We start from the raw sequence: 72,089 nt of genomic DNA, 5'->3' as shown, positions 1-72,089 counted from the left end.
TTACCTTTCATCTGTTGTATGATTAAATCAGAGTCACCTAAAATGGACACTTTTGCAGCTCATAGAGCTTTGAGCAGTTTAAGGCCTAAAAGTAGAGCCTCATACTCTGCCATGTTGTTGGTGCATTTAAAGTTCAGTCTGTAGGCATGGCCTTCTGCATGATTGTTATGTGTATTGTGAATCCATACACCTGCCCCTACTCCTAACTTGTTGACAGAGCCATCAAACTCTAAATACCATGTGATTTCTTGCTTGTGGTTAGTACTAAGAGTTTCAGCCCTTTTAGGATTGGGCAGATTTGCAGTTTCTGTTTGGGGAATTTCTTCTTGTATGCTGGTTGCATTAACTGTTTTGACAATTTCATCAGTATGTGCAACCAATTCTTCATTGATGTGTGCTTGTTGTTCTAGAGCCAAAGGCTCATCATCAGTTGGAGAATTTGTATCATCATTAAACAAAATAAAAGAATCCATATCAGAATGGATTGAGTAAATGGGAAAATTTTCAGGCTTGCTCTCACTACTTACCACATATTTCATAAGTGCTTCTCTGTATAGTCTCTTTGGTTGCCCAAAGACTGAAATAGTGGCATAGGAGAGGTCTAACTGAAGGGATCCTTGGATATTTTCCCCCCATGATCTTGATAGTAGCATACCGTACTTTGGTGGGATGTCAGCCACCACCACATCCATGAGGATGGTCTTGTTAGGATATTGGACTAAGGAGACACACAAGTCTTTGATGAGGCCTAAACACTTGACTTGACTTGAGTCAAAGGAAAATAGATCTTTGTAGGGTCTTGTGATATCAAGGTTCAGCTTTTCCATAACTGCTTTGGGCATAAGATTGTGCGATGCTCCTGAATCAAACATGGCATTGTGCAAGATTTTGTCATGTATATGTAAACTGACATAAAAGGGTAAGACAGATCCATATGTTGATTTTCCATTAACTTCTGGACCAAACAGTAGTTCAGGGGTATCATCCAAAACATTTACATCATCCTTGTTCTCTGGGATTTGAAGTGATCTTTGAATTTGTTGCCTATACACATCATGTTTGGCAAGTTCTGAGAGGGGATGGATATCTTAAGTTTTCCAATCTCTGCTTCTAAGTTAAATGGCTTTTCCAATGGAGTCTTGGTGTTGATAATGGCAGTTTTTTCTTCTTTTTTTGAATTACCAGTGATTTTCTCTTGTTCATCAGTGTTATGGGAATTGATTGCTTGCGGTTTTTCTGTTTTAGGAGAGCTTTCTGGAACACTGGTCGAATTTTGCTTAGAGGGAGAAGGTGGCAGAGGCTGATCATTAGAAGGTTGCATTTCTATTATGTCTTCTACAGTCAGTTGATGCGGGTTTGGGACAGGTATATCAGCTGGTTCTGTTATAACAACCTTGCCTTTAATCTTGTTGGGCTGTTTGCCATCCTTTGGTTTGCTAGGTTCAAAAATATCAATGGTCCTAATTCTCAGCTTATATTGTTTGTGGACCTCATACACAGTAGTATCATAACCTTGTTTAAAATCAAAAGACTCACCAGACTTAGTCTGAAATTGACTATAGTCATGCTCATCTTGGTCTTCTTGGCTCAGAAAATTTTGATGCTCACCCTTTAGATACATCAGATTAATGTGAGTGTCTTCTATGGGTTCACTAGAGGTGGATGCCTCAACATAGTTTTCTTGGAAAGGGGGTCTTATGTCATGGTCTGGGCTTGACCTACCCACATTTGTGTTCTGCGTTTTCCTAGAGTTTGGGTTCCTTATGGCATTGGACTGTTGTCCTTCCCATGATGATTTCCTCTCAACACTTTCTACTCTGTCTCCCAGCCTTTGCATGCCATTGATAATAGCATCAAGATTTTGTTCTAAGGCTGAGGGTTCTTCCTTAAAGGTGGTTCTTCTTTCCATTCTAGCTCTGTTTCTTTTGGCAATTAGGTTGGCCTCTATGCTAACAGCAACATTTTGCATGTCTGCAAGGGTCTGAGGGGCTCTTTCTTTTAACTGGTATGCCATATCCGGGTCGAATCCATCAGGGAATTTATACAAGGCAAGGTCAGGTGGTGGTCTTAAGTTCTGTGGTATTGCATTATAGACATTATTGAACCTTGCACAGTACTCCAAAATAGTCTCTTGAGGACCTCTTTTAATTGTATCATATTCAGCTAGTATGTGCAAGGGGTCTTTCTTTTTCTCCCATCTGTTGGTGAAGGATTGGTAAAGCTCATTCGGAGTGGTTATAGAATATGCAGCAAGTGATCTGAACCAAGTTCTTACATCACCTGCTAGACTTTGAACAAAAAATTTCATTCTCACGCTATCATCATCTATTTCGTAGTTTTCAAAATAGTCCTACATCTTCTTGGTATGCTGAAGTGCAGTGAAAGGACCAGTACAATCAAAATATGTAATTTTGGATTGGTAATCTTGAGGCAAGGCCCCATGATTAGCAGGTAGTTGCAGGGGTGCATATCTATTAGCCATATTCACAGGGATAAATGGTACAGCTGGGATAACAGGAACAACTGGGACAACAGGGATAATAGAAGTAACTGGAACAACAGTAGTGGTAGTTGTAGTATGTGTAGTGAATGGAGGTGTGGATGGAGTGCTTTGAGATGGTGTTGATGATGAACAAGGGGAAGTAGGGGTTGAACGAAATAAAACCTTGACTGTGGTAGGAACACTACTAGTGTGAACTGTTTCAGGACTCAAATCAGCAAAATCTTCTTGTCTTTCTTGCTTCCTAAGGATCTTTGGGATTAAGTTCGGATTTTCAAAAACAACTGGAGGGTTTGGATCTGGGTTTGACCTTGTATGACGTAAGTTCTTTTTGGGAGCCAGCTTCTGAATTTGTTTTAGGTATTTTTCTGGGAATGCCTTTAGAATTAGCAAGGAGCTGATCAAAATTTGGGAACAGCTATCTGCAGCTTAAAAATAGCATGAAGATTGACTGAAGCAGCTTTTATTTACTCCTGAAAATGCAAAGCAAGAACAGTTTCAAAGGCTCCCTGGCTGATATTTAGACTTCATCTGTAGTTTTAAGGAGCAGACAACACTTGAACAGTTGATTTGTCCCCAGTGGATTTTTCCAACCTGTTTTATGAAATTAACTGAGGATGTTCCCCAGCGGAGTCGCCATTATGTTATCACTCAGGTTGTCCTTTTGATCAGCACAAAAGGATACGGCCGAGGTAACCACAGACCAATCTTTGGACTGTAGGTTCTAGCCCACCTGCAATCAGAGAGGGCTCTCTCTTTTCTGATTTAGCTTGTTGGAGATGATTTTAGGCTAGTTATTGAGTTCATGGGGGTTTTGTTTAAGTTTTGGTGGGAAGGATGATACTTTCAGGTAAAGAGGCAGGGATAGCACGAAAGTTTTAGAACCATTGGGCATGGAGTCAAGGAGTAAGACCGCTAGTGCATTTTCTTGGTCACAAGAAAGAATATGGAGCAAGCTAGCTGCATATGAAACAATCATTCAAGGTAAAAAGATGGTTTAAAGGCTAAGGGATGAGAGGCAATTAAGAATCTCTCAGTCAGGTTAGCAGAAAGGAGATAAATGAGTCCTATCTAGGAGCAGTTAAGAATTCCTAGATAACAGTCATTCATATGTGAAATAGATCAAACATGAGCCATAAAGGAATTTATATTTATGCCTAAATCAAGAGGAAAACATTAATAAGCCACAGAAACTGAGCATAGAGTGCGGCTAAGCAAATTCTAAACCAAACCTTTGTTCTGTAACATAAGCATATGTGAAATTAGAATAACAGAGGTAAGAAACACTTATTGATTCATACTGTAGCACAAGAAGTCCACATTCAATTCTTCAGGCCATTAGACACAGAGCAGACAGCCATTCCTCCAAAGTTGTTCAGCAATCTTTGATTAAGTAAAACATCTCAGATATCCAGTGCGCGTCTCTAATGAAGATTATTAACCAACCAACCCCTAAAAACAATACAAAGGGTGGTATATATAGGGAAAAATATCAAAAATTGGCTATTACAGCTTGACCTAAACAGGTCTAAAAGAAAATGATTACTTTAACCTAATCCTATCCAGCAATAAATGCAAGAAAATATCTTTGAGCTGCGCTGAGGGCAGCCATATCAAAACTGAGTTAATGTTTTGTCCTCGGTGGCTTGGTGCAATGTTTCTGCAATAACTGTGCATGGGTCTCTGCTCCATTGCTGTTCGGCAGCCTTAAATGCTTTAACTGTGATTTGAGAGCTTTAATGGGCTTACACCGCTCTATTTGACTTTGTTGGAGGCCATTCAATGTTAACCTGCTTTGGGAACTGCAGATTTTCTTTAAAAGTATTCAACTGATACTCTTTGCCGCTTCTTCGATGTGCTGTGGTACTGAAATTGTCAAATCAATATTTAATGGCCACTGTTCAGCCCTCTGCTTCCTTTAGAACTATTTTTTTCTCCTTTCTGAGTGCCTCGCAAAGAAAAATGGGTCATTCTGCGCCTTTCAGGCTTGTTGGGGGCTGTGCGATGAGGGATTTTCCATTTTGGCCCATTTCTCATAGCCATGCGCGATTAGCGCGTAATCGCGCATGAAAAACTGCCTCAGAATTTGAATCCGGGCTTCCTAAGCACGATTTTCGCCTTCGCGCCTTTTTTGCTGATGACGTCAGCGGGTGGGACCCAGTACGGCGGATTATGTCAGCATGATGATGTCAGCAGGGTGATGTCAACATGTACAGTGGGTGACGTGGCAATGACATGGTGGCAATGACATGGCAGGGTGAGTTGGCAGTACGGTGGCAGGAGGCCGACACAGGCAGATGACGTCAGCGGGTGACGTTGTGCTGACGCAGGAGGGCGGAAGCGGTTTTCGGTTTTGGGCGCACCACCTTTGGGCAGACGGCGGTGTCGGAGGAGGGGCTCTGCCACAGCCGAGAGGGCGACGCGTGGCAGGAGTACGGCGGTAATACCGCCCATCTCCCGGACGCTAACCATCGGCGGATTCAGAGATGGGGAGGCCCGCCCACCGTTGATCTGGGGCGCGGACGATCGGACGATTGGCGGGACGGGTAAGGCGGCGGGGGAATAAGGGATTGGGGCCCGCGGGAATATTCGCATATTAATATTGCGCGGCGGGGTTTACACTTTGGTTTTGTGGGTTTTTGTGTTAGTTTTAAGCGGGGGGGGAAAACTTAATGTTTAATGAAACTTTTAAACATTAATCTTTGGCAAAATGACTGTAGGGGTAGAAATCGTGAGGTTTTTAAGGGCGAAGGGGTGGGTAAAGGTTGTTATTCTGACTAGGTGTCAGAGTAACTCCAAGACACGGATGGGCTAATAGCAGCCCCAGATGAACTGCTACTTCCCAGACTTAGATGAATAGGGCTATAGTGCCAGGGAGGGGGTATTATTATATTTTTGGGATTTTTATACATAGTTTTAGTAGGGGAAGGGGAAAATGATAGGGAGCTAGATAATAGAGTTAGGAGTTAATATGGAGATGACAAGAAAGCGCTAAGGTAAGGGACCTTAGGCTACAGAGGGAAAATAGAACTTGTAGAAAAGATATGAGTGCCTCTAAGTAAAGCAGATCTGTACTTAGGAAAATGTTATGAAACATGATGAGACTAAGAGGCTCAAGCAGATCTTGACCTCTTCAGGGAAATTAGTAAGTGTTTTGCGGATAAGGAAGAGTCGGGAAGTTAGAGATGTCCAGCTTGAGCTCCTGCAAATGAAAACTGCCTCCAACTTGTGATCTTACTTAATATGACATTTGACAACATGAAATGGATCACAAGCCATGATTCTGCAACCACACAGCTACCTACCCAGCCTAGTCACCTAACATTTTTTCTTCTTTTTGGTTTGGGTGCACTTAGACTTGCAGACCCAGCTTTACAATTTTTCTTTTGACTGTCCTCCTATCTAAATCTACACTTATTTCTGCCAAGGGCACAGATTAAGCAGTTGGGCTCCTTTGATTCTCTACCTATCTACAGATCTGCCAAGATTAAGCTGTTTGGACAGATAATGGTTCTCTATATTCTAAAACAGGAAATTGAAACCTAGGGAGGCTAAGATTAAGCTGTTTGGCCATCCCTTAACTGAAAACTCATCAAAATTAGAATACAAAAGTGGCATTGGACTAGCACACTTTCATGGTTTCTTCTTTGACCCTTTTGGAAATATGGAACCTTGCAGCATGAAAGATGACATATTTGGCATGTAAAAATGTCAATCATGAAAGATGAACACTTGCTGCAACAGGAGGTTAACATCAACCTCATTAAAAAATGAAACAAAGGGTATGAGGACAGTTCCTGGTCTTGTGTCAACCTCGTTAAAAAAAGAAACAAGGGTCTCTAAGTAAAGTTCCTTGTCTTGTGTTAAGCTCATTAAAAAATGAAACAAGGTCCCAAGTTCCAAGTCGAGTCTTTGATTAGATCTCGTAAAATCCTAGTCGAGTCTTTCACTTGATCGCGTATATGAACCTTCATTCCATCCACCTGATAGCCACGAGTAGTCTACTTAGGTGAATGTAATGAATCTTGAGGGGCATTCACGTAGTGGTAAAGGTAAGTTTCCCTATAGATTATGTGAAGGGAATCACCGCATTCACCTTTGTCCCTATCTGGATGAAGCCAAAAAGGTGTTGAATAACCATCCCGCTTCACCACATCAACTTCCATCTGGTTACAGGAGACTCTCCCTTTCATCATGCTAGGGGCATGTAAACCAATCTCAAGCATAGTTCTTCGTTTCAAGCTTGTGTAAAAATGAAACTGAATCCAAGCATAGTTTGTCATTTCAAGCTTGTGTAAACATGAAACTAAATCCAAGCATAGTTCCCTATGGTTCGAGCTTGTGTAAAAATGAATCCATTTCCATTTATAACCCTCGTGATTTTCATTCTATGAGCCTCTTTCGTTAGATGAGCCGGAGTTGTTTTCATCCCATTGCCACCATCCCTTTGGCCGATCATACACTTTCACTTGGTTATTTTTACCCTTTTTTGAGGAACAATTGCAATGAGTGGTCTTATTAGCCAGCCACTTCACATAAATCAACATGTTTTGAGAAGTTCCAACATCACTCGTTCCTCAAAGTGGAGTCCTCTTTAAACTCTTTTCAGACTCTCTAAAAATGAAAAGATTGCTGAGCGCTTGTCCTTTCCAGCTCATTAACAGATTGGAAACGATATCACTCTTGTATTATTTTATGCTTTCTCAGAGTTGAGAGATTAATTTACGAAGAATAACTTGTGGAGTTTTCTTTTTGTCCCTTTTCAAACTCTCTAAAGATGAAAAGGACCGAGTTATCTTTGTCGTTAAACTCATTAAAACATCAAATAGCGACAAACTTGTCCATCTAGACAAGACCAAGTTTCACCTTCACTAGACTCGTTAAAACATCAAAGAGCGATGGATTCGCCCGAAGGGTGAAATTATACAACAAGCATATGTTATCCTCCTCAAGCTTGATAAAAATAAAGAGGTACTGGTCAGAAATGACTGGGGAAAATGGGAAAAAGGGGAAAACCACTTTATGGTAGCAGGTCGCTCTTGAAGACGACACTTTCAGTCCATCACCGTGACTATTTGGGTTGGGTTATTAGCTTTATGGTTATCACACCATTGGTCTATCACACCATCCATCACTTTGTTTTAGGTCAATGCTACCAATTCATTTCAGCGCTCATGGAAAATTTTAGGGGCGAATTTTCATCCTTTGGCGAAATTAAGGGGTTTTAAATTTTTAGTGGGCGAATATTTTGTATCATAGTACATTTTTAAAAATCGCCTCAAATTTATTTTATAAAAAAATTAGGTATGGAGGTTTGCCCACCTTATTTTATGGGAGAGGGTAAAAAAGGTAAATTTATCCCTTCAAATTAGGAGTTACAACCTTCCATTCTCCCTAATTTTCAAGAATAGGTTTTATTTAAGTGAATCCCATGGGCCAAATACCATATTTATAAAAGAGGTATGGTAAATTAATAAAAATATAAATAAATGAGAGGTATGGTACATAAATAAAACATTTTTTATATTTACTCCATAATTCACCTTATATATATGCAAGGGTGTAAACAAATAAAAATATAAATAAAGTGGAGGTATGGTAAATAAATAAAACCTCTTTTTATACTTACTCAAAAGGTATGGTAAAGAAATAAAAATATAAATAAACTAGAGGTATGGTAAATAAATAAAACCTCTTTTTATATATAGTCCATAACCCTCTTTCTATTTATGAAGGCTCATAAAAGAGATTTTATTTAAGTGAATCCTATGGGCCAAATACCATATTTGTAAAAGAGGTATGGGAAATTAATAAAAATATAAATAAATGAGAGGTATGATAAATAAATAAAATATTTTTTTATATTTACTCCATAAGTCGCCTTATATTTAAGGACACTCATACCATGGGCCGAATACCATGGGCTAGATTATTATTAATACGATGCAAAAAAAAACATTATTAACCCTAATATTAGTATTAATAAAAATAAAAATGGCACATGGTATTGACCCATGGTATTCACGTGGAATGTAGCCTAGTTAAAGGGGGGAATTAAACTAGCATAGATCCATATTTACTCTGGATCTACTAAGCTGCATGAGGGATCAAATATCGTCATATACAAACTAGCATAGAGTGAAAAAATTGTGGATGAAGAGTAAAAATGGATGTTGTAATTTAATGTATGTTAAACATTTTAACTTGGTTAAAAAAAAAAAAAATCAATTATTAATTTTATTAATTTTTATAAATTACTAATAGTAATTTTTAAGCTCCAGGTTTATGGTAACCCATGGTATTGACCCATGGTAATACCATGGTATTCATGTGAGCATAGACTATTTAAAGGGGAAATTCTATCATCATAGATCCATCTTAATTCTGGGTCTACCAAGTGCTCAGAGGGATAAATAGATTTCATCCCTCTAAGAGTGGTAGATGTGGAGTTAAGATGGATATAGTTTGGTTTTTATGATAATGAAGATATTAAATAGACTTAGGAAATTATATTGTAAAAACATCTTAAGGTGAATGGTTAAAGCTACATTTAGTCACTTCACAAAATTTAGTAAAAAATACCAATATCTCCATTAATATTGGTTTTTTTGATTTAACAAAAAAAATTCAAAACAGTGAAACCTTATCACTCTTTCCACATCACCCTCGCAGAAGATTTCCCACCATTTTTCAAACATTCTCAATATGATATCTTGATGAAAAATTTTAGGTATTGATGTTGGATTAGTTGTTTGAAAAATAAGTTGGTTTGTACAACCTTTCATCCTCTGTGCTATTCTTAGTTTGTCCTAATGATTTGTAGGGGTTGGAGCCACTGCACCATATTTTCCTAAAAGTTGAAGATTGTTCACCAAAGAGGAAATTAATCTACATGTTACAACGCTGTTAAAAAATGGGAGACGTATGAGGGTAGTGAATTACGCTAATAAGCAATTTAGATTGGGAGAGACATAATTAAATTTTATTGTTTAATTGAATATTTCCAATTAAAATAATAATAAATCTACATTTATATATTCATATATTGATTGAAAGGCTTCTCACAATGGTCACTTCTTTCAATTAGATCCCCTTCAAGCCTTTGAGATACCTAATACTTTCTTATATAATATAGTTTGGGCTTGCTACTTGTTGGCGTGTTGGGGTAAACAAACTTGATGTGTTTTTTTTTTATCTCACAGTTGGAGTCTATGGAATAAGAAAGAAATTTGATAACTTGAAAAAAGTGGTAGTTTGACAAAAGTTGTAGAGAAAAGATTAATCTCTCCCACTTTGACAGAACTCGTGGTCAATATCAACACTTACAAGAACTTTGTTGTGGAATATTATCAAAACTAATAGAAGGATATGAAAGAGTGCATTTTAAAAACCTTGACAAAAATAGCCACTGAAACTTGGAACATTGTTTGTAGGAAGAGAAAAGTATGTTTCTTTTTTCCAAACATGTATTTTAGAATATTACAATTTAATGATATGTTTTCTTATTATCATATATGGTTTCATACTTTAAGAAAACATTTGCCAAGACTTCACAATGTTTTATTATTCAGTAAAAGATTTGCCAAGATCTTAAAATATTTCATAATTCAGTGAAAGATTCTCCATCACTGAACAAGATAATATAATCTGGTGAGAGATTCACCGAAAAAATTATATATACATATTATATTATTGATAAAATCGCCTCCCATTTTTCCTATGTATCATGGGGATTAGCCCATTTATTATACATATAAATTTAAGGTGGTTCTTAAAATTTTCCCTGGTGTCACTGACATGTTCAAGAGAAGTCATACAGTCAAAATTCATCCTTTGCAATACCATAAACCTTCATTTTTATGACCGCCATTCCTGAACTTTGTGTCGTTAATCAAATTCCATCTCAAAAATCAGTACTCTCATTTCGTGTCTTTGATGTGGGATACATCAAGGCCCTCCTATGACGAGTCGCTTCTTGTCGACATCAGCTTATTATCCAAGAAGTTGACTTAGAAACACCCTTTCCATACATGGAGGCTTGCATGCATCAATGGCAAGTTTCTTGCTTCCGGCGATAGGCATACATTAATGGCCTTCGACCGAAAGACTTTGTATGGTGTTCGACATCAAATCATCCATTCACACTATGCAGAATGTACTGCAGTACCTTGAGGATCATTATCATTATCAGTGATTTCTCTCGCATCTGTTAACAGCTTACATAATTGGCTGGTAACCAAATGGTGTCTTCACATGTTCGACTTCAGATCACATATTCACATGGTTAGACTCGTACTTGAGCGAACAATTGAATAAGATAGAAGACCCCGAATCTAGTTTCATCCATCTGGGCTACAATTTCAGGAGTACTAAATCATATGTACAATGGCTTTACATTGATGGTCATTCCGATCATGGGTCTATATCTATAGACCACTATTTATGTACATGTAATTAAAGTTTATAATCTAAGCATGGGTATGCCTTCCCTCAAAAATTCATGTAAAATCAAATATCATGATATATGTATTGTAATTGATGCAGGCCACCTTCCACTTTGATACCTCCTCATCACATTGTAAATCATTTCATTCGACATTGGCATTTTTCCGACTTCATGCTTTAGGGGGCAGCTGTTACAGATCCATTTGGGCACATCAATTCCCAACATCCAGATCAATGTTTTAAGTCTCATCAAACCCTAATTTCAGTTGCTACATGCCCTAAACAAGTCACCCCTTTGAATGCTTCCTTCCTAGATAGTTTCATGACTTGAATACATCTAGAAATAGCCTCTAGAGGGACCAGCGCAGGTAAGCCCTTGTAAAGGTGCGTTGCAGAGCAGTTGAGTCCACTACCAGGGTGCTCTACAGAGCACTTAGGCTTCCTTTCACCTGCGTTGGGCAAGAATGAGTGAAATTCACATAGGGTTTGGGGAATATTCTTATCTTTTGGAGTCATCTAGAAGGTTCCCTCACTTATCAACTCATATGAGCTCAAAAATTGATGAGGAATGAGTTAAGGTGAATCCTATCCTCTCATCCCTTCCTCCATGGAACTAATTCTAAGTATGGAAGGCCATTCAATGCCACCATTTATGACAAAACCTCCTTCATCTTCCTATAAATTGACCACTCATCTAAGTGATCAGGGGTTGGATTATGTTGAATTGTAAGGAGATAATGCTACTATGAGATTTGGCTTTGAAGCAAGTATTTTAATGCTACAAGTTTGTCATGCTTTTGATGTGATGTGGATGGGATCCAAGCTGCAGGAATGACTTTGAATCAGACACCAGTGGTTGTAATTCCTTCTTCTATCTAATAAGGTGTTTGAACCTTTTTCCCATATGTTTGTATTGTTTCATAATGCTTATATGTGTGAATTGTATCTGATTCCTTTCACTTATATTCAATACATCATGTGCTTGGATTGGTTCTTTGTTTTCTGTTGCGTTTACAGGGTACTTCTCAAGTGTATTAAGTACGGGAAGGAGCAACAGGATCGATACAAGGGAGATGAGAGGAAAGCGGAACTACAAGTAGGTCTTCTTATCTTCTCATCTTATCTATTGCTTATAGGAAAAGTCTAAAACACTTTAAACTGTTGTTCTAGATACAACTACTTATCTAGGGAATTAGTATTTATCAGTAGATCCCAAATTCTCCAAAACAACGTGTATATTCTCCTTTGGTTTTCTTCTATCTATGTATTTTCCCACTGTGTTTCGTATTTCTTTACCGATTTATCTCCCCAACAGTGGAGGGGCAGGTGGGGGAGGTGAACCCAAACTCGAATAACACTCGGGGCATCCAGCTCAGGGTCAAAGTCTGGTGTCCATCTGTTTAGATAAAGTCCCCTTGTGTCCATGAAATATGACATGTTCCTAAATATTAGGTCTTTGTCTTCTTTAATTTCGAAGTGGAATTTTAAATATCCTTTTCCACATAAACGAATGGAGATCTTCCCATTGATTGAGAGTGACTAGTTTTGCTCAACCCATTTTTGCACCGAACGAGGAGAAGGCTAGAGGCCTGTAAACTGACCCACCAAACCTCATTTTGAAAGAGAGAGAGCTACACGACGAGGCAGAGAGGGGGCTAAAATGATTTCTGGTATATCATCAAGCTTCTTAATGAATTTGGAAATAGATGGTTTTACTCGAGGGGGACCAAAAGAAGATATCAAGGAAGCGAAGGCCAAGGCAGACTCTTCTCGAGGCTACTGAGCCAAATGAGGTGATGTAGGAAGGTGAACCCCTACCAGAGGAGGCTCTAGAGGGGCCATGGATTCCCATGGAGGCCAAGTCTATGAAAAGAATAGGTATTGTGAAGGCAACAAAGCTCAGTTTTTTCCATAGCCTCTATTTTCTTAGTGACCTCCAAGGTTCATGGAAATGAACACCATAATTGACCTATATTATTAATCAATAGGAAAGATATTAAATCTAATAGATGTAGCTACAACACTACCTCCTCCTACTCCTAGCTTCAAAACTCTCTGTCACATGGAAGATCTCAACAACATAACAATACATAGAATTCCCATCCCTTTCGCAATGGCCAAGCTCTCATTTTATAGGAAAAATGGAGGATATGGAGCCTATTAGTTTCTCTCTATGTAATTTGGGAAAAATCTTTGGTGTGGATGATTTTTCCTCATGCTTTGATGCTTTTATGTGTTTTTAAATTATTTATTTGTTTAGGTAAAAGCTATAGATGAGGAAAAGGAAATCAGGTTCCACCTTTTAAAAGTTTCCTTAAGTGAAAAAGAGTGTCATAGTGAGTTAACTCGGGATTTTTTCCTTTTCACTGAGAGAGAATTTGGTAGCACAAGTTAGATGAAGAGACAAAGCATTATATACTAGGGTAACGTTGTCCTCATGGTACATAACTTGAATTATAACACATTTATTGAGTATAAATGGTGTGTTATAGTCTCAAATAGGCTAAAGAAAGAGGTGCATTTCAACCAAAAGCATAGTGATCTCCTTTGAGCTAATGAGGAGGTATTTTAAGGTATAACAGGACCCCCTAATCCTCAGGTGGTGCCTATGGAAGATGAATATCATGGGCAAGGAAAAATTTATGGATGGAAGTTGATCTTAAAGTTTAGAAACCGTGATGAATCTTACCCGTCCCTAATATGCAAATTGTAAAATTTTTGTAAAAATATGTATATTTCTAATGATTTTATATTAGTATATATAAAAATTTGTCCATTTTTAAGGTAAAATAATTTTATACTATCAAATGTGGGTGAATAATTTTTAGAAAAAAATGGAAATTAGCGAATCTTTTTTTTGGAAAAAACATGGAAAATTAGCCCCCCTGCGAATATTAGCCCCTAAAATTTTCCATGCTCATGGAGGCATAATTCCAAATTTTGTGGAAGTAATCACATCCTCAATAGTCAACACCTATCCCTTAATCTTGAAGTATTATTCCACAAGATCCCACCACTCAATGATCCTCTACAAGTCTAGGTTCCCCCCTCATATGTTGGGTCTTGAAATTTTCAAGAGGCCACAATTGCACAATTCTCTAATTATCCCATAAATCCATCAATCACATGTCCTCTCTCTCTCTCTCTCTCTCACTCGATCATCGTGAAATCCCTTAAATCCCATCATAGATCTCATCAGTATCTAGTCATGGGAAAAAAATGGGGTCAAATTGTGTCTTCCCTTACTCTAGATCTGAAAATGAAGTCTTTCAACACCCTTTCCTAGTGAAAAATTTGAATTGGAAGGCTAGTAATGATCTTTCCCAGTGATAGGCGAATGTTACTAGCCTCTCGTTGCTAGAATTATTCTAGAACAACACATTGAAGCGACCTTGTCATGAATAGGGGTGTCCCTACAACAAAAAATCAGGGCAAACATGCATGAATATGGTATCAAATGAAAGAGGAAGGAATGAGGACTAACTTGGTGGTGAAGAAATATGATTTCATGGCATGTAGCTCTTAAGATTTGAAAAATAATATTTGGTAGTAAGAGGGTTTTTCTAAAGTTTGTCTCCAAGTGAGGCAGAAATGAGCCAAATGGTCAAAAGTTTTCCTTTTTTATATTGGAAATGTGTGTCCACTTTTAAGTTGATCATACCTCTTTTTCAAAATTTTAATTCGTCAAAGTCCTATCATATGTTTTCCTTATTATAGCATGCCACTAATGGTTCCATGCATGCTTTATGAATAATATTTGATAAGGTTTACAGAGATGTTCAAACATTTACTCTTTCCTTGAGGTATATCATTGAAGCTAGTATATAGGATTAGGATACATCAAACTTGGAATTGCATTATTAGCCCTTTCCATCACCATTTTACTTTGTCTTAGGGCCCACCCTGCCAAGTTGCAGCATTAACCATGTATTTTTTCAAGTCATAGCTTTTGCAGTAGAGCACACCCTCCATGCACACCCTAGAATAGCACCCAATTACTATTTTTTGGCCATGATGTGATCATTCGTATGTTCGGGGATCCTCTTTAGCACCCAATATGACATAAATTGAGCTCCATGCCTCTCTTTTTCTATTATTTTTGGACACCATTCCCTATATTGGGTCCCCTCACTTTTGCTTGTTGCTTTATGGTCACATATGGTCACGATCCTCAATGACTTGCTAGATGATTTCACAATGTTGCTTTCCTTCACTACATTCAACAACCTTGTAACTGTGCTTGACCTCTTGCCTTTGAATCAATATTGCCTCCATCTTGTAAACCACCATCACCTTTCAAAGAGACCACTACAATGACTAGATTTCCATTGCTAGACACTTTGTCACTACTTCCTACTTTTCTTAGTTAAGTTTCACCAATTTCAAAACAAGATGCATACCATTAAGTAGAAATTCCCACTGTAGATCAACAGATTATGCAATATAATAAATCAAAATACAAGATCTACTTCTACAACAAACTTTGCGGAAGCTTAATCAATTTGAGCTAGATCAATCAGAACACATATAATAGAGAATAAGAAATCATACACATGAAACACAGAAGAATACTCTGGGGAAAGCCTCAGCCTAAAACCCCAATTTCTGTATTATCATACAAGTGGAAATATGTTCGAGTTACAAAAAGAATCAGCTCACAAGATATCCTGCTCTCTCTGCAATCAAATAATATTGCTCATAGATAGTCAAAGGCTCTCACAACCTTCTCCTCTGCCCTCCAAGCCTCCTATTTCCTTGCGCAATTTTTCCTGGGGTCCAGTGCTTCCACTTGTGTGAATTCCCACCTCACACTACTCACTTGGCTCAGAAATAACTGCACAAACCTGAAGGAGATAAATCCTTCTGCATAGATGAGTTTCCTTTATAGGAAAAGTCCATCCAACTGATAGTACATTGTCTCTCCTCTGATCTCAACTGGGTCTTTGTATGAACTGACATGCATGAGTTATTTATGAGAGAATATTTAGTTATCTGAAGTGCAACAGTTACATGCATGCAAGCATTAACTAACTGAACTTACATTAATTCAACAAATTGTTTGAATTAATCTAACTAGACTTGACTCAGTTAACTAATCCAACTAATTACAACTCAATATTACAACTCATCCTTATCTCTTTAACTGATGGATAAATTCCTCAATTAATGGAGAAACTGTTGCATGTCCCCACATAGACTTCATGTTTATTTTTCCTTAACTAATTAACTCAAGATGAATTAATTAATTATTTTACAAACAGCTGCTAAGATCAAATTCGAATTTTACTTCACTATTTTAATTCAGGGACTAACTAAAATAGGAATCTATCCCGAACTTCTATTTTTAGCAATTCTATTTATAGCACTTCCATTTTTCATTCCTTCTTGCTATGTCCAACACTGGTACCCAAACTGCCATTTATAGCAGTGCTATTTTTAGCAGTTATATTTTTAGCATTTCTTGTTTCCATTTTCAACACATTATCTCACTCATCTCTTTGGAATGAGCTTCCTTTCAATGTTACTTTCATGCTTGTTAAACAATGAAAATATCGAGTTCCTTTTGGTCTTCTTTTCATGCTTGTTAAACCATGAAAATCCCAAGATTTATTTGCTATATTTTCATGCTTGTGAAACATTTATGCAAATATCAAGTTCTTTATGTCTTTTCCTACTCGTTAGTGAAGCTTAAAGTTGATGAGGTATCTCTTTTATATTCTCAAGCTTATTAAATTGTGAGTAGAACACAAGTGTACATTTATCTCTTTTTTGACCTTGCTACAAAACTCATGAAAAGTGAACCATTCAGAGTATTATTTTATCACTTTTTCAGGCTCGTTTAAACTAAATGAAAAAGGAACTTATTGAGCTCACTTGTCTTCTCTTTTGTGCTCTTTAAACTATGAAGGGTATACACTATATGAAAGGGGGTAGGTTCCTTTATCATATTCTATGTGCTATCATGGTAGTCGTTTGTTTCCCTTGAACATGGCCCTTATTTGAGTCATACTCTTACAGTTGGTCTTTGCCCAGTTTTAGAACCACACCATCAACTTGAGTCAAGTCACTTTATTACTTAGCCAATATCTCACCCGATTAGTTACCCGCCCACTCAATGAAATTTGGTGATGCCTCCTATGTCACTACTATGTCTTTTAATATTCTTCAGTCTATGAGCCCACATTCATTGTGTCATGTCGTTATATGTTTAAGGGAAGTTAGTAAAAGTCAAGAATTTGCAAGTATTATTATAGCATTTGTGTTTTCCATCCTCGTGTCAGTTGTGCATTGATTCTTTAGCTGCTATCATAAGAAAACTTATATTGGTTTCAGTTTCATGTCGATGATGTGGGATACATTAAGTCCCTCATTTAACAAATCCCTTCCCATCAACCTCAACACCTTATATGGGATGTAGATCTAGAGCAAGTCTAGTTCCTTGGAGCTTGCAATCATTAGTGGTAGGTTTCATCATGGTTGATAGTGGGTTTTCATCATTGGCCCATGTTAACCAATTTTACGGAGTTCTTGACATCAAATCATTTATTTTCACTCTATAGGTTGTACTAGGTACCTTAGGAACCATTTTCATTATCTATGGTATCCTCTGTGTCTATTAACGGGATACCTCAATACCCGGTAATCAGATGTTGTCCTTACATGCTCAACATCATCTCATTTATTCACATGTAGGCTTTAATTCACATTCAATATGTTTTTCCATGTGAGCTACTCAAGCTTGCAACCTTTGCAGGCTTACCTACATTTTCCATTGGTTTTATTGAATGTCATTTAGAAAGGAGATGATATCATTTTTGTTCTCTTGCTTCTCCCTTAACACTCATACCAATATAGTTTTTAACTACTAGTGGAGAGTAACAACATGAATGTACTAGAAGAAAGGATTGACTGAGGGCTTCTTCACTCATATCGAGAGCGACTGAGGGCTTGAATTTACACTTAATATCTTTCTCCATGTGAGCTACTCAAGCTTCCAACCTATCCAGGCTTGACTACATTTTCCATTGGTTTCATTGAATGTCATCTAGAAAGGAGATGATACCATTTATGTCCTCTCGCTTCTCCCTTAACAATCATACTAGTAGAGTTTTTAAATACTAGTGGAAAGTAATATCATGCATGTACTAGTTTCTCCTTCCCTTGGTGTGGCTAGGGATAGGGAGCTAGTGAGAGAACTAATCCTAAAATTCTAAGTCAGAATATACCTACCTTCCTTAATGAACCTATCTCTCTAATTTTTGAATCTCCTCATGTGTACTAGGAGAGGTTACAGAGTAATAGATAGTTCTCATGTCCAGAGCTTGAATCTTAGCTCATCACTAGCATGGATGGCCATGACTCAGCCCCAGGACATCGACACATGAATTGATGCAACATTTTATCGCCCACAAATAGTGAAGCAACACAAAACCATAAATTAAAAAATCCCTTAGCACTTCAAATACCATACAATCAACAACTCTTCAGAAGCAAGTAATCTAGGCTTAGGCCCAATTAATTTAACTTCCCTAATACTTGCAATAGGCCATAGAACATATTCCCATGAAAATATATAGACAACCAAGCCGGACAGGGATGTAAAATAGCATAATGATACCAAAATGAACAAATAAGGGCTAGTAAGTTGTCCGCTTAGTTTAAAGCCAGCTAGATTAGGGAGAATATCCAGGTCCCTAAATAAAAAATATTTTAACCTTAGATTACATAAAAAAATCACCTTCCCCTACAAATATACTACCATAGAGCCTAGGCCCGACCAGTGGCAAACACAACCTAAACAATTTAACAAATCCAATGAGGATATAAATAATACACGGTAATAACCACAAGGAGTACATCAATGTCATGACCATAAAACAAAATTATGAGAATCCTGAGAGTGGAACTTCTACCTCGTTTCTCATGAGACAACCTCCACCTAATTCTCATCTTCATTTTGATAAGACATTATTGAACATTTTATCACGCCTACCTAAGGGTGCACTTCGAAAGACTGCGCATAATGCTAATGTGAGGGCCACTCACAACTATAGTATTGTTTAGGATCTCTCCCAAGATCTTACTACTATGTCCCACTAGAATTAGTGCAAAGTTGCCTCACACAACATAGGGAAATTTTATCTTTTATGGGTGGTGTTGATCCCTTGAATTTGAATATCATGACCTTTGATCCTTCTTTATGGAAACCCTATCTTAAACATCATCTAGCATTCTAGATTATGGTCCAGGTTTTTGAACAATGTGTTCATAAGACAATTTTGGATGAGGGGTCATCAATTTTCATTATGTCGTTGAAGTGGTGGAAGGATCTTGGTTCCCCAATTTTTCTTTCACCTAGATCATAATTGAAGGATTTTGCAGGCTCAAGGTTTATTTTATGCTTTGTTGATCGAGCTAGGGGGGAAACTATCTCTGTTGAGGTTGAGGTCATCTATGCACTACTTGATTATAACTTCCTGCTTGGGAGAAGTATGTTTTATGCTATGACCATTTTCATGTCTTCTGTATTTTGTGTTGGGATATTCCCCCAGTAGGGTAAGATAGACACCATTGACCACGTAGAATTCGACAATCCTAATCAACAATTTCACGATAGTTAATCGTTCCCCTTTATAGATGATACCACTACCCTTACTAAAGGCATTTGAGCAATGATGTTTAGATAATACTCATTGATGGGCACATTTCCCCTTGATCCACCAAACCCATGTCCATATTCTTCCACAAATAACATGATCTCTTCTATCACTAGTGAATCCATTAGACCTCTTGATCCTCAAGCAGTGCCTATGGAAGGCGAATCTCATGGGGGAAAATTTCCACCTTTTAGTAGTAATCTCCTCCTTAATAGTCAACGCTTATCCCTTAATCTTGAAGTGTCGCCCCACAAGATCACACCACTTAATGATACTCTCCAAAAGCCTAAGCCCCCCCCCATATGTTGGGTCTTGAAATTTTTCAAGAGGTCGTAATTGCGCATAGCTCTAACTATCCCCATATCCACTAATACATCTTAATCATCATCACCAAGCTCTCTCTCTCTCTCTCTCTCTATCTCTCGAATCTATCATTATGAAATCCTTGAAAGCCTGTCATAACTCTCATCAGTACCTATTCATGTGCAAAAAAATAGGTCAAACTAGGTCTTCCCCTGCTCTATATTTAAAAAACAAGTCTTTCAACGCTCTTTCCCTAGTGCAAACTATGAACTGGAAGCACAGTAACACTTTGTCCGAGTGATAGGCCAACATTTATAGCCTTTTGTTGCTAGAATTTCTCTAGAACATAGCTTTGAAGTGACCTTGTGGTGAGTAAGGGGGTCCCCACAATAAAAAATTAGGGAAAACATGCATGAAAATGGTATTAAATTAAAGAGGAAGGAATGAGGACTAACCTAGTGGTGACTAAATCCAATTTTGTGGCATGCAGCTTCTAGGATTTGAAAATTAATATTTGGAACCCAAGTTTGTCTCCAATTGAGTTTCAAATGAGACAAATGGTCAGAATGTTTCCTTTTTATATTGGAAATATGGGTCCATGATGTATCCGTTTAAGTTCATCATACCTATTTTTTCAAATTCTTAACTCTTCATAGTCTTATCATATGTTTTCCTTATTATATCATGCCACTAATGATTTAATGCAGGATTTATGACTAATATTTTGATCAGGTTGATAAATATGTTCAAACATTTACTTTTTCCTTGAGGTATATCGTTGAAACTGGCATATAGGATTAGGATTCACCGAACTTGTCATTGCATTATTGGCATTTTTTGTTACCATTTCACTTTGCCTTAGGGTCCACACTACCAGGGTGCAACATTATGTATGTGTTGTTTGCTTGTCATAACTTGTATGATAGAGCCTGCCCTTCATGAGAGCCCTATAATAACATCCAATTACAATTTTGGTGCCTATTTTTTTATCATTCATAGGATCTTGGATCCTCTTTATTACCCTCCATGACATCAAAATTGAACCTCATGCCCCTCTTTTTCTATCATTTCTAGCTACCATTCTCTATATGGGGTCCCCTCACTTTTACATGTTCTTTATGGTCACCTATGCTCATGGTCCTCAATGTCTTTCTAGATGTTGCCATAATGATGCTTTCCTTCACTTAGTTCGCCAACCTTGTAACCATGCTTGACCTCTTACCTTTGGATCAACCTTTCCTCCATCTTGCAACCCATCATATCCTTTCAAAGAGATCGTTGTAATGAGTGGATTCCATTGCTAAACACTTTTCCATTGCTTCTTACTTTTCTTAGGTCAGTTTCATACACTTTAGAACAAGATGCAACTCATTTTACCACCCGAATCTCTCAAATTAGCTTCATTTCGACATTCTTTTCATGCTTCATAAATAATGAAAATATTTAGTTCCTTTTGGTCTTCTTTTCATATTCGTTAAACCATGAAAATCCGAAGCTTCTTTTTCTATATTTTCATGCTCATAAAACCTATATGGAAATGTTGAGTGGTCCACATATTTTACTTCAAGGATCCATACAAAATTGCACATAAAAGAGCATGTAACCAAGTGACATAAACACATAAAAGAAGTGGAACTCAAAAACAACCATGAGGTCAAAGGCACAAAAAATCCTTGATAACAAAGTTCACCCAGTGTGGGCTACATCTTTAGGACATGCTAAATGTGGGGAGGCCTCTTTCATTAATTGGTAGTGAAATCAAATTAAAATCAATTACAAAATGACACCTTATACCTCCACTTTCTGGGATGGACTGAAAATGCAAAGCTCTGTTGCAGAAACGAACAACACCATTGAATTTGTGGCACGAAACCATGTTAAGCGACTATAAACTTGACCCTGCTATGAGCATGTGACTTTTGGGGCTCTAGGTAATCTTTTATATTCCATACAATATTCTTTGCAAAAACAATTGTCCAAATATTCCTAGGAATATTTCTTGAAAATCACATTAGGTGGGGGTACAGTTCCGTCTTGAGGTTCTGCAGGTGTTGTGGCAAGGTTCCTACATGCACGGTCCCTCCTCCCCGTCATTGTGGTCACATCCATTTGAATATAAAAATGTGGCTTCTTAGTCATATTGGCCCACTTGGCCACTTGGTCACCATCGGGTTGTGAGGCCATTGGTTGGCCAATGGTCCCAGTTTCAAATCCCCGACGGGCACGTTTGTTTTAATATATATTTAAAATAAAAACAATCTTGTCATTACACCATCCGTGTTCCAGGTGGATATTGGTGGCCACCCGCCAATTCGACTTGGAGCCCCACCATTATTTCTTTCAATTTTTTAGTTTCCTTAATTTTAGCACAGTTTACTGTTTTTAGCAGTTTTTCGGGTTTTAAACTTCCAGAGCCATTTTGAGGCCCTAAACGATGTTTTTTGGAAATCTACCATCAACAATTTTTTGTCTAAAATTGTCTTTTTTGTTCTAGTCCTTGGAGATATCTTTCCAACGGGTTATCATGCGCGCCAAACGAAGATAATATGACCAAGTCACAAACCCGAGAAGTTGGCTATCCAACTCACCCCAACGAGGCCCATAAACTCTTGGTGTTACAACTCCTCAGGTTAGGGTTTTGGTTGTTTAGGGTTTGCTATTATTGTTTAATAATAAAAATGTCCTTAAGCCTCATTGTAACACAGTTCAGAGGCATGTAGCCGCCACATCTCTTCTCAGAGATAAGCTACCATCGCCCTAGCTAGTTTATTTCCATTTCTATTTCTAAGCATATTTCAGTGTTTTACAGTAATGAAATGAAGTATTATTTCTGTTGCATCTCTATATGTATGGTTATATCTATAGCTTTTTGCATTCCTGTTTAAATCCAGATCAGTGGTATCAAAGCGGTCTGCTCTTTCTCTATCTTTCTTTGCATGTCCCCAACGAGGTCGGGATATAAGAATTTAGGGCTAGAACTGGTCAAACCTTTGTAAGACCAGCCTCGCAAATCCTGACGGCCTCTCATGGCGGATGAAAAGAAATACGAGGGGGTAGGAGATCCTATCAAAATCATGCTTGAAGAGGCCCTCGAGTGACAAAGGAATGCGATGATGGACAACTTTTCCCAGATCCTTCAGCAGCTACCTAGGGGCGACACATCTACTTCTAGCAGCTACTTTGGAAGTGCCACACCCTTTAAGGTACAAGTTAACTTTGACATTCCCATATTTGAGGGTCAGAATAGATGCAGATGCCGCAGATAAATGGTTAAATCTGCTAGAAGGGTATTTTTCTATTCATGATTTTTCCAGCCGGGAAAATATTACTTTCACTCTTCTCAAAGCCGCCCCCCACGTCAAGGACTAGTGGGAAACCTACTACGAGCAGAAGGATGAAAGTACAGCCTCACTTTTTTTAGCCGCACCCACTTGGAATTCATTTCGGGTTTCCATCAAGGAGCAATACTACCCTGTCGGAAGCTATGAGGATCAATACATAAAGTGGACCACGCTGCGGTAGGGAAGGGACCAAGACGTGCTGGAGTTCACCAATATTTTCCATACCCTTCACACAAATTTTGGTATCAAGGATTCAGAGCATCATTTGGTACTCAAATATCGTGGCTGCCTGCATAGGTGCATCTAGGACGAAATAGAATTCCTGAACATTCCTCGCTCAGCACAACATACCGATATGCCACTAAGATCGAGCAAAATTTTAAACAGAAGAAGCGAGACTTTGGATCGGCAAATTTGAAGCAAGGGAAAGGTGCCCCCAAACCACAGAACAAAGGACAGAGCCAAAGTGGGGTAGCCCAAGACAACCTGCCAAAGCCACAAGCAAAGAACAACGCCACGAAGCCGAAAAAGGACACGAAAATGTGGTGTGAGTTCCATAAGATCTCCACTCACAACACAAGTGAGTGTCAGGCCAAGCAGTCACTGGTGGCTGAGCTAAAGTTTTCAGAATCAGATGCATGTTGCGACTCTGAGTCAGAATCCGACAAGGCGAATGACAAAGGGAAGCAGATTATCGATGTAGAGCCCAATGCCACTGTTGCCACCACGAAGATCTAGAGGAGGAGGAGCGCCTCTTCCACTCCCAGATGTGGGTAAAGGGCTCCCCGGTGCAGTTTATTGTTGACAACGGGAGCCAAAAGAACCTCATTTCGGTAGAGGCCATGAAGCGACTGGGCTTACTGACCACAACACATCCACAACCGTACACCATCGAGTGGCTTCACCAAGGACGAGATCTTCGTGTGAGCCAGCAGTGCTGCCTTCCATACAACATCAAGCCCTTCACATATCAGGTATTGTGTGACGTTGCTCCCCTTGATGTTTGTGATGTATTATTAGGCCAACCATACTTGTGGAAGCGACATGTTGTGTATGAATCAAGGCCTTGTGTTGTTATTGTTACTTTTGGAAATAAGTTGTACAGGATATCGAAGGTAGCACTGCTTACCACCATCTCTTTGGTTACTGCAAAACAATGCAGTAAGCTCATTTCAAAAACTGGGAAATTTGTTTTCCTAATGATACACCCTCAAGGAAAGAAGAAGATGGTGGCCACAACCTCCAGATAGGCCCCCTCCACACGACAACTACAGATGGACAAGGTCATGGAGGAGTACGAGGACATCTTCACCTCCCCCGCAGGGGTTCCTCTACACTGTCAAGTCAAGCACTCCATCGATCTGACCCCCGGTGCGTCACTGCTTAATGGACTAATCTATTGGTGCTCCGTTCTGGAGAATGATGAAATCAAGAGGCAGATTCAGGAGCTGCTGCAAAAAGGTCACATCCATTTGAGTTCATCACCCTATGGGAGCCCGATCGTGTTGGTACAGAAGAAGGATGGGACTTGGAAATTCTGTATTGACTATCGAGCGTTGAACAGGATCACTGTCCAGAATAGGTACCTGATCCCACGGATTGATGACCTCCTAGACCAACTGAAGGGGGGAAATATTTCAGCAAGATCGCTTTGAAATCAGGATATCACCAGGTACTGTTAGCTCTGCTATAGCTTCAGTTTTTAAAGGTTAAAATCAGGTTGGACAATGCTGGTTTTGGTTGCTAAGGAGCTCATGGCAGTCCATTTTACCCTTACCCTTTTCATTTGCCTCATTCCCTTATAACTCCCGCTTCCTGTATTTCCTCCTTCTCCATCATTCTCCTTACCCTCCTTTAACCCTATTATTATCATTTTTCTCTATAATCTTTTAAAGCCCGCCTAAACCCTTTTTCGGGCTCCTGGGCTTCTTTTGGTTTAAAACCTATAAACCCCAATAACCCTTTAAAACCCTGCATTAACCTATTTTTATTTTAACCCTGGCTATAAAGTCTTAATCATATAACGTGCGCATATAATTAAAATCATAACCCGTCGAGACCGTTACCTGTCACATCAACCCCGGAGCACAAGTTTATTACCTTGACCGTTCGATCGCGCCCGCCTCATCATCCAACGGTGTTCGCTAGTCTTCTCCCCGCAAGCTGCACACGCGATAGCTCGTAGGGAAGGCGGTTTCCCGCCGGACCCTACAGCCACGTGTCGCTGTTTGATTGCGTCGCTCCACCCTGTACGTAAACCACCGCCGCTCGATAAGCGGTGCGGGGAAACCGCCCGCCCGCGAAACCGTTGTCTCCCCGCCAACTATCGCCGCACATCTTCCGCCCCCGATGACCGTCGAATCTACCCGACGGTGATCCAACGGCCCTCGTTAACCCCGATCGTCCATCTCCTGATACCCATCGTCAAGTGATCTTTGCCGTTGATTTTTGTGATCCGATGGCTAAGATTTATTCCCGGCCTACTCATTCTTCCGCCATGAAACCTTAACTCCCAACTGCTCTCTTCTGCCCAAGGAAGGACGAAGCCATCAGCTACCCCGTACTTGCACAGTAATATCTCAGTAACTACATTTAAAGAGTAGCATGGCCAAGGACAAAAAGGACTGCCTCGAGTAGTTTAAAGCATTGAATAGTTATGGGTTTCATTCATTTTTCACTTCATCTGCTTGAGAAGGATCACAGAATGCCAGAGAAAGGATGATTTGTTCATTAAGACAGTCAAATCGTAGCAGAGGCCCATTTATGAGAATTAATGTGTTAGATGGTCCAATATGACCCTTTCTCATGTAGCCTAGCAGAGAAATTTTGTAATCGACCTCTATAAATATCCAGAAGACAGAATGTAATAGGTTCATGAGTGTTATTTTGTTTTAAGGTTCAACTTCTGGAGATTGTAACTGCTGTGATACCTGCAGCGTCTAGTCTTCATTTTCAGCTAATGCAAGCTTCTTTTGCTATTAATTGCTTACTGTCCACTTCTTCTTCTTGTTCTAGGCTGTGCCTATTTTGCATTTATTCATGTGCTGTTAATATTTAGCATTAGAGGGGATGTCATCCCACCTCTGTGTTAGGATTTAGCATGTATCATTGAATTTGTTTGCAGGTTTCTATTATTTTAATGCCAGAGAGCTATCATCCTATATGTGTATTAGAAAATAGATTTATAGACCTTTTAACTGGTTGCAACTGGCCATCACAGGGTCTTGTGCATCTGCTGGTGTGATCAGTGTTCTCCATCATCACATTTTCTTTAAAACTGTGAGTAATTGGTGGTTAAAAGCCTTGTAGTCTGGGGGTGTTCACCCATGTCTGGGGTCAAGCACAGTAGAAGTGGTTATCTGGCTTGAATATGCAGCATTTCTTTCATTCATCCACCATTTATCCAACATTTTTGTTGAGTTTGTAATGTTCCCGAGCATCTCTGATATACAACCTAGGAGAGTTTCTTGGGGTGATAACATTAATTGGCGCCATTGCTAGGGAGAGGAGAATCAAAGCTCAGCTTCCCTGGGAGAACGACACAGTTCCAAGCTTTGATGATAGACAAGGTTTCGACACATATGTTGGTTGTAATCATCTATCTAGTGACTCCACTAGAGGAAGACCGTCTTTTGGCGAATCCACATGCAGCTGGTGAAGCATGCTCGCAGATATCTTCAGAAATCAGTAACTAACCAGTGCCTGATCCTAAGAAGACCGTTAAGCAGAAGAAAGACTTTGCAGAAAGGAGCACCAGGATTAGGTAAGCCTTGGAATTTTTATGTATCTTTGTCAGTGTAGAAATAGCTTCAGAGATTCATATAGCTCCTTAGTCATTCATTTCCCTTTCGGACCTCAGTTGAAAGAAACATCCATTTTGTCCATCATATTCCTCTGTTTCTGTCATTCTTTTCATTGATCCATTCTACTTAGTCTACTAGTATCCTTTCACATACCTCAGTCATGGCAGGCCAACAAGCTCTTACAAAGATAGAACGAATAGTTGCTGCTAGGTATGGACCCTTAGTCTTTCCTACCCCTTTGAATGCCATGTCTGTAGAAGATTATCAAGAATTTATGCCTAAGTTTACTGGTGCAGAAGGAATATCAGCAAAAATCACCTCGAATATTTTTATTGTTATGCGGATAATCTAGATATTAATGAAGAGGATGTCTGGATGAGGGTTTTTGTCCAAAGCCTAGATGGGGAAGCTAGGAAATGGTTTAGAGAATTACCCCCTAGGTCGATTGCAGACATTGAGGCCCTAGATGATGTATTTTTAAAGCACTAGGGAGATAATAAAGATCTTCTCTTTTATCATACTGAATTTGGAAACTTGCAGAGAGAAGATGGTGAGCTGTCGTCTGATTTCAACATCAGATTCAGTCTTATGTACATCAAAATGCCAGCTGAAGTAAGACCTACCCCTGATTCTGCTATTCTCACTTATGCTAATGCTTTCGATTCTCAGTTTTGCTTGCTGTTAAGAGAAAGGAGATGTGCTTCTCTAGCTAATATGCAAGATGCAGCTTTTGAAGTTGAATCAAACATTCTGGTTGTAAAGAGACTTGAAGGAGATGCTGGAAGCAGAAGACAGGGAGGTGAATCCTCATCATCCTCAGAGCATGAGATAGATGAATTAGCTAGGATGATTGAGTTTTTAACCTCTGAAGTTTCCAAGTTAAAAGCTGAGCAGTATTCTGAGGAGGCAACAACTCATTGTTCCATTTCTTTTTCAACTTGAAATTCATACAGAGGAGCAAATGAGCATGTGCAGATTTTGCAAAGAAATAAGATTACAAATGAAGACAAAGGTGTGAGGCACCTTTTACAGAATATAGTCATGGAAGAAGTGCAGCAAGAGGGGGAGGTCTATGTTTTGGAAGGTGCTCCTTTCCTAACGTGGGTTGCTTATGAGAAAGCAATATCCAAAGGCACTGCTCAAAAATTTGTTGTAGCTGCAGAACAACAATTAAGCAGCAGTGGCAGCCAGTAGCAAATCCCTTCCTCCAAGAATTCGAGCCTAAGGCTACCACATCTTCTAATGGCTATGCAGATCTGCAAGTTGAACAACCCACTGTTATCCCCAGCACAGTGATCAATAAGGGAGAAGAAAGCTCCCCATCATTTTTTGTCCCTCTGTCTGCTCAAGTGACAATCCCTCAAAGTTGCCACTTAAACACTGAGGCAGAACATAATTCAATGCTCAAGGATAAGACTGATCACCTCAGTTTTGATATTCTGGAACCTGCTAAAGTGGCCCCCACACAGATTAAAAGAGCAGCTTATCAGATAACAGAGGAAGAGGATATGCAGTCTTGGAATTCCTCGGATGAGGATTGTTCAAACAAAGATTCAAGAGCAGATGATGTCTTTGTGTCCCCTGCACAAGAAATTGATGGTTCGTCATTCATATTAGTTGTGCAGACCACACATGACATAGAAATGTGCACAGCAGCCATGATTTTTCAGCAGGTGTACAAAGGCTCCTATGAAGAACATCCAAGGAGGAAAATACACAAAAGGGAAATGAAATTTGATCCATATCTGCCTGTCAAGCCCAAATGTCCTAAACTGTTTGAGGTGGAGGATCAAATAAATCCTATTTTGCTGATCTATGATGAACCGGATGACAGGCGGCATTTTTGATGGCCTAGCAGATGGGAAGTTTTTTTTTTTTTTTTTTAAATTTAAGTTTTCAGGCTTTAATGATTGTAATAATGTTCTTTTACAGGTTTCTATTGTATGCTTAGTTGGCTCCATGCCCAATGGATACTAGGCATAGTGTTGAAAGCTAATTTTACATGAAGGCATTGGTCTACAGGTTCTTGAGACCTCACAGGGAGGATCTCATCCCCAGAAGGAGCCAGTGTTAGTTATGCTGCAGCTTTAGTGTTTAAATGTTAAAATCAGGTTGGAAAATGCTGGTTTTGGTTGCTAAGGAGCTCGTGGCAGTCCATTTTACCCTTAGCCTTTTCATTTGCTTCATTCCCTTATAACTCCCGCTTCTTGCGTTTTCTCCTTCTCCATCGTTCTCCTTACCCTCCTTTAACCCTATTATTATCATTTTTCTCTATAATCTTTTAAAGCCCGTCTAAACCCTTTTTCGGGCTCTCGGGCTTCTTTTGGTTTAAAACCTATAAACCCCGATAACCCTTTAAAACCCTGCATTAACCTATTTCTATTTTAACCCTGGCTATAAAGTCTTAATCATATAATGCGCACATATAATTAAAATCATAACCCGCTGAGACTGTTACCTGTCACTTCAACCCCGGAGCACAAGTTTATTACCTTGACCGTCCGATCGCGCCCGCCTCATCATCCAACAGCGTTCGCTAGTCTTCTTCCCACAGGTTGCGCATGCGATAGCTCGCGAGGAAGGGGGTTTCCCGCCGGACCCTATAGCCACGTGTCGCTGTTTGATTGCGTCGCTCCGCCCTGTACGTGAACCACCGCCCCTCAATAAGTGGTGCAGGGAAACCGCACGCCGGCAAAACCGTTTTCTCCCCACCGACTATCTGTCGCACATCTTCCACCCTCAATGACCGTCGGATCTTCCTGGTAGCGATCCAACGACCCTCGTTAACCCTGATCGTCCATCTCCCGATACCCATCATCAATCGATCTCCGCCATTGATTTTTGTGATCCGATGGCTGAGATTTATTCCCGGCCTGCTCATTCTTCCACCATGAAACCTTAATTCTCGACTGCTCTCTGCTACCCGAGGAAGGACAAAGCCATCAGCTACCCCGTACCTGCACAGTAATATCTCAGCAACTACATTTGAAGAGTAGCATGGCCAAGGACAAAAAGGATTGCCTCGAGCAGTTTAAAGCATTGAATAATTATGGGTTTCATTCATTTTTCACTTCATCTGCCCGATAAGGATCACAGAATGCCAAAGAAAGGCCGATTTGTTCATTAAGATAGTCAAATCGTAGCAGAGGTCCATTTCTGAGACTTAATGTGTTAGATGGTCCATTATGACCCTTTCTCGTGTAGCCTAGCAGAGCAATTTTGTAATTGACCTCTATAAATATCCAGAAGAAAGAATGTAATAGGTTCATGAGTGTTATTTTGTTGTAAGGTTCAACTTCTGGAGATTGTAACTGTTGTGATACCTGCAGCATCTGGTCTTCATTTTCAGCTAATGCAAGCTTCTTTTGTTGTTAATTTCTCATTGTCCACTTCTTCTTCTTGTTCCAGGCTGTGCCTATTTTTCATTTATTCATGTGATGTTAATGTTTAGCATTAGAGGGGCTGTCATCCCACCTCTGTGTTAGGATTTAGCATGTATCATTGAATTTGTTTGCAGGTTTCTATTATTTTAATGCTAGAGAGCTGTTATCCTGTCTGTGTATTAGAAAATAGATTTACAGACCTTTTAACTCGTTGCAGTTGGCCATCACAGGGTCCTGTGCATCTGCTGGTGTGATTAGTGTTCTCCATCATCACATTTTCTTTAAAACTGTCAGTGATTGGTGGTTAAAAGCCTTGTAGTCTGGGGGTGTTCACCCATGTCTGGGGTCAGGCACAGTAGAAGTGGTTATCTGTGTCAAGCCAGGAGTAACTCCAGTTTGGCAGAAAATGGATTCGATTTATTTCATTAGGTAGCTATTGTTATATACAAAGGATGTGATTGCTCAGTTCATCTTCTGATCACTGTTCACATTCCAAATTCACCTAATCGTAGGGGATTAGGTGTCAACATTCCCCCCCTTAATCTGAAGGGATGTTGGTGAGTCCAAGCATCATTCTGAATCTTTCAAGCTTTTCTCTTCCAAGCGCTTTGGTGAAGATGTCTGCAATTTGCTCATTTGTGGAACAATGACGGAGATGGATTTTTTTGGCCTCAACATGATGTCGGATCAGATGATATTTAGTATTGATGTGCTTTGTACGATCATGGAACTTTGGGTTCTTGTCCAACTTTATTGCAGAGGTGTTGTCAATCATAAGTGGAGTTGATTGTACTTGTTTTACCTGCAAATCTTCATGAATTTTCATTAGCCACACAATTTCTTTCGTTGCTTCAGCTGCTGCCACATATTCTGCTTCTGTTGTGGAATCTGCTGGAACTGATTGTTTGCGTGATCTCCAAGAGATAGCTCCTGATCCAAGACTCATAGCATATCCTGAAGTAGATACTCCAGTTTCTTTGTCTCCATCGAAGTCCGAATCAGAGTATCCAATCAATCTGAAGTCGTCCACCTGTGTATACTTGATTCCAAGGTCTTGAGTTCCCTTCAAGTACCTTAGAACTCTTTTTGCAGCAGACCAATGTCCCTCACAATGCTTTTTCATAAACCTGGAGAGGATTCCAACAGCAAATGAAATGTCTGGTATGGTAGTAGTGAGGTAGATGAGACTTCCTACAAGCTGTCTATACTTTGTTGCATCCTCAAATTCCTTTCCTTCAATAGATGTGAGCTTTAAGTTTTGTTCCATTGGAGTAGAAAGAGGATTGCACTGTGTCATGCCAAATCTATTTAACAAATCTCCAATGTATTTCTTTTGAGAAAGAAATATGGATTTTGGATGTTGGGTTACTTCAATGCCAAGATAGTAATGAACATAGCCCAAATCAGCCATTTCAAAACTTTTCCCCAATTCCTTCTTTATGGATGCAGTGTAGCTTTCATTATTCCCTGTCATTAAAATATCATCTACATATACCACAAGATATACAACTGTTTTGCCAACTTTCTTGACAAATAAAGTTGCATCATCAAGATCAAAATGATTGAAGTTGAGTTTCAGAAGATGCTCAGTTAGTTTTTCATACCAAGATTGCGGTGCTTGTTTGAGGCCATACAAGGACTTTACAAGTTTGCATACTTTATGTTCATGTCCTTTCACAGCAAATCCTTCAGGCTGGGACATAAAAACGTTCTCTTTTAGATCTCCATTCAAGAAGGCAGTTTTTACATCCATTTGATGGACTTTCCAACCGTTCTGAGCTGCTAGTGCAAAGAGTGTCCGGATGGTGGCCCATTTTGCTGTGGGGGCAAAAGTTTCCTCATAATTGACCCCTTCCTTCTGTGCAAAACCTTTTGCCACAAGCCTAGCTTTGTGCTTGTCAAGTGAGCCATCAGCTTTGTACTTGTTCTTGTAGACCCACTTGCAGCCAATTGGTTTGGTTCCAAATGGAGGATCAACCAGCTTCCAAGTGTCGTTCTTTATGAGGGCATCATACTCCTTTTGCATCGCTTCTTTCCATTCATCATGAGAAGCAACTTCTTTGAAGGAAGTTGGTTCAAAATCTGTAGACAAGTTCAATTCACAATCATAAGAAACATCATATCAATAGGTTAATTAGAGTCATCTACATCACCTCCATTTTGTCGGTTTGAATTTATGGTTCCTGTTTTTCCAATTTCATCAGGATTAACACTTTCAAGTGTCTTTGTCATCCACTTTGGGGGACCTTTCTAAGATGGTCCAGGCTGCTCTGTTGATTGAGTTGGGACTGAATCAAGATTGAGTCTCGCAATTCTATCAATTACATCACTTAAAGCATCATCCGTTGTTGGAGTTTCATGCAGGGGAGATTTTTCTTCAGAAGAAGATTCCACATGTTGATCTAGTATAGGAATCCCCCCTTCAAGATGTGGAATCTGATTATCAAATTCTTGAAGTGATTTCATTTTTGCGAATCTATCCAAGCGATCAAGTTGCTGCTCAACAACATTGCTAGATTTGGATGATTCAAGAAAAATTACATCTCTAGATACAACAAAATTTTTATTTGCTTCATCATAGATGGAGTATGCTTTGGAGGTGTTTGAATACCCCACGAAGATACACTTATGACTTCTAGCGCCAAGTTTGTTTCTATGAACCTTTGGTATCAAAGCATAACAGGTGGAACCAAAGACCCTGAGATTTTTTACCGAAGGAACATGTCCATACCACAATTCAAAAGGAGTCTTGTTTCTTATAGCATTAGATGGACATCTATTCTTTATATATGTAGCACATAGAACAACATCAACCCAAAACATTATCTTTACATTTTTGAAGAAAAGCATGGATCGTACCATATTCAAGATTGTTCTATTCATTCTTTCAGCTACACTATTCTGTTGGGGGTTATAAGGCACAGTTGTTTGATGTTTGATCCCATGTTGGCGAGGATAGTTTTCAAATTCATTTGATGTATATTCTTTTCCATTATCAGTGCGAATAGACCCAATATGAGATTGTGCATCATTTTCAATCCATTTATGAAAATTCTTGAATGTTTGAAAAGCATCAGATTTGTTCTTCAATAAATAAACCCAACACATTCTGGTGTAATCATCAATAAATGTCATGAGATATTTATTTCCATTTGCAGAAGGAACAGGCATTGGACCACATAAATCTGAATGAATGAGTTCAAGCTTCCTATGTGCTCTTGAATGTGAATCATGAAAAGACTGTTTGCTATGCTTTCCTAGAATGCAAGCATCACATTGCTTATGTTTCCTAGGAATTGTAGGCAAACCAGCAACACCATTTTTCTTCGATAAGCGGAGACTGTCATAGTTTAAATGTCTAAATCTAGCATGCCATAATAAACTTGATGGAAGTGTACCTTCTTCATGATGAGAAATATATGAGAAATGTTGTGCATGAGCAGAGGTTCCTTACAGTTTAAGAAGCCTTTCTTCTTCTATTCCCATCATGACAAGTGAGTAGTCAGAAGATTTTCTTACCTCAAGTTTGCCATCAAACATATGAATGGAGTGACCTTGCTGGCGGATGTGGACCAAGGACAGCAAGTTTCTCTTGAGCTGTGGGAGATATAGAACATGATCCAGAAGAAAGTCTGGAAGACCAGGCAGTTTAAGCCTGATTGTGCCAAGCCCTGATGGCTTGATTTTTGACTGATCTGCAAAGTATACTGCTCCATCAACATTATCAGTGAAATCTTCAAAAAAATATTTTCTATGAGTCATATGACAGGTTGCTCTTGAATCAAGCAACCAATCATTTTTCGAAGAAGCAAGTGAAGCATTAAACAAATCTTCATTTATTCCAATGTTACATTGTGCCTCACTATAGTGAGAGGATTCGTGTGCTTTAACTTTGTCTGTATCATCAGTTTTACCTTTCTGTTGGTTTCTTTTCTGCTCAATTTTGTCCCATGGTAGCTTGCATGTAGAGGCATCATGTGATCCATTTCTTTTGCAGCGAATGCAATGTAAGTCTGCCTTTTCTCCTTGAGAATGTCTGCCCCCCCTGCCTCTGAAGTATCTTCCTCTTCCTCTTCATCCACCTCTTCCTCTTGTAGAATCTTGAGCAGGATGCTTTTCTTTATGAGCAAGGCACATAGTCTCTTCAGAAGATTCAGGGGCTGTCTTCTTTCCAAAGGCTTTCTCTCTTTCAGCAAAGTTTTTCACAAGAGAGTCAAAGGTTATATCTTTAAGATTTCCATTTTCTTGTAAAGATTCAAGATAATTCGAGTAAGTAGGATAGAGTGCCTTGAGAAAAGCAATAAGAGGGATATCCAGCTCAACCTTAGTGGATTTGATATCATGCATTATAGATTTTACTTCAGATGCAAGAGCAAGAGGATCATTATTTTTCAGTTCAAGAGTTAAGAGTTTAATCATGAGCTGAACAACTTCAAGTGCAGAATGTGAGTCATAGAGTTCTTTCAGCTTTTGTAAAGCTTCAAAGGCAGTTGAATATGATGAAATATGGCGACTCACCTCTTCATTTACAGATGCTGCGATTAATGCATAGGCTTTGCTATTCTTGTTTTCCCAAATGACGAGCTCTTTGTCTGATGTAGGATGCACTGGGTCATTGTCTCCTTCTCCGACACACACTCCTTTCCACAACTCATTGAAGATGAGGGTGTGTTTTATCATCCGGGACCATTCAGGATAGTTCTCCTTTCCAGTGAGAACTATTCCTACCATAGAGATGATTGAATGCATTCTGTAAAAAAAAATACTTCTGCTGATAAAAAAAAACTTCTGTTGATATACAGTGAAATTGTACTCAAAAAATTTCTGTGGGAAATAATTTTGGTTGTTTAAAATAATCAATCATTCACCGCGAGCTCTACAAAGTTGGAGTAGCAACGGCATCAACTGCGAGCTCTACAAAGTTGGAGCAGCAACGGTATTACAATTTCAAAGTTCACTGAAAAGACTAAAAAAAATCACCATAAATCCCTTTGATTCTCTAGACTTTGAAGCCAGTAATAAAAATATGGCAGTGTTAAAGTGCTGGACAGTTTTTAAAATACGGGACAGCGTTAAAGTCGTTTTAAAGACATACTAAAAAATGCACTGGATCACCATTGCCAATCAATATATACCATTTAATATACAACATTCAACGCAAATGGGAATGCAAAAACCCTTCCGCACTCAACCATATACCATATACCAAGTTGTTACTGCTTCCTTGAACAGTCAATACCATATAACGCATACTATATACCCACAGCGCATAGCTCATATAAACCACAACGTTAATACAACCCACAGTGCACAGCTCATATACAATCAGTCTCTGTCGTGTGGAAAACAAGGCAAAAATGCACATGTACTGTTAATTTGTCATCACAAATCCATTCCAATACCCAGTGGTATTTGAAGTGCTGGTTCAATTCCAACGCCCACTGGACAGACGAGAATACCATACAGCGCATACCATACAACGTTTCCTGCATGGAGGCACCAGGAGCTGGAAAATAACATCAAGCTCTATGTCAGGCATGTATTCATCATGGATAACTGTGAAGAGTTGATCCCGGAATACCTTAGCTTTGTAAAGGGTGTCGTGGACTTTGAAGACCTTCCTCTAAATATTTCTCGCGAAACTCTCCAACAAAACAAAATATTAAAAGTTATTAGGAAAGGTTATTAGGAAAAGTTTCACATGAATGGAGTCTTGTGAACAAACAGAAGCCTATCTGGATGAGAAAACCAGAGGATATTACGAAGGAAGAATATGCGGCATTTTACAAGAGTCTAACAAATGACTGGGAAGAACATTTGAGAGGCCTATTGAACAGTTGAGAGGCGTATTGAACAGTTGAGAATATCGGAACAATGAGAGGCGTATTGAATAGTTGAGAATACCGTATAAACAACGTTAATATTCTAGATTAAAAGAGTCGTGGAATAGTGAGTAAACCCACAGCGTTAATACACATTCAATGCAGTTCAACAGGAAAACTGGACAGTGTTAAAACCACTGGATTATTAGACAACACATACCATGAGATAGCACATTCAAATGTCCCACTCGTATTTCCATTCAACAACGCATACAGGAGCTGGTGGTGTATCTCTGCAGTGGCACCGTCAGGTCTCAGTATGGACAGATGTGCAGTGTGGCAAAGGCAGATTATTTCAGAACAAAAGGGAATAAAGCAGAGGCAGAGGCAGAGGCCAGGGTAGAGGAGTTACAAGGAGCATAATAGCTAAAACAAGGAGCTGGCTCTGATACCATGTCAGGCTAGGAGTAACTCCAGTTTGGCAGAAAACTGATTCGATTTATTTCATTAGGTAGCTATTGTTATATACAAAGGATGTGACTGCTCAGTTCATCTTCTGATGATTGTTCACATTCCAAATTCACCCAATCGCAGAGGATTAGGTGTCAACAATCTGCCTTGAATATGCAGCATTTCTTTCATTCATCCACCATTTATCCAACATTTTTGTTGAGTTTGTAATGTTCCCGAGCATCTCTGATATACAACCTAGGAGAGTTTCTTGCGGCGATAATAGGTACCAATCGAACCCTCTGATGTGTGGAAGATGTTGGGTTATTAATATGTCATTATTATTGTCACTTTTTAACACCTATTTCATCCATTTCTACTCTTCTTTATAATGTCATTTATCATGGTTTATCATATAATTCCATCTTATAATTATTTATGCTCTTATGGATAAATATTATTTTTTCTCCTTTATTTTTAATAAATTGATCATTATGCATGATTTTACCAATGATGGTCTATTAATAGGTTGGTTGTAACATCACTCACCATTTTAGCCTCCAAGATATTTTCCAGATTGAAGATTTGATCTCCAGCTCATCACTAAATGTGCCAACTCAGAAATTCGCTGGAATAAGAAGTGACAATTTTGTATTGAATGGTTCGGGCAAATGGAGAAGAATCTGGAAAATCCGAAACATGGGTTTTGTCCAGAACAGACCAAATTGGTTTTGTGGTGGGTTGCTTTCGCAAATTCAGTCTGTATTAAGAGAAACGGAAGGTTCTCTAAAGACATTTTTCTCAGATTCGCTGTTGTGGCCGTTTTCCAAATTATCTCAATCGCAATACCAAATTTGACCTACTCATGTTGAATGCTGATGGGAAGATATTTCAAACATGATCTTGTTTATCAATTGGTTGAGAACAATCCAATTTTGTAATGAGAGTCATTGTAATCATATCTGTTGTAACTTCTCTCTACTCTCTGTGTATTTAAATGAGAACAAAGATTAGAGAAGGAGATTCATGATGGATGATTAGAGAGATAATTAGATGGATCATTAGATTAGAGATAGATAGGATAGGATAGGAGGAATGGGAGAATTACTATTGAAATTCTAACTTTGATCATTGACTCTCGCTGTTGAAGCAGAGCACAAACTTGCTGTAACGATTATGCAATGATGAATATATAAAAACAGTTGCAGATCCTTCATATCTCGTGAAGTAATCCGGTGGTATTCACCGGCGGGTAAGGGTTCGGCCCTGGTGGATCCACTTGCTATTTGTACCATTACTTTACAATTCCAGTCGTGTGATGGTTTGATTTACTTTTCATTTCCTTGAATTGCATTGCTTTACAATTTCCTATTCCTTTCCATTTCCTTGAAATCGTTTTATGGCATAAAATTGTAACTGAATCACGTTGCCATTTTATTCCATCATAACAAGATTATTATTCTTTGCAACTTAAATTGTTATGTTGTTCATTCTAGTTATAAAGCTTCATTGTTCACTTCAGACTTTGCCGTTCATTACAGATCGTTGTTCATTTAGCTTTGTGGTTCATTTCCATTTAGTTTTGTTGTTCATTTCCATTGATCTAGCTTTGCTATTCATTTCCATTAATTTAGCTTTGCTGCTCATTTCCATTAATTTAGTGTTGCTGTTCAAATAGGCTTTGCTGTTATCTCTTTCATGCAAGGACTTGGTTTCACCTTTTAAATGTTATTGCAGCAAGTGTGTTTTTTCCATTTCTACTAGAAACATTATTGATTGATTGTCACTTCCAGCTAATTGTTTTGGTGTGGAGTGTAAGATCAACCACTGTAAAGGACATGGACTATCACTATCTAAGTTCTCAAATTAAGGATCTTGTTTTATTTCATTTGCATCAATTGATAGAGGAAAGAGTTATTATTATTGCATCCTTGACTGATGATTGCTGTAGTTTTTTGAGTGAATGATCTAGTTTCAGAGTGTTAAGTTTCTTGCCATTTCAATTAGATTTTATTTCAAGCATCCATTTACTCTTGTATTTCAAGCATTGTACTGCAATTTAAAAACATTACTCTTAAGCAAGTGACCGCCTTAGACTGAGTACACTTTTGAAATAAAAAATTGTCCTTGGGTTGACAATTAATGTGAAGATAATTAGGAGTTAAAAATACACCTTTTATCACTCAAAATTTTGGTGTCGTTGCCGGGGAGAGTGTAGTCATTTCTAAATAGTAGTGTGCATCCAATGGGTGCTTGTTAGGAAAGAACTGGGTATTAAAAATTGAAGGTAAGAACCTGCGTACGGAGCATGTAAAAGACCTACTCCCTCGCCCGCTTTCCAGCAGGATTGTTAAAGAACTTAGGTTAGAAATAAATGTTTGAATTTCTATGTGAATGACTAAAAAAAAATATAGAAATTTTGAAAAACAAATCTCATGATTTCACTTAAGTGGTGATGTAAGCACCACCCATTTCACTAACCAATTGACAGGAAAATTTGAAGGAGGAGCCTCAAAGAAACACATGAAGAACATCTTCTATTATGGTCAGAAATGGCTCACATTGCAACTTTTGAATTTCCTATCAAAGATCTAGGAGGAATGACACAAATGCACATAAGTCGCCCATCTTCTCTACCAAATTTTCATGGCTTGACAAATGAAGATCTAGATACATTCTTATTTGAGTTCAAAATAATTTGTAGAGGATATGATTATTGTACTAATGATCAAAGGTTGAAAGTGTTTCCTCTTGCTCTAAAAGGAGTAGCTCTCCTATGGTTCATGAGCCTAGGTGGGAACTGCATCCAAACATGGGAGGACATGAAGAACATATTCTTGAAGAAGTACCAAGACTATTGCAAATCCAATGAAGATATTTTCGATATGATACAAGGGGAAGATGAAATCTTGGAGTACTATGTAGAGCGATTTTGATATAACCTTCAAAAATCAAAGCATAAGTATTTGGAAAAATAGATCTTAAAAACACTAATACTCAAAGTAATCAAAGATGAATTTTTAGAAATCTTAAATCTAATAGGAAAAGGTGATGTTTTTCAGTTATCATATGATGATGTTTGTGAATTGTGCATAAGGGACTCAAGAGGAATCTCCAAGGCTGGTAAGAATTCTAGAGATGTTTGTTCTTTCTTTTCCAAATCTGCTACAAGAACAGGAGACATAAGAGCTAAAATCAATGTTTTATTTAAAAATTTTAAAGTTGATTTTATTAGCTCTCTAAGTTCAAAATTGGATGTTTTGCCGGTTTAGAAAAATGAAAAAAATGAAGAAGTGTTTTTCCCTCATTACCGAAAGGAGCATCCCATAGATAGTTGTTCTTCCTTACTAAGGATGGAAATATCATATCAAAGAGATGAGGAAGCTGCAACAAGGTCAAAACCATGGAAATCATGGCCTACAGGTGTGGTTCAAAACACTTCTTCTCCATTCTCTTACTTACATAATCCATTATGGAATACTAATGTGTTAGGGCAACCATGTCAATCTCAATATAACCACCATCAATATTATCTACAAATTTGGCATGGTTCATCTTATGATTGCATGACTACTCTCCCTCATCCTGTAGCACAAACACATTCTCTATATTCTTCACCAACTCTTCCACAACATCCTACTTGCCTATCAAAATCATCCACTCAACCCAATCAACTACATCATCAAAATGCTCCATTCTATACACAATTTCCTGCTCAGCTCATTCCACACCCTCACCATAATAAACCACTACAACATGCTTACAGTGTTAAACTGCAAAATTTTACTCACCCTTTCCACCCATTCTATCTCACATGCACCAATGGAGAAAACTTATATTGAGATTCAGAATGCTTCAAATTCAAAAATTGTAGAAGTTATGGAAGAAAATGATGTTTCTTCTAGTCTGCATCAACAAGCCATTTTAAAAGCTCAAGAACTTCATGATATGATGGCTATGGAAAATCAAGAAAGTAAAGGATATATTGAAGATTGGTTTCACTCCATTTGTTTGCAGCATCACTCCATACTTCAACAATTTTTGACACCATCTTTTCAAGGGAAGTTGGCTTCTCATACCCTAATATTTATTAACATACATTTTGCAAATTTGGGTATGTACATACATGAAGCCTTATTTCGAAAATGGCTCCACTAGAAGTACTCTTATACGTAATCATATTCATTTTTCAAATCAAAATAGGTTAGTGTAGAAAATAAAATAAATAAGGAAATAAAATAAACACATTTTTTTTTAATGTAAAAATAGTTGTTTTTGTTGCAACACGTTGTGGAAATCAACATCGATGATAAATTTTTTAATTAATTTATGTATGTAGATGAATTATAATGGAAATAACAGTTCTACAAACACTCATATTCATTTTTACCACAAATTTGGAAAAAAGTGCTTGAATATCATATTTTTTTGGCTTGTGGGTTTGATGAAATTTCTGAAAAAACAGTGAGGACAGTCATGTTTTGAGGGGCCAAAAGGGAATATTTTTAAAACCTATTTCTATCATAAGTATCCCTTGATGTATACTTTCTAACCCAATTTGAATCACTCAATTTGGATTTGAAATGAAAAAGTTAGAACCAGAACATTGACAAGGTGTTTAGTAGGCAGCTTAGGAACAGAGTTGGGACAGTCCATTTTTGGAGGCCTAAATGACAATATTTTTAAAACTTGTTTCTATCCTAAGTAGCCCTTGATGTCTACTTTCCAACCCAATTTTAATCACTCAATTTGGATTTGAAACGAAAAAGTTAGAACCAAAACATTGACAAGGTGTCTAGCAGGCAGCTCAGGAACAGAGTTGGGACAGTCCGTTTTTGGAAGCCTAAATGACTGAATTTTTAAAACCTGTTTCTATGGTAGATTCCCCTATGAATATAATTTAAAAGTAAAATGGAATCACTCATTTTCGATATCATATGAGGAAGTTATGATCAAAATACTGACTATCTATCGTAAATCAACACTCTTAAAACTCTGTCATTCCGGCTGTTCCTTAGAGTATTTGACCTATCAATTCTTCTTGTATTCAAAACTTGTTTCTACTGGAGATAAAAAAGTGAATCTACTTTCATTTCCAGTTTGAATCATTCGAATCTGATATCAAACGAAGAATCTATGCTTAAAATATCCACTATTGTTCTAAGTGGGGTAATCGAAAATGACTCTGTTATGTAGGTTGTTTTAAGCAAAATTGACATATCATATCATTGAATTTTTTAAACCTGTTTCCATTGGAGATATATCTTTGAATTATCTCTTATCTGGCTTTGGAATCACTCAAATTGGACAAAAAACAAAGTAGTTGTGATTAAAACACTGCTAGTTAGTATGGTCGACCACTGCTCTCCCGCAAGTGACAAATAAATTTTACTTTGTTATTTTCTCTGTGGATTTGTTACACAATAACTACTTATTATTTTTTCATAATTTTTGGACTAAGGGAGCCCGATCACCTCTCTTTCTCCATGATTTAATGTTTTATTGCAGGTAGACACTCGTTTTTCGCAGGTCTTGGGAGGATAAAGAAGGTCAATTTATGAACGAGAGATTATTGAAAGAAATTTTAATAAAACAAAGGGAATTTCATCCAATTCATTACCCAATGGATTCATAATAGAAGAAATGAAGAATTGATTTCTATTTGAAGATTCATGTCATGTCACTGCTACCAAAACATTTTTCAAAGAGATCATTTTTTTTCCTTGCCTTAGGAAATAACATCATAGTTGTTGTAACTTAATAAATTGTTGTTTCTTTTCTGTTTTCTTTTATGTTTTTGTGTTTCAAATGTTGTTCCCTTCAAATTTTAGTTTCCGCTCCATTGGTGGTTGAACAATAAGGACCCCACCAGTCCACTAAATAATTTATTCTCTTGAAATTTGTACATAAGTTTACCTTTTTTGTTGTTTTCTTTTTATTTGATTGGATTTGCTTGGATAATAGATTGTACATTAGTTTTTTTCTTATTTTTCCCTTGTTGCTCCCTATAGGGAAAACCAATTTTCGTATGAATTTTGTTTGCTGTTCCTCTTAAGGAACAACTGTTGTTCCTCTTAAAGAACAACAATCATTCCATTTAAGGAACAATAGTTTCGTATGTTTATCTTTTTGTTGTTCCTCTTAAAGAATAGCAGTCATTCCATTTAAGGAACAACAGTTTCATATGTTTGTATTTTTGTTGTTTCTTAAGAGGAACAGCAGCCGTTCCATTTAAGGAACAACAATTTCGTATGTTTGTCTTTTTGTTGTTCCATTTAAGGAATAGCTGTTGTTCCTCTTACGGAATAGTTGATGTTCCTCTTAAGGAACAACAGTCATTCCATTTACAGAACAACAATTTTGTGTGTTTGTGTTTTTGTTGTTCCATTTAAGGAATAGCTGTTATTCCCCTTAAGGAACAACAATCGTTTCTTTTAAGGAACAACAATTTTTGGGCAAACTGGTCAAAAGCACAGTGCCACTTTCCACCTGCTTTGGGAGGCCTTCCCCTTAGCTAAATTGAGTGTGCAATAGCTCGTTGGAAAGCTCGTCGAGTCTAATTTCCAGAACATCTAGAATTTTTCAATGTGGAGTTCATTTGCCCTATCAAAGGTTCAATCTCCCAAGACTGGTCAAAATGTGCAGAACGAGGCTACCGAAATGCATAATGATGTTGCAGTCAACTTTTGAAGGCCTTCCTCAACTCCAAATTGAGCTCATGATAGCTAATTGGAAATCTATTTGTGTCTAATTATAAGTTGCCTTATAAAGCAAGTCATTTGGTCATTTCATATAGGAGAAAATTTGATTTTACCAAAGTCACTCCAGAGGTGCACTAACCCTCCTGAGGCAAATGATGTTTTCGACATTTCTCCCAAACCATGAAACCTATGTAAAAAATAAAAGAGGTTTTCTTATTAAGTCAATGATGGACAAAAACCTCTCTCACTTTTCTCAAATTCATCTTTTCTTGCCCAGAAACACAATTTGAAGAAAAGCCATCCCTTATGTGTGGTGAATGGCTTGTTCCTTGGAATGACTTCTCAACAAATGATGGAGACCTGATGTTTGATGATATGAAATGGCCTCATACCTTCTGATATCCATCATACCTCCTCTACTCAGATATCTCTGAACAACACTTTTGTGTGTATTTTCCTTTGCTATTCCCTACAAGGAATAACACCTTTTTGAGTGTTTTTGTTGTTCCTTCAAAGGAACAACAATTTGGGAGTATTTTCGAGAACAACCCTTCTTTCCTCTTATGGAATTATTCCTAGTTCATCTCAACCACATTTTATTAATTCCCCGTCATGGCATGAAGTACACTACTTTTATGAGGACAAGAATTATGGATTCTATTGAAGCGAGTTAATATCATTCTTGTTATGATCTTTAACAAGTTTAGCTCCTTGATGATAGATTCTTTTCAAAAGGGACAAAATTATTTATATACTACTTTACTACATTGTTTTCTGTTGAACATGATATTGATTGATCATCTTAATACCATGCTAGTTCCACCCTTCCTGGTTATAATCTTCTCTGTCTGTAATAAATGATATCATGGGTATATTTTTTTTCTATTGACATGTTCAACTTCTTCCACCATCCTTGCTCTTAAGGAGTACTGAGCCTCCCTCTTTTTATCATAAAAATGTGTAATAACAACAAAATTTTGTTCACAGATAGAGGATAGGGGGTCTCATTATGAGCCAGCCTACCATGTTCATAAGGCTCTAACAAAGTGACATTCCCATTATGGCCACCACACCAGGGTTATGATTCATTGGATAGCCAAATTATCCTTGGAACAGGAGGTCTCATCATGAGCCGGCCTGATCACTTTTGCTACATCCCAGTGAATGGTAGTGTGGTTATCTGGTTACCACGCTAGCACACTGATCTCTTCTGTAGAACAACATTGGAACTCTCCATTTATAAATTGATGATCCTGGCTCATATGGGTTAAAAAGCAATCCTGTCGAGGCTATGGACGCTTGTTGGTAGTAGAGGCTTTGCTTATGGTATTGAAGTTATATCTTATCATCAATTATTACTATAATACCCTTTTCTTATTCTTTCTTTTTTATCGGAGAAGTTATTTCCTTAATTTTTCCTGTTTTGAAACTTTACGCATGAGAAATTGTTTTCAGATCAACCGCATCATTTTCAGCTAGAATATCGTCATCAAAACATCTTTTTGGCACATTGCTGTCCTTTTTCTTTTTTGCATAACTTATCATCAATCCAAAGCATCCTATCTCTTTCATAACTATGTTTACACACTCTGCTCTCATTATAACCATACCTCTTGTCGTCCTATTATTGATGTGTACTCTGCTTCATTTACTGTTGTATTGTTCATTCCCTTGCCTTGTCATTAGCATAACACCTTTCATAGGCTTTATGGTCATGGAATCTATTCTCCAATTGGAAGGGGAATGTATGCATTATGGGATAGATGCGATATGATTACTGCACTCTGCCATAACTTGTTGATTTGACAAAATATTAGTATTGCATGTATACAAAGTTTTTCTGATTGAAATTTTTGCATGCATTTGCTATTCAAAACTAACACTGTGGATTCAAGAACATTGTATGCAAAATAGTGATTTGTTTACAGGAGAACAACAAGTATGGGGGGAACTCTATTCACAGCATGACCACATTATTGCAACTAACAGAAGAGGCTTGAGCAACTCGCGAACGCAGACAATTGTTCAACATGATGTGCTTGCCTAGATTCCACCTTTTGCATCACTTTCAACATCAACTCAACCTACATCAGCTTCAACAAATGCCCGTCCATACATGTCATTCTACATTTTTTCTTGGAGGTAAAACCTGAGGTAAAATAACATAATTTTCTAATTTATTACGAATTTAGGAGAATTTCATGAAAATCCATTGAGCATTATTTATCATTATTCATTCCACAGCTTTACCACTTCCCATTTTTCAAAGACATATCATCTTTCAGTTTTGGGGAGTGTTGCTTTCATTCATTTCTTTCTTATGGCCATGTTATTAATATTCTTTATCATCCATTGATATTCTTATTCATTCTCAACACCTCCCTTATTCCATGTTGTTTTACACCAAGCATAGAATTCAACAGATGGTAGTGACCACCTCAATTCGTTTTCTAGCATTGCATGAGGGCATGCTAATTATTCAGTTTGGGGGAGGAATTGCTACACATGATGAATGTTTTCTACTTTTTTTCTCATTTAAGACATACAATTTCATTTTTATACAGTGCATAAATTGATTTCCATATATTTTTAAAACTATGAACTCAATTCTTGTGATTCGTGGAAAACACAAACGTATCATTAAAATACACAAACCCAGATAATTTCAAGTTAAATTAGTTCATAAAATTTCGAAAATCATGCACTATCACCTACAACCATTTTGTTTATATCTCATGATCTGTGCATCAAAACGATCTGATTTTTGGATCATAGAAGCATTAATATATTGTAAATCTACTTGCAAAATTTCAACAAAATTTGGTTTGTAGTTTTTGAGAAAATGGTTAATGAAGTTTGTTGTTACTTATATCATATTTTGCTACAACTTCATATACACATAAGTTTGACGTCAATGAAAAAATTGTTACGCCTTCATCAACATTGCTAAAATTGAATATTCATTATTTGAGGAAGAATTCATTTGTTCCATCCATTTCATGAGTTGGCATGAACAATTTTTTATTGCTTGGTTAACACAGAGTCTTTGGGTTGCATGAGGACATGCGACATATTTAGTTTTGGATTGCATGAGGACATGCAATATATTCAGTTTGGGGGTATGTTGGGTCGTTAATATGTCATTCTTATTATCACTTTTTAACACCTATTTCATCCATTTCTACTCTTCTTTATCATGTCATTTATCATGGTTTATCATATAATTCCATCTTATAATTGTTTATGCTCTTATAGATAAATATTATTTCTTCTCCTTTATTTTTAATAAATTGAGCATTATGCATGATTTTACCAATGATGATTTATTAATAAATTGGTTGTAACATCACTTACCATTTTAGCCTCCAATCTATTTTCCAGATTGAAGATTTGATCTTCAGCTCGTCACTAAATGTGCTAACTCAGAAATTCACTAGAATAAGAAGTGACGGTTTTTTATTGAATGGTTCGGGCAAATGGAGAAGAATCTGGAAAATATGAAACACGGGTTTTGTCCAGAACGGACCAAACTAGTTTTATATAGATCCATTTTCCCAAATTCAGTCTGTATTAAGAGAAATGGAAGGTTATCTGAAGACGTTTTTCTCAAATTTGTTATTGTGGCCGTTTTCCAAATTATCTCAGTTGCAATAACAAATTCGACCTGTTCCTATTGAATGCTGATGGGAAGATATTTCAGATATGATCATGTTTATCAATTTGTTGAGAGCAATCCAATTTTGTAATGAGAATCATATTGTAATCATATCTGTTGTAACTTCTCTCTGCTCTCTGTGTATTTAAATGAGAACAGAGATCAGAGAAGGGGATTCATGATGGATGATTAGAGAGAGAATTAGATGGATCATTAGATTAGAGATAGATCGTATAGGATAGGAGGAATGGAAGAATTACTATTGAAATTCTAACTTTAATCATCAACTCTCGTTGTTGAAGCAGAGAACGAACTTGCTGTAACGATTATGCAATGATGAATATATGAAAATAGTTGCAGTTCCTTCATATCTCCTGAAGTAATCCAGCGGTATTCATCGGCAGCTAAAGGCCCGGCCCTGGTGGATCCACTTGCTAATTGTACCATTACTTTACAATTCCAGTCGTGTGAAGGGTTTGATTTACTTTTCATTTCCTTGAATTGCATTGCTTTACAATCTCCTGTTCCTTTACATTTCCTTGAAATCGTTTCATGGCATAAAATTGTAATTGAATCGCGTTGCTATTTTCTTCCATCGTAAAAAGATTATTATCCTTTGCAACTTAAATTGTTATGCTGTTCATTCTAGTTATAAAGCTTCGTTGTTCACTTCGGACTCTGCCGTTCATTATAGATTGTTGTTCATTTAGCTTTGTTGTTAATTTCCATTTAGTTTTGTTGTTCATTTCCATTAATCTAGCTTTGCTGTTCATTTCCATTAATTTAGTTTGCTATTCATTTCCATTAATTTAGTGTTTCTGTTCAAATAGGCTTTGTTGTTATCTCTTTCATGCAAGGATTTTGTTTCACCTTTTAAATGTTATTGCAACAAGTGTGTTTGTTCCATTTCTACTAGTAGCATTATTGATTGAATTGTCATTTCCAGTTAATTGTTTTGGTGTGGAGTGTAAGATCAACAACTGTAAAGGACATGGACTATCACTGTCTAAGTTCTCAGATTGAGGATCTTGTTTTATTTCATTTGCATCAGTTGACAGAGGAAAGAGTTATTACTACTGCATCCTTGACTGATGATTGTTGTAGTTTTTTGAATGGTCTAGTTTCAGAGTATTAAGTTTCTTGCCATTGCAATTAGATTTTATTTCAAGCATCTGTTTACTCTTGTATTTGAAGCACTGTATTGCAATTTAGAGACATTACTCTTGAGTAAATGACCACCTCAGACTGAGTACACTCTTGAAATAGAAAATCGTACCTTTTATCACTCAACAGAAGATTGCCTTCAAAGCCAAGGAGGGCCTTTTCGAATGGTTGGTTATGCCTTTCGAGTTGACGAATGCTCCTGCAACCTTCATGAGGCTAATGGATGAGATCTTGCGGCCATTCACCAACTCATTTGTAGTGGTATACTTGGATGAAATCCTGATCTTCAGCCAGAGTTGGGAAGAGCAACTCCACCACATCCGACAGGTTCTCCAAACATTGTGGCAACACAAGTTATGTGCGAATTTGGAGAAATGCACCTTTGGCATGACCCAGGTTCAGTATCTAGGATAAACTATTGATGAACAGGGGGTGCATGTGGATCCAACCAAGATCCAAGTCATTCAGGATTGGCCATCTCCAACCACTCTAACAGAGCTCCACATCTTTCTCAGTCTTTCCAACTTCTACCGTAGGTTCGTGTTGGGATTTTCTCATATCACTTGGCCCTTGAGTCAAGTCACGAAGGGAGGAGTGAAAGAAAAATTCTTTTGGTCTGAATATCAACAGGAATCATTCACAGAGTTGAAACATCACCTTTGCTCGACACCAGTTCTCACATTACCAAACTTGCAACAACCATTTGAGATCGAGTCATATGCCTCTGACTATGTTATTGGGGTAGTCCTTACTCAACACGGGCATCCAGTGGCTTATCACAGTGAGACACTTTCAGACACAGTGCAGAAGTATCCCACTTATGACAAAGAGATGTATTCCATTGTGGAGGCCTGCCAACAATGGAAGCATTACATTTTTGGGAAGGAAATGGTCATCCAAATAGACCACCAGCCCCTGCAGTTCATACAGACCCAAGGGAAATTGCAGAATGATCGCCATCAGAAGTGGTCCACATACCTACAACAGTCCTATTTGAATATCAAGTATAAGAAGGGCAGCACCAATAATGTTGCAGATTTCCTCAGTTGACCACCGATCATAGCATTAACCACCTTGCTCAACTCTTGTGGGCACGAAACTTCAGATTGGCCACTTCTCTACAAAAGCAACCTAGAATTCGACCATACATACCAAACACTCTTGGAGGGTCAACATGTTCCATATTTTCACCTCCCGGATGCCTTGTTATGCCACCTGGGTCACCTTTGTGTTCCTTCAAGCGAGCGTGCCAAGATGATTTGGGAAGCACACTACAGTCAAGCTGCTGGGAATTTCGGGGTCGAGAAAATAGTGGCAGTACTGCAGAAGTATTTCTATTGGCCGAATCTTCGATAGGATGTCGGGAAGTACATCAGATCCTGCATTGCCTGCGCCATTTCCAAACCGACCATCAAGAAGCAAGGCCTTTATACCCCGCTGCCAACCCCTAGTCGCCCTTGGGAATCCATCTCCATGGATTACATGTCAGGCCTTCCTTCTACTAAGCATGGAAACAACTATGTTTTTGTGGTCGTCGACAGGTTCTCAAAGATCGCCATTATGGCGGCCTGTAAGAAGAATATCACAACAGAAGCCATTGCTAAACTCTTCTTTGAACAAGTGTGGGTACACTTTGGGATCCCAAAGTCTATCAACGCAGATCAGGATAGTAGGTTCCTCGGTACATTTTTGTCCAGTCTCTGGTCGATGCTAGATACCAAACTCACTAAGTCCACAACCTTCCATCCCCAAACTGATGTCCAGACAGAGGTTGTCAACAAGATGATCGTACACATTCTGCACATGTACAACTCAAAGCATCCACGCACATGGGATGAGAGCCTCCCTTATGTTCAATATAGCTATAACCGGGCTCTCCACAACTCCACTGGCCATAGCCCTTTTCAAGTGAGCTTGGGATTCCAGCCACTATGTCCCATTGATGTGACCATGCCATTTGCAACTACTGAGGCAGATTCAACTCATGTCCAGTCCGAAACAGATAAGGCAAACAACTTCATTGAGCACATCCAACATATCCGCCAGCAAGTCTACGACATTCTAGAGAAATCAAATTCCAAGTCAAGCAATGACATGATCAACATCGAGTGCCACACAAGTTTTAGGTGGGCGACAAAGTCTGGTTGCATTTGCAAAAGGAACGCCTTACTGGATCCTTTCGGAAACTCAGACCAATCTGATATGGTCCTTACACCATTACGAAGGTTGTGGGAGACAATGCATTTGAGCTCAGCATTCCCCCATTCCTTGGCTTACACCCAGTGTTCAATGTGGACCACCTTCGGCCATACTTTCCACCATTACTAGACACATTTAACATTGCAGATCAGCTCACACCAATAGAGTTAAATCCAGATTGCATGGAACAAGTTGCCAGTAGTAGATCCAACTGTATCAAGATGTCAAAGCAGGCCAAGTCCTTCACCAGTGCAAGTGGCTCACCAGGGACAAAGTTCAGCAAAAGTTTCCACATCTCATGGAGGAACTCAACGCAATGGGGACCATTGCTTCCTAAGGGGGGAGGAATGATCCAAGTGGATATTGGTGGCCACCTGCCAATTCCACTTGGACCCCCACCATTGTTTCTTTCAATTTTTTAGTTTCCTTAATTGTAGCACAGTTTACTATTTTTAGCAGTTTTTTGGGTCCTAAACTTCTGGAACCGTTTTGAGGCCCTAAACGATGCTTTTTTGGAAATCTACCATTAAATTTTTGTTGTCCAAAATTGTCTTTTCTGTCGTAGTCCTTGAAGAGATCTTTCCAATGGGTTATCATGCGCGTCAAACAAAGATAATATGACCAAGTCGCGACCCCAGGAAGTTGGCTGTCCAACTCACCCCAACGGGGCCCATAAACTCTTGGTGTTACATCTCCTCAGGTTAGGGTTTTGGTTGTTTATGGTTTGTTGTTATTGTTCAATAATAAAAGGCCCTTGAGCCTCATTGTAACACAGTTTAGAGGCATGTAGCCACCACATCTCTTCTTAGAGATAAGCTATCATCGCCCTAGCTATTTTATTTCCATTTCTGTTTGTAAACATATATCAGTATTTTACAGTAATGAAATGAAGTATTATTTCTTCTGCATCTCTGTATGTATGGTTATATCTATAATTTGTTGCATTCCTGTTTAAATCCAGATCAATCCACCAGCTGTTGGTTTCATCAGTCCATTGACATTTTAAGTATTAACCGTCGTAAAATAGTTGTCAGTCGTTTCATATTCTTCCGGGTAACTGTCACCAGGTCGGCCAGTGGGGTTTGACTGCCTGTTGGTTGGCAGTTATATTTTTTTTTTTTTCAGTTTTTTAATATAAAAAGTCCTATGAGGTCATTTTTCTCCGCCAATTTTGTTAGTTACATTAGAAATTTTAAGTAGGTGACAAATTCACCTTCGCCAGCCACCGGAACCGTCCAAGTTTTCGCTTCCTTAGTGAAAATTTGAGAGGTTGACTGGGCTGCCACATGGTGCTTACTGATTGGTATGTACGACTGATTAGGTGACTGACTGGGCTGTTGACGTCAACTGATGTGTGACGCCCTATGATTAGATGTCCTCTGACGAGGTGACCATGTCACATTATTGACGTCAGCATGCCAAGTGGCATTGTGGGTACTACTTGCAAAGAATTTAACTGTTTTGGAAAAACTTCAGCAGGCCATAGCTTTCACATATGGTGTTTGTTTGAGGTGTCGTTCAGTCTTTGGATTCAGAACGACGAGATCTTTAATTTGAGACTAGTTTCACTGTGTTTTGAGGACTTAAAAAATTTGGCCTTTTGGGATCCTCCAAGATCATTCCTCCCCACTAATGATATTTTGGGCTGCCAAAAGCTTTTCAGTCAATTGGAAAGTGACGGAATTTCTCCCTCACTTTCTCCTTTTCAATCCAATGAGCCTTACTTGGATGCATTTCCTTGAAACCAATACGAAGGTACTCCACGTCTCCCTATCATGAAGTTTTAGTTCTCTTGTCAAGAATGATATCCTTAGGTAGTTTGTCCAAGTATTCCAGTGCAAAGTTGTCCACTGTAGGAACCCGTCCAACCTCTTCAGTGTCGATGACGAAAGGAGGCTCATAAAGCTTTAAGTTTTCAACGTTCACGACTGAGTATATTTTCATAGATGCTGGAAAATTGAGATGAAAAGCATTGTCTCCAAGGTTCTCTAATATGGTAAACGGGCCATATCAGACTGGTCTCAACTCCTTTTCTTCCCCTTTCATTATGTCTTTGCTGATGTGGAGCCACACCCTGTCTCCAACCTGGAAGTGGTGATCAACCCAGTGTTTGTAATGTTGAGCCTTGTATTGAGCTTGACTTCTCCAACTACTGTTTCACTTCCCGGTGAATCATCTGAATTTGCTGAATGAAATTTCATGCTTTGTCCCTGTCATCTTGCTCAACGAAATATTCATCTCTCCCAAATATCATGTCTAAGGGATCCTTTGGAAAATATCCAAAGCATGTCTCGAACAATGAGTTCTGAGTGGATGAATGCACTTCCATGTTGTATGCATGTCATACATAAGGAAGTTGCCCGTCCCACAACTTGGGATGCTTTCCACAATAGCCCCAGAGTAAATGTATCACTTTGTGATCGACAACCTTTGTTTTCCCATCGGTCTACGGATGAAATTTCGTGCTTCACTTTAGTTTGTTGTCCATCATTCTCCATAAAATCATCCAAAACTCTCAAAGGAAACGAGAGTCTTGATCAGACACAATGGATGTGTGAAACCCAAAGTGTACCCATACAAATTGGAACAAGAGATAAGCAGTCTGCTTTGTAGTGATCTCCTTTTTACAAGGAATTAAGACACAATTTGCTAAATCAATCCACAACGACATACAAATAGTCATGACCTCTCTTAGACAATGGAAAACCACAAACAAAATCCATTGAAACACTTTCCCATGGATGACTCGAAACAGGGAATGGTGTGTAGGGCCCCAATTTTCTATCAGTGGCTTGAAAACTAAACACAACACACATCCATTTACATATTTAGTCACGATATTTTTCATCTGAGACCAAAAACAAAACCACTACAAATGACACAAGGTTTTCCCTACACCAAAATGACCTAATAAAAGAGAGGTATGTGGCTCTCTGATTACATATATTCTTTCATTGGTGGGGATACAAATTTTTCCAAGGTGGTACAACAATTTTCCTTTCATAAATCTCCTTAAAATCTTCATCATCAACATACTATTCAGCATAACTTTCAAAAGATAAAGAAGCATTTTTCAAAACTATAGATGTTGAAATAGGATGGCGAGAAACCATATCTACCACTTTGTTGTTGGTGCCATTCTTGTGTTTTATTACCAAGTGAAACTTCTCGAGGAATCCCATCCATATGAAATGGCATGCTTGTTGAATCTTAGTTGCGACTGGAGGTGCCGCAAGAGCTGGTGATTTGTGTGCATGATGGCCTCCTTTCCAATCAAATAGTGCTTCCACTTCTTAACACTTTGAACCAAGGCATACAAATCCTTGTCATATGTGGGATAGTTCACAACAACTTGGGAGAATGTCTCTGAATGGTAACATACAGGGTTCTTCTGTTGCATCAACATTGCTCCCATGGCATACCCACTAGCATCTATCTTGATCTCAAAAGGCTGTTGGAGGTCAGATAAGGCCAAAACCGATGCAATATTGATCTTCTCTTTCAATGTATCAGAGGCCTTCTATTGCTTTACTCCCCACTGAAAGGTTTGCTTCACACTTGTCAATGCATGCAAGGGGGATGCAATGACATAGAAGTTGGTAATGAACCTTCTCCAGTATTATAATGCACCCATAAAGATACAAAACTATGTAACGTTGGTGGGTTTAGGCCACTTCACAATCATACCAACTTTAGAAGGATCTATTTTCAATTGTCCACCTCCAACAATGTGACCCAAGTAAACCAAACAGGTCTTACCAAATTCACACTTAGACATTTTGACATACAATTTTTCATTTTGAAAAACATCAAGCACCTTTTCAAAATGACTCACATGATCTTCCCATGTCCTACTGAAAAAAATAATAATAAATAAATAAATAAATAATAAATAAATAATAAATAAAAATAAAAAATAAAAAATAAATAAAAAATAAAATAAAAATAAAAATAAAAAATAAAAAATAAAATAAAATAAAATAAAAATAATAAATAAAATAAAAAAAAATAATAAATAAATAAATAAAAAATGTCATCAATATACATAAGTACAAAATCATCAAGAAAAGGCCTAAAAAGAACATTCATCACCCTCGTGAATGTGGCAGGAGCATTACACACACACACACATACAAACATATCCATCCAAATGAGATTGGGACTTCAACCCACTACCCTCCTTTAGATTTACTGCATTGTAGGCTTTCTTTGAGTTAATCACCCCTGAGTCAGATTCAAAACTTAAGGAGGAGTGGTCAAAGGAAGCAACCAACATTGCCAGCTGAAATAAGGAATCCAGAGATTACACCATCTCCACCTAGCACTCACCAGCTAATATAGGGAATCTAGAGATTATACCATCTCCACCCTCCAATTGATACAGGGAATCCATAGATTATACCATCTCCACCCTCCAATTAATACAAGGAATCTAGAGTTTATACCATCTCCACCCTTCAATTAATACAGGTAATCCGAATATTATACCATATCTACCCTTTGGTTAATATAGGGAATCCAGAAGCTACATCACCTCCACCCTTATAATAATTCCCTTAGTGGCTATACCCTAAACTGGAAATCTAGAGCTCAATGAAATTAACCAGACAATAATTGTTTTAGTGGCTCCACTCTAAACTCAGAGTCCAAAGCTCACAATAATAACTATTAAACCTACATCCAATGTTAAAAATGCAACAAGAAGGACCATGATGATAATATTTATAGGATCAATTCTTCAAAGCGAGAAGGATGGCTTTCTATGGAATAATACTCGAGTATACCCTTGAGGGAAGTTCAAATTTTGTTGCATGGAAGGAATGCATGGAGGAAGTGTTGGATGACAATGGGTTTCTGGAATACATCAAGATAGATGTTGCAAAACCTCAAGCATCTGATGTAGAGAATCTTGCTCAGTGGAAGAAAGATGTGACGAAGGTGGGGAGAATCATATTGGAGGGAGTACGAGACCATATTGTCTCAAATATCCATAGGAAATAGACTTTGTATGCAATGTGGCAAGCAGTGACAGATTCGTTGCAAAATAATAGTGACCACAAGTTGGCGCTCAAGGAAAAACTTTGAAATATCAAGATACAGAAGAACGAGACCATTTCGCAGTACCTGAGCAGGTTCACACAATGTCATGACGGACTTGGTCAAGTTGGTGTTATTATAGTAGAGGATGATGGAGTAAGCCTAGCCTTTCTAGGCCTTCCCAAGGGTTGGCACAGCTACCAATATTTAGTGAATGGGAGGGAGAAACTACTGAGTTGGGAGTGCTTATGGTCTAAATTGGTACAGGAGGAAATAAGGCAGAATACCAGAGATGGGACATCATCCAAAGAGCCAGTGTTAAATCCAGAGTATGTAAGCTCATCAAATCCATATATGGCTTGAAACAAGCATCATGAGTTTGGTATCAGAATCTAACTAAACATATTCTAAAATTTGATTTGAAATATAGCCTTTAATATTAATGATGCAACTTTGTTTGCTAAGAAAATTGGAAAAAATATTGTATAGCTTTGAAGTATATAGATGCTCTATTGATAATAAGAAACAATGAAAAACTATGTTTCATCCATAAATAAATAACTGAAGAAAGGATTTGAGATGATAGATTTGTGACATCTTCACTATTACCTAGAAATTGAAGTGACTCAAAATCCAAATTTCATACCCATCTCCAAAAGGAAAAATATTGGAGAATTGTTGAACAAGTTTGGCATGATTGAGCGTAATCCTATCCCAGTTACTCCAATGTAGCGAAATTTGAAGCTCACATCAAAATAAGGGAGTGAATTTGAGGAAACAACCAAGTAGAAACAACTTGTAGGATGTCTTATCTATCTTAACACCACTAGACCAGATATTTCTTTAAATGTTGGGATTCTTTCTAGGTTCATGCAAGGCACCTTGTGAAGGACGTCAATTTTCTGCAAAAAAAGAACTCTAAAATACTTGAAGTGAACTCAAGACTTCAGGCTTGAGTATCCAAAGGTGGAAGATTCGGCCTATTGGATGTTTTGGCTCAAACTATGATGGGGATAAATAAAATGGAGTGTTAATTTCAGGTTGTCTCATGAGTCTTGGATCAACAATTATCACCTAGAGATCATGCAAATAATTATTTCCAACATATTCGACAATAGATATAGAATATGTGGTAGCTGCATATGCAACATAGGAGATTTTGTGGCTTAGGAAGATACTTTACGATTACCTGACCCTAGATTCCATGATTGAATGAAATATGTAAACACTAAGTACCATTTAAATCAATATCATGTAGAGGCTAAGGCTATTCATTTGAGACATTGTTCCTCAAATGAGCAAATTGCAAACATCTTCGCCAAAGCACTCGGAGGAGAAAATTTTGAAAAGTTCAAATGATGTTTGAACACACAAACACCCCTTTGAATTAAGAAGCGGGATGTTAGATACATAATCCTTAAGGATTGAAGTATATTAGAGTCATTCAAACCTTTTGGAAGATGAAACCAAAAGTCACTTCATTTTGTATGTATGCATGGTGTCAATGAAAATAATCCAAGCAAAGAGTTACTCATCCCTACCCATCACACAATGGAAACCTAAAATTCATCCTTCAAATACCTTTAATACGGGATGGAACAAGTCAAAATATCTAAATATTAAAATGCCTAAATAAAGTATTGAAAGAGATGAAAATACCAAATTTACTGATCACTCACAAAAAATTACAAAAATCTTAATGTAAACTATAAAAAGCATAAACAATCAATTCATAAATCAAAACATCAATCATGTAAAAGATAAAAAAAGTAAAAATGAAGATATCTAAATTAAAAAAATTAAAACAATAATTAAAACCTCAAAGAAAAAATCAAAATACTCATATTGAAAAAATATAAGTAATTATCTACTCACAAAAAGAAATAATTAAAATATTCATATTAAGGAAATGTAAGTAAATTGTCTTATCTTATCTTATCTTATCTTTGTTGGGAAATGTGTTCTCCCTAAGTTTTAGGGATCCAATATGAGTTTAAATTGAGTTGGAAATTAGATCACTCAGTTTACTGAGTTAAGTTAAGTTAAATTAGTTCTAAATTGTTTTTTTAGTTAATAGAGAACTAACATTCAATTGGTACACTAATGCATCCAATAGTGCTACTCCTAACTGAAGATTCCCTCATGAGAAACTAATGCATCAATGGTATTATTTAGGGACAATGTGCTATCAGTGGTATTATTTACTGGAGTGTAAATGTCATGCATATCCTATGTTTGGTAGTGCAGGGACAATGTACTATCAGTGGTATTATTTACTAGAGTGTAAATATCATGCATATCCTATGTTTGGTAGTGCAGGGACAGTGTACTATCAGTGGTATGAGTGGTTCACTAGAGTGTAAATATCATGCACGCATGAGAGATTGATCATATGTTTGGATTGCATAGTTTTGGAAGCATGAATTCCCTTTAAATACAGGTTATTCATCCTAGGAATTACCCAAGAGATTAGGGGCTTGGAGAGTTGCAGAATTGGCTAAGTGTTGGCCAAGAGCTAGCTTGTGAGTTGAGAGAGTGGAGCATACTTGTGCGGAATTGTTCTAGTGAGAACAGGTTTTGTATCTTCACTCATATTTATGATATATGCAATATAGATAGTGGGGTTTTGAGGAGTGGTTTTTCCCATATACATCTTGTGTTATGTGTCATTGATTTATCTTCTTCTTGTTCATATTGTTTTCATCCATCTATTGAAAATAAAAGTAGATTATTGTCATGTGCTTTAGTACATTGCATGAGCTTATAAATCTACAAATTTTTCTACAATCTTATCTTAACTTAATTTAACTTAAATTAACTATATATATATATATATATATATATATATATTATATTATATAATACCTTATTAAAAATTAACCCTACCTTGAATAAAATAATACAAAATAGAGTTACTCAAGACTTCCTCAGACTTGTACACCACAACTTAGTAACCAAGTTATAAGTGATAATATTGAAAACCAAAATGACATGTTTAGGATGGTTACTAATTGAATAGTTTGCCTTATCAAAGTTATTAATGAAATAGTTTGCCTTATCGAGGTGTTTAATTTTGTTCGGCCATGTGGTGGTTTGGAATTCTAATTTTAATTTGAATGTAAATTTGATGAAGTTTATTTGTTTTTTATATTTATTATTTTATTTCAAATTATTATAATTTGAATGTAAATTTGATGAAGTTTATTTGTTTTTTATATTTATTATTTTATTTCAAATTATTATAATTTGAATGTAATTTGATGAAGTTTATTTGTTTTTTATATTTATTATTTTATTTCAAATTATTATTTACAATATAGGGATATCAATTTCTTTTTATATTATTATATATATTTTTCATAAAAATTAAAAAAGACATAATAACTTATTAGTCTAACTTTATAATCCAAAAAAATCCGTTATAAAATATATGTTAAATGTATCTCACTTAAAAATACAACTATTCCAATCTTTCCCTATATTCTTTTTTTTATTTAAAAAAATCTCATTTATAGCCCATCAACCAAAACATGATAACAAATAAACCTCTATTTAGACCACACATTAAAATTTATCACTTTAAATACTTAATCTTAGTTTCAATTGTTTTTTTAATTAATTTTGTTCGTTTATCACTTTTACCGCTTCAAAATTTTCCATAGGCATTAAAAAACTTTTAAAAAGCCCCCAATAAAAAGGCAAATACCAAGCCTGCTCAGTTCAGAATAACTCTCCATTCCATAAATTTTCATTTTAATGTCAGATTCGGCAAAATATAAGGAGCTCCTTGTGTAGGATTTGAAAATTAATTAATTAGAGGTGTTTATATTTAAGTGTACATAATTAAGATTGGAATTTCAAAATAGATTCACAAATTATGATTTTCACAATTTTTTTACTTATCTTCACCATTTATAATTAATGTTGGAATTTCAAAACAAAATTACATTTTTGAATTTAGATTTCTGTGATCCATAATAATTGTAACAGTATCTTTCGGAAGAAATCACATAAGACAGAATCTCGTCCACGCTTTTGGAACCGGCTAGTGTAGTTCATCTTTAGGACAAGATAAGGAACCAGATAGAAGCAATGTAATAAATATATGTAGAGAGCAGATAACTAGCCGTTTGGGAGTAACCGCTAATTTGATTAAAGGAAAAATTATTAAAACTTAAGATTTGACCCAAAAAAAGAAATTAATTAAAAAAATTAAATTTATAAAAATGCTATTAAAAAAAATATTAATATTAATAATTAGTATCATAAATGATGTAATTATAATAAATTAACTTTACCATTGTTAATAAAGTAATTAGTAATATAAAAAAAAAAACTATAGCTCATTATAACCATATATTATTATATCTAATATTCTAAAAACTATTATTATTAATAGGTTTTAAAGATATTCATAACCCTAATTATTAACTAATATATAATTAATTTTAGAATATTATAAATAATATAGTTCGGTGGATTAAAAGTATTAAAAATAATATGGTTAAAAATAAATAAATAAATAAAATAAAATAAATTTAGCATTTTCTTATTCATCTTTACAGGTTAAAAAAACTTCATGATGGTTTTGTAAAATGTTAAATTGTATTTAACATTCAAAATCATTCTTCACAAGCAATTTCTCTGTTAAATTCTATCTTTACATGCAACTCGCCCTTAGGTTGGAATTTCAAAACAAACTCAACCGTCAAATTTACGGGTTTTCACACCTCTCCAATAAATTTTAAACAAAATTATTAACCATTAATGAACCATACTTGTTGATTCCAAACACGTGGGCCAAAAAATTCTCTCATGTGATTTCTACCAAAACTTTTAAACTATATAAATCACCCATGACGCCCATCAAATTCCATCTCTTCTCACCCTACGAATCCAATTACAAAACATTAAGTAGAAACAACATATGCGACTGCAATTTGAAATGAATGAATGCGTACGAGACGATTCCCATTTCATCAAAGTATCATCACTCATTTTTTAGAGTTATGGCACATTAGCCCTTTGCATTAACAACACTGCTTTAATGAGGTGGAGGAGTTGCTCGGAAAGTTATGGAAATATGGGAAGGATTTTCGTAAATCCAAATTATACTTGTTAAACTTCAAAATTTTAGATGTCTTAGACATTTTTGATGCTGCTGAATCCATTTCCACCATAAAAAAACACGATTCAAACATTGTCTCTACAAGATTTTTTGAAATTTTTTTATCCAGAGTCCGACCACTTTTGACGGTTGAGGCAATTCCTTTGCCTTTTTATACTATTACTCCACAGCACCAGCTAGTTGCAATCTCCATATCTCCTGCATCCAATGACCGCGCCCAGGTGGTTCACAAATAAAAAAGGAGTTGTCTACGGAGGCTGAGGAATTGCCCGGACAGCCAAAAGTGGTTGGAATCCATGCAAAAAAAATTCAAAAAATCTTGTAGAGGCAGGGTTTGATCGTGTTTTTGATGGTGGAAATAGATTCAGCACCATCAAAAACCTCTCAGACACCTAAAATTTTGAAATTTAACAACTATAACTTAGATTTACAAAAATCCTTGCCCGATTTTCTCTAAATATAACCAAAATTTCCATAACTTTATAACAATTCCTTAAGCTAGTTAAACTACGGCAATAAAAATAAAAAATTATAAATACAAAATTTCCTTCGCTCGTCAGCCCTGTGAAATAACGCCGAATTTCTACGGCTGGCGCTACTAAACTGATAGGTATTAATTTCAAAGCGGCACTGTTATGAGAAAATCACCGCCGTGTAAATTATAGATAGGAAATTATTCTGTAAGAAGTTTAGTTGGTATTTGGTGAAACAATTTTGAATTGAATGGTACGTTAGTTTGTTTTTTTTTATTTATTTTTAATTTATAAATAGATTTATTATTTTGATATTTAAAAAAGCTCTCACCTTGGTTTTTGAAATCCTTTTCTTTGAAAAATGATACTCCACTAATGAAACAGTTTTCTTTTACAATATGTGATTTAGTCTTCTGCACACAATTTTATTGGTTGTTTTTGTAAGACATGTTTATTTAGCTACTACTGATGGTCAGTTTCCAGTACTATACGATGGAGTTTTTCATTTTGGGCAGTCTGATTATATAGCAGGGATATCTTTGGTAGGCTGCACAGGTCATGGTTGAGTTTTTAATGTACTTTTTTCCAGATTTTTGAGTGAACCTGTGTCTTAGTAATATCTGTTTTTTGTACTGTATGTATCTTTTCATTTCTTTTATGGAATTCATTATTTTTGAAAATTTTATGAAACATTAAAATATGCAGTAACATCTGTTTTTTTTGTACTGTATGTATCTTTTGATTTCTTTTATGGAATTCATTATTTTTGAAAATTTTATGAAACCTTAAAATATGCAAAGTTTATAAATGAAACTTGTAATTCTAATAATTCCAATTAAATCTCAACTTAATTTAATTAGAAAACATCATTTAAAAAAAAAATCAAAAACATAAAATATACAGTAAAATTTCATTTTAGAGAGAAAATAAATTAATAATTAAATAAACTCACTCATTTTGAGATTCTTTGAATTTTACTAAATTTTGTTTAAAATTAAAATTTAATGTGTTCAATAAAAATTTGAACTATAATTTAAATTAAAAAAATAATAGCAAATATTCAATATTATATATATATATATATATATAATTGTAGTAAAATGTTTTATATTAAAATTAAAACCCAAGAATCTTAGTTAGAATAGCAATCCATATTTCAAAATTACAAATTTTTTAACAAATTTTATATTTTTCCTTAGACGACTAAAAATGAAAAAGAGAAAATGGTTTTACAGTGGCATTAATGCATCGAGTTGTCTTTAGTGTGACTTTTTAAAAGTTTTTTTGGTGGGTTTTTCAGGTCTAATTTCTCTAAAATCCAAAAATCACAAGCTTAATGGGTAACCCCTGCATAATAGAAGTGTCTTAGGGTTTTTTCAGGGCACTAAATCCATATATACAATCAAAACACTAGTTTAAATAACACAAATCAAAAATTTACTTTAATTTTTTTTTGCCTCCTTAATGCATTACCTGCCTTGTTAGTTAGTATTAATGTGATGAGTAGGGTTGGAATTTCAAGGTTTTATCTTTTTAATTCTTCGTGTCATGTGCGGCGGCTCGAGGTACGTACGTTCCCTTGTGTTATGCCTCCGGGTGATCATGCGACGGGCGCCGGGCAAAGCATGCACGAGGGCGCGCAGGCGGGCGCGCGCCGAACGAACATGCGGCACTTATTTACGACGATATGCGACATAAAATGCGACAATGGGTAAAAACGCCGAAATGGCTAAGTATCCAAACTCGCACTTGGGCACGCGTAATATGGACATGCGATGGCACATATATATGTGGAGAACCGTGGATAATAACGTTTAAACCAAGCCGACATGTAAATAAACGTGAAGGAGCTTCCATAGTATAATTTAGTGGGTCGGCCTCGAGCAAATACGCTTGGAGGCAAGCGTATAAGTATAAGGAGGTTGCGTTCCATTTGAACACAACAACTTCGCACTCTAATCAGCGAGAAAGGAAAAAGACTTGCGCAGAAGTGAAAGGAAGCACGCATGGGTGATGCGTAGCTCCTCCTTTGGACTACAACGCAGTTTTGATCCGGGTTGATGTTATGAAGGTCGATTATGTACGATACCGTGTGCAGGACTTGGGTGAATAGGATAAGTGACTCGGGTGAGTCTTTCTCCTCGTGCAAGAAGTGCACATGAGTGTAAAAGGTTGTTCTATGCCTTGGAGTAAAAATATTCTAAGTGTTGGCTTGAAGTCTGTCAAGCATCACTTGCATTTGTATTATTGAAGAAGAGCTGTTATAATATATCATTGGGCAGACTTTCTGGGAGTTGCCCCTCCCTTTGTACTTGTGTATTATTGATGTTCTCGGTTTATTATACATGGTTAATGATTGAGAATGATTTATATTAAAGTATAAAGGATAATGCTTTTATTCGGTTGTAAGACATAAGATAAGTATGTTTATGTTGGATGAGGCGTAGACCATAAACGTTAGTATTGTTAAAAGAAAGCGTTCGGTGGTGCCGCACCTCGCTACAAGCGGTTGGAAGATCACCGCAGGTGTAGGGGCATGACAGTTGGTATCAGAGCAAAGGTTGCTCGTGGCAGTGACAAGGGTACTTGCAGGTGAAGGAAGTCGTTTCACACGAAGTGAAACAAGGGTTGGTTCAAATTGCAAGATACTCGGTGGACTTGTTGAATGGTCGAGACTATATCACAGAAGAAGAAGAAGCCGGTCGAGATGGCAGCTGAGTTCCAAGCTGAATCTAGTCATGACAAGGACTCTACTAATGGGTTCATTGAAAAGATGTTGGAAAAGATAGAAAAGATAGAAACGATGGAGGGTTCTTTGAGAGAAGAACTTGATGAACTCCGAATGCAGAACGATGAGCTCAAGACACAAAATGAGTACACTGAATTCAGGTGTGCACAATTTGAACAAAGGATCAAAGAAGTCGAGGAATCAAGGGATCGAGGTCTTGCCAAGATTGAGAACTTGGAAAGGACTCTTGAGGATACAAAGAATGAGCTTACAATTGTAAAAAGGGCCATGGGACATAACTCATTTGGAATGCCTCATATGAAGATCAGGAGCCAGAATCTTATGATGGAACAAGGAAGGCAGCAACTCTTGGCAACTTCTTATGGGACATGGAGCACTACCTGGAGCGGTTGAACCTGATTGATGGTGAAACACAAGTCAAGGTAGCTACTCAGTTCTTGACAAAGGATGCTAAGATGTGGTGGCGAAGGAGGGTGGACCAGATTGCCAATGGCAGTGCTGATGACATTACTTCATGGAGTGACTTGAAGAAGGCCTTGCAGACCCACTTCAGTCCTCAAGATGATACATGGGAAGCAAGGACCAAACTCAAGTACATAAAGCAAACAGGGAGCCTACAAGCATACCAGTAAGAGTATTCAAGTGCAGCTCTAGAACTTCATGACATGGCAGAGAAAGACAAGGTGTTCAACTTCATCATGGGGCTGAAACCTTGGGCACGCAATGAGGTGAGGAGGCAGAAGATTAGGACACTTGAAGAAGCTTTTGCTGCAGTTGACAAGTTGGTGGACCACTTTGAAGAGACTTCTGATGACAAGAAGAAGAAAACCGAAAAGCCAAAGGAGAAGAAGGACGAGGGTGCTTCTAAACCAAATGATGGCCCGAAGATGAGGAAACCTTTGAAGTGTTGGTTATGTGAAGGGCCACACACGGTGAAGAATTGTCCTTCCAAACCAAAGGTGGCTGCAGTTGCACAATCTGATGATGAAAGTAATGATGCCTCTGTAGGAATGATGCAGATACTTGGTGCCTCTGCTACTACGGAAGCAGTCTCCAAGAGAGACCCGGAAAGGAACAAGTTGGAATATGTTCGAATGAAGGTTGGAGGCACTAATGTACTCACTATGGTGGATAGTGGAGCCTCTCACAACTTCATGAGTGAAGACACTGCAAGAAGAATTGGGCTGAAGTTTGTACCGGGGAAGGCACAAATGAGGACAATGAATTCTCCTCCTATGGACATTCTTGGTATAGCTGAGAAGGTGGATACTACACTTGGTGAATGGACCGGGAAAGTGGACTTCACCATAGTGCGGATTGATGACTATGAAGCTGTATTGGGGATGGAGTTTATGAAGCAATTCGATGCTTTGATCGTGCCACATTTGAAGAAGCTCTACATTTATGATGGCAGGGAAGATGTACCCATTGGTGTGCCTACCATTGGTGCAACAAGAATTGATTGTAAAGTGGGTGCAATGCAAATGGAAGAAAAGGAGAAGGTGAACAAGCAGTTCTCTACTATTGAGACAAAGCTTGCAGAGCAGTCATTGGTCATTAGATCACTCTCAGATAGCATCTTGGACTTGACAAGAAGACTAGAGTTGGTGGAAGATGATGATGATGATGATGATGAGATATATGTGAGGCCGGATGTCCAGAAGGAAGACCGGGTTGCTTATCTACAAAGGATGGAGGTTGAGAATCCTGACAGATGGATTGAGTTGATTAGTGAGGAAGAGCCTTCAGGCTCTACTCCCTCTACATCTTCTTAGATGAGTAAGAAGATGGGCTCATTGTTAGCTGCTCATGGCAGTGAGCCCTCAAGCATATGGAGCAGGTATGATCGATGATGGGATGGTTGAGTGACCGAGTTCACTAAACCGAAGATTGGAGACTTGGGTGTGATGACCGATTGTTGTGATGAGTCTACTTGGGTGGACTACATGGATAGCTAGTCATGGACATCAGGTTGGAGACATGTGGCATGGAGACCACTACTTATGGACTGATGGTGGAATTGTGCACCTTGTTACAACAAAGCCATGAACTTGCATGGACTTGTGAGTAGCTATGAAGCATTCCTACTACATGGGAAACTGAGGCATATTTTATGCTAAGGTGTTGATTAGGAATGGTTTATGGGGCTCATAGAGGACATGAGATTGTTATGACTTTTAAAGACTTCATGGTGGGCTTAGAAGACTTGGTGCATTGAGGAGCTGAGGTGACTTGATGTAGGGGTTCGTTATGAGGCACTTTGAGGTGATAGAGTTACAACGATGATGATGATGCTTTGGTGATACATTTGAGTATGGGTTGAGCCGAGACTCAACTATCTTCTACACATGAGAGCTGGTTTGATCAGGGATCATGGACAGCACATGGATAGGTGAAACAAGTGCATACTTGTTTCTATAGAGACTTGAGGTTGGCACATTGCAGATGATGGAGAGGACTTCATGGACCTGGATGGGGCACACCGAGAGTTGATGAGATGATCTCTTCACTTTGGAGGGGACATACACATGGACAACATGTTGCAGATGACAGTGGTTCTACATATGTTGCAGTGATGTTTGCCTTATGTGGAGGAGTCAACATCATAGATGATGATATGTTGTCGAGGACGACAACGACTTCAGGTGGAGGAGAATGTTATGCCTCCGGGTGATCATGCGACGGGCGCCGGGCAAAGCATGCACGAGGGCGCCGCGGGCGGGCGCGCGGGCACACGGCGGGCGCGCGCCGAACGAACATGCGACACTTATTTACGACGATACGCGACATAAAATGCGACGATGGGTAAAAACGCTGAAATGGCTAAGTATCCAAACTCGCACATGGGCACGCGTAATATGGACATGCGATGGCACATATATATGTGGAGAACCGTGGATAATAACGTTTAAACCAAGCCGACATGTAAATAAACGTGAAGGAGCTTCCATAGTATAATTTAGTGGGTCGGCCTTAAGCAAATACGGTTGGAGGCAAGCGTATAAGTATAAGGAGGTTGCGCTCCATTTGAACACAACAACTTCGTACTCTAATCAGCGAGAAAGGGAAAAGACTTGCACAGAAGTGAAAGGAAGCACACATGGGTGATGCGTAGCTCCTCCTTTGGACTACAACGCAGTTTTGATCCGGGTTGATGTTATGAAGGTCGATTATGTACGATACCGTGTGCAGGACTTGGGTGAATAGGATAAGTGACTCGGGTGAGTGTTTCTCCTCGTGCAAGAAGTGCACATGAGTGTAAAAGGCTGTTCTATGCCTTGGAGTAAAAATATTCTAAGTGTTGGCTTGAAGTCTGTCAAGCATCACTTGCATTTGTATTATTGAAGAAGAGCTGTTATAATATATCATTGGGCAGACTTTCTGGGAGTTGCCCCTCCCTTTGTACTTGTGTATTATAGATGTTCTCGGTTTATTATACATGGTTAATGATTGAGAATGATTTATATTAAAGTATAAAGGATAATGATTTTATTCGGTTGTAAGACATAAGATAAGTATGTTTATGTTGGATGAGGCGTAGACAATAAACGTTAGTATTGTTAAAAGAAAGCGTTTGGTGGTGCCGCACCTCGCTACAAGCGGTTGGAAGATCACCGCAGGTGTAGGGGCGTGACACCTTGGGTGCTGCCGGAGTTGATTTACATTGTGGAAACACTGCAGTCTGCTGCCTGCAGGGTAGCGTGGTGTAATGGATTGGTTGATATTTATTTGCATCAGTCAGGTGGGAGGGATGTATTAATGAGGTGATGGGATGTATAAATGTGTGGTGTTTATTTGAAATTTAATTAAAAATTATTAAAATCGATAGGGTGTACTGGCTACGAATGATTAGGCCGATTAGAGATTCCTGAGGTAGGCTATGTAGGAGGGCTAGTACTAGTTTCTAAATTGGTATTATGAGTAGAAGGCTGGGTAGCATGGCTAGTGCATGTAGTGATGTAAACCTCAGGGTGCTCCACCTCCTATATGGATCCAACAATGAATTTGCCCTTCTCTACATGTTTGGTTTAGCTGGACTAAGTAGCTGCTGATGATGTAGAAGCCTTACTTGATGATGATGGTTGGGAAGGCTGTGGAGGTCGTATGTGATGAGGAAGGCTATGAATATTTATGTGATGGGAATGGATTCTAGTAGATTTCTAGTTTTGTATTCTTAAAGTGAACTCAAGACTTCAGGCTTGAGTATTCAAAGGTGGAAGATTCGGCCTATTGGATGTTTTGGCTCAAACTATGATGGGGATAAATAAAATGGAGTGTTAATTTCAGGTTGTCTCATGAGTCTTGGATCAACAATTATCACCTAGAGATCATGCAAATAATTATTTCCAACATATTCGACAATAGATGTAGAATATGTGGTAGCTGCATATGCAACATAGGAGATTTTGTGGCTTAGGAAGATACTTTACGATTACCTGACCCTAGATTCCATGATTGAATGAAATATGTAAACACTAAGTACCATTTAAAACAATATCATGTAGAGGCTAAGGCTATTCATTTGAGACATTGTTCCTCAAATGAGCAAATTGCAAACATCTTCGCCAAAGCACTCGGAGGAGAAAATTTTGAAAAGTTCAAATGATGTTTGAACACACAAACACCCCTTTGAATTAAGAAGCGGGATGTTAGATACATAATCCTTAAGGATTGAAGTATATTTAGAGTCATTCAAACCTTTTGGAAGATGAAACCAAAAGTCACTTCATTTTGTATGTATGCATGGTGTCAATGAAAATAATCCAAGCAAAGAGTTACTCATCCCTACCCATCACACAATGGAAACCTAAAATTCATCCTTCAAATACCTTTAATACGGGATGGAACAAGTCAAAATATCTAAATATTAAAATGCCTAAATAAAGTATTGAAAGAGATGAAAATACCAAATTTACTGATCACTCACAAAAAATTACAAAAATCTTAATGTAAACTATAAAAAGCATAAACAATCAATTCATAAATCAAAACATCAATCATGTAAAAGATCAAAAAAGTAAAAATGAAGATATCTAAATTAAAAAAATTAAAATAATAATTAAAACCTCAAAGAAAAAATCAAAATACTCATATTGAAAAAATATAAGTAATTATCTACTCACAAAAAGAAATAATTAAAATATTCATATGAAGGAAATGTAATTAAATTGTCTTATCTTATCTTATCTTATCTTATCTTATCTTTGTTGAGAAATGTGTTCTCCCTAAGTTTTAGGGATCCAATATGAGTTTAAATTGAGTTGGAAATTAGATCACTCAGTTTACTGAGTTAAGTTAAGTTAAATTAGTTCTAAATTGTCTTTTTAGTCAATAGAGAACTAACATTCAATTGGTACACTAATGCATCCAATAGTGCTACTCTTAACTGAAGATTCCCTCATGAGAAACTAATGCATCAATGGTATTATTTAGGGACAATGTGCTATTAGTGGTATTATTTACTGGAGTGTAAATGTCATGCATATCCTATGTTTGGTAGTGCAGGGACAATGTACTATCAGTGGTATTATTTACTAGAGTGTAAATATCATGCATATCCTATGTTTGGTAGTGCAGGGACAGTGTACTATCAGTGGTATGAGTGGTTCACTAGAGTGTAAATATCATGCACGCATGAGAGATTGATCATATGTTTGGATTGCATAGTTTTGGAAGCATGAATTCCCTTTAAATACAGGTTATTCATCCTAGGAATTACCCAAGAGATTAGGGGCTTGGAGAGTTGCAGAATTGGCTAAGTGTTGGCCAAGAGCTAGCTTGTGAGTTGAGAGAGTGGAGCATACTTGTGCGGAATTGTTCTAGTGAGAACAGGTTTTGTATCTTCACTCATATTTATGATATATGCAATACAGTGAGAACAAGCTTTGTATCTTCACTCATATTTATGATATATGCAATATAGATAGTGGGGTTTTGAGGAGTGGTTTTTCCCATATACATCTTGTGTTATGTGTCATTGATTTATCTTCTTCTTGTTCATATTGTTTTCATCCATCTATTGAAAATAAAAGTAGATTATTGTCATGTGCTTTAGTACATTGCATGAGCTTATAAATCTACAAATTTTTTTACAATCTTATCTTAACTTAATTTAACTTAACTTAACTATATATATATAATACCTTATTAAAAATTAACCCTACCTTGAATAAAATAATACAAAATAGAGTTACTCAAGACTTCCTCCGACTTGTGCAACACAACTTAGTGACCAAGTTATAAGTGATAATATTGAAAACCAAAATGACATGTTTAGGATGGTTACTAATTGAATAGTTTGCCTTATCAAAGTTATTAATGAAATAGTTTGCCTTATCGAGGTGTTTAATTTTGTTCGGCCATGTGGTGGTTTGGAATTCTAATTTTAATTTGAATATAAATTTGATGAAGTTTATTTGTTTTTTATATTTATTATTTATATTTCAAATTATTATAATTTGAATGTAAATTTGATGAAGTTTATTTGTTTTTTATATTTATTATTTTATTTCAAATTATTATTTACAATATATGGATATCAATTTCTTTTTATATTATTATATACATTTTTCATAAAAATTAAAAAAGACATAATAACTTATTAGTCTAACTTTATAATCCAAAAAAATCCGTTATAAAATATATGTTAAATGTATCTCACTTAAAAATACAACTATTCCAATCTTTCCCTATATTCTTTTTTTTATTTAAAAAAATCTCATTTATAGTCCATCAACCAAAACATGATAACAAATAAACTCTATTTATACCACACATTAAAATTTATCACTTTAAATACTTAGATCTTAGTTTCAATTGTTTTTTAATTAATTTTGTTCGTTTATCACTTTTACCGCTTCAAAATTTTCCATAAGCATTAAAAAACTTTTAAAAGCCCCAATAAAAAGGCAAATACCAAGCCTGCTCAGTTCAGAATAACTCTCCATTCCATAAATTTTCATTTAATGTCAGATTCGGCAAAATATAAGGAGCTCCTTGTGTAGGATTTGAAAATTAATTAATTAGAGGTGTTTATATTTAAGTGTACATAATTAAGATTGGAATTTCAAAATAGATTCACAAATTATGATTTTCACAATTTTTTTACTTATCTTCACCATTTATAATTAATGTTGGAATTTCAAAACAAAATTACATTTTTGAATTTAGATTTCTGTGATCCATAATAATTGTAACAGTATCTTTCGGAAGAAATCACATAAGAAAGAATCTCGTCCACGCTTTTGGAACCGGCCAGTGTAGTTCATCTTTAGGACAAGATAAGGAACCAAATAGAAGCAATGTAATAAATATATGTAGAGAGCAGATAACTAGCCGTTTGGGAGTAACCGCTAATTTGATTAAAGGAAAAATTATTAAAACTTAAGATTTGACCCAAAAAAAAAATTAATTAAAAAAATTAAATTTATAAAAATGTTATTAAAAAAAATATTAATATTAATAATTAGTATCATAAATGATGTAATTATAATAAATTAACTTTACCATTGTTAATAAAGTAATTAGTAATATAAAAAAAACTATAGCTCATTATAACCATATTTATTATATCTAATATTCTAAAAACTATTATTATTAATAGGTTTTAAAGATATTCATAACCCTAATTATTAACTAATATATAATTAATTTTAGAATATTATAAATAATATAGTTCGGTGGATTAAAAGTATTAAAAATAATATGGTTAAAAATAAATAAATAAATAAAATAAAATAAATTTAGCATTTTCTTATTCATCTTTACAGGTTCAAAAAAAATTCATGATGGTTTTGTAAAATGTTAAATTGTATTTAACATTCAAAATCATTCTTCACAAGCAATTTCTCTGTTAAATTCTATCTTTACATGCAACTCGCCCTTAGGTTGGAATTTCAAAACAAACTCAACCGTCAAATTTACGGGTTTTTCACACCTCTCCAATAAATTTTAAACAAAAATATTAACCATTAATGAACCATACTTGTTGATTCCAAACACGTGGGCCAAAAAATTCTCTAATGTGATTTCTACCAAAACTTTTAAACTATATAAATCACCCATGACGCCCATCAAATTCCATCTCTGCTCACCCTACGAATCCAATTGCAAAACATTAAGTAGAAACAACATATGCGACTGCAATTTGAAATGAATGAATGCTTACGATACGATTCCCATTTCATCAAAGTATCATCACTCATTTTTTAGAGTTATGGCACATTAGCCCTTTGCATTAACAGCACTGCTTTAATGAGGTGGAGGAGTTGCTCGGAAAG

The sequence above is a fragment of the Pinus tabuliformis genome, chromosome 5_1 (assembly GCF_031772625.1).
Source record: "Pinus tabuliformis cultivar Carrire ecotype Pingquan chromosome 5_1, CPIR1, whole genome shotgun sequence".
In the NCBI taxonomy this organism is placed as follows: Eukaryota; Viridiplantae; Streptophyta; class Pinopsida; order Pinales; family Pinaceae; genus Pinus; species Pinus tabuliformis.
The sequence above is the reverse complement of the archived record's forward strand: the minus strand, read 5'-3'. Positions refer to the sequence as shown.